The sequence below is a fragment of the Eutrema salsugineum genome, unplaced genomic scaffold, assembly GCF_000478725.1.
Source record: "Eutrema salsugineum unplaced genomic scaffold, Eutsalg1_0 scaffold_7, whole genome shotgun sequence".
In the NCBI taxonomy this organism is placed as follows: Eukaryota; Viridiplantae; Streptophyta; class Magnoliopsida; order Brassicales; family Brassicaceae; genus Eutrema; species Eutrema salsugineum.
In genome coordinates this window covers 2,099,631-2,171,719 of record NW_006256486.1, presented here as the reverse complement: position 1 = coordinate 2,171,719, position 72,089 = coordinate 2,099,631, and the positions used below count along the sequence as shown (strand labels likewise).

The 72,089-nt window shown below is 35.3% G+C and overlaps 5 protein-coding genes across 10 annotated transcripts; 3 read left to right on the top strand and 2 right to left on the bottom strand.

The window, feature by feature from the left end:
• Positions 1–40,973: 40,973 nt before the first annotated feature.
• LOC18010810 (exocyst complex component EXO70A1) lies at positions 40,974–42,905 on the bottom strand. The gene has a single exon (XM_006392954.1). The coding sequence runs from the start codon at positions 42,903–42,905 to the stop codon at positions 40,974–40,976; it is 1,932 nt and encodes a 643-aa protein (XP_006393016.1).
• A 2,045-nt stretch (positions 42,906–44,950) lies between these two features.
• On the top strand, positions 44,951–46,884 carry LOC18010533 (ATP synthase subunit epsilon, mitochondrial). Its single transcript, XM_006392951.2, has 3 exons — positions 44,951–45,158; positions 45,715–45,771; positions 46,631–46,884. Exons 1-2 carry the CDS (start codon positions 44,975–44,977, stop codon positions 45,741–45,743), a joined length of 213 nt encoding a protein of 70 aa, XP_006393013.1. The 5' UTR covers positions 44,951–44,974; the 3' UTR covers positions 45,744–45,771; positions 46,631–46,884.
• Positions 46,885–50,674: 3,790 nt separating this feature from the next.
• LOC18010809 (mitogen-activated protein kinase kinase 4) lies at positions 50,675–52,304 on the top strand. Its single transcript, XM_024150471.1, has one exon. The coding sequence runs from the start codon at positions 50,875–50,877 to the stop codon at positions 51,976–51,978; it is 1,104 nt and encodes a 367-aa protein (XP_024006239.1). The 5' UTR covers positions 50,675–50,874; the 3' UTR covers positions 51,979–52,304.
• A 674-nt stretch (positions 52,305–52,978) lies between these two features.
• Positions 52,979–55,793, bottom strand: LOC18010668 (4-coumarate--CoA ligase 1). Its single transcript, XM_006392950.2, has 3 exons — positions 54,673–55,793; positions 53,466–53,981; positions 52,979–53,376 (listed from the first exon to the last, which is right to left on the bottom strand). The coding sequence occupies exons 1-3, from the start codon at positions 55,687–55,689 to the stop codon at positions 53,257–53,259; spliced, it is 1,653 nt and encodes a 550-aa protein (XP_006393012.2). The 5' UTR covers positions 55,690–55,793; the 3' UTR covers positions 52,979–53,256.
• Positions 55,794–65,540: 9,747 nt separating this feature from the next.
• On the top strand, positions 65,541–69,972 carry LOC18010672 (serine/threonine protein phosphatase 2A 55 kDa regulatory subunit B alpha isoform). 6 transcript variants are annotated; one of them, XM_024150389.1, is made up of 14 exons: positions 65,541–65,924; positions 66,238–66,359; positions 66,454–66,549; positions 66,633–66,752; positions 67,068–67,223; positions 67,583–67,680; positions 67,915–68,033; positions 68,175–68,298; positions 68,504–68,627; positions 68,737–68,805; positions 68,892–68,983; positions 69,088–69,165; positions 69,258–69,325; positions 69,421–69,972. In XM_024150389.1, exons 1-14 carry the CDS (start codon positions 65,813–65,815, stop codon positions 69,555–69,557), a joined length of 1,515 nt encoding a protein of 504 aa, XP_024006157.1. In that variant the 5' UTR covers positions 65,541–65,812; the 3' UTR covers positions 69,558–69,972. The 6 variants fall into 6 exon arrangements, with proteins under 6 accessions (XP_024006157.1, XP_024006158.1, XP_024006159.1 ...); XM_024150390.1 differs by having other exon boundaries at positions 67,068–67,226; positions 67,589–67,680; XM_024150391.1 differs by having other exon boundaries at positions 65,542–65,924; positions 67,589–67,680.
• The last annotated feature ends 2,117 nt before the right edge of the window (positions 69,973–72,089 follow it).

Sequence of the window (72,089 nt, the reverse complement as noted above, 5' to 3'; positions counted from 1 at the left end):
AAATATGAAGTAAGGAAGTCTAGAACAAGAGATTTTTAAAAGAGGTTTTGGGGTTTGTTTCTAAAATGTAAAATATATCTTAAACGGAAAAATACGGAAAATAAAATGACCTAGGGACTAACTATTAACATTGACTAAAGAGAAGAAAAGGGCACAATAGTTATTAAAAGGTGTCCTATATTTAGTATGTTGCATTTTCGGCCTTCAATTTTGCAATATGTCTTTTTTGGTTATCTATCAAAGAGATTTATTTTTATTTAATTATGTGATTGACCAAAAAAAATGTGTGATACTCAAATTTTTATATATTAAATGAGAAAAGAAAAATCAGGAATCGATGAACAACTACATCCTCAAAACCAGCTTTTAAAGAAATACATAACTTAAATTAGATGTATCAAAAATACCGAGATACATATATATATACATATATATATATATATATATATACATACCTCTATAAATTCAAAATAACATCGATTCCTTCATATAACATATATGAGATGAGTAAACTCTTTCAACTCTCGCTCACCATTCTAACTATTTTCACTATCCTCACTATAGGTTTGTAATTTTTTCCTGGTTTTTTTAGTACAGTTGGTTTCCATTCAAAAAAAATGTTGCTTTGTAATTTAATATATATTGCAAGTTATTAATTTATTTTTGATATTTAATATTTTCTCATAATAGTTTAGAATTTTGAGGCTCTAAATTTATTTTAATCATATAAAAAAATCAAATTTTCTTACAAAATTTCAACAGCCTATATTTTAATCCATTCATTCTGTTAGATTAGAAATAAATTTAACTATATATCTACTTTCTGTGTAATTTTTTAATCTTACTAATTATAATATAATAATCTTATATAATTCTTTTTTATTGTATAGCTATATTGATATGTTTTTATGAAACTTCAATGAATTAAATATATATATATATATAATTTTAATGTCTTATTAATAAGCATAAAGCTCCTCAATTTTTAATATTCAAAAAAAATAAATAATTGTTTTATTATAAAAATTAGAAAACTGATATTTGTATGTTTTAAATGTTTATTTTATAGGGATGATGGTGAAAGAAACACAAGGACAAAAAAAATGTTCTGTAATTCTACGTAATACAACTTCAGTTTGTGAGGCCTACTGTGATAAAAGAGGTGTTGATATTACTACTTGTCGGGCTAGCAATTGTTTTAATGCACAATGTAACTATGTATGTTCGGATAAACACGCTAAAGGGATTGGGACTTGTCCAAACAGAAAAGGGAAAGAGACAGAATGCCTTTGTACTTATAATTGTCCTTAAAAGTTAAGCCGGGTATAATAATCTGGAGTTCAGCAAATTTTTAGTTTTTGATTTATCTTTTTAAAAAAATCTAAATATGATTAAATAAAGGAAAATTTGGTGTCATAGCAACACGACAAGCGTTAATTAGGTGCACGAAAACTAATTTTTTCATAGGGTGGAAAGTACTCAATACTCCCTCATCTTCATTGCACTATAACACGCTTGATGTATTATAACGATTGTGTCTTTACATTTTTCATTTTATCTGATATTTTTCTCTTTCATCCAACTTTACCTTTAATTCAAATTTCTCTTTCCACGCCTTTATAGGGAAACTTAGGTCCATGAAATTCATTTTGAATTTGAATTTCAAAAAGTCACAACCCAGTAATACTGTTTTCAGCTTCAATTTCTGAACTCTCTCTCTCTCGACGAACGGCGATTGAGGCAAGTTAGGTACGTCATATTTTTTTGGGATATCGACCATGGTCGGCGAGTCTTTTACATCACCGTGTTCTCAGTCGGCGGCGGATTCGGAAAGGTATATGCTTTTATCTTGTCTCGTCTATCACTCCTTGAGGTGTTGTCGGTATAGGATATATATTCGCTACAGTGAATGTCATGAACTCTGTTCGTGACGCTTCTCTGAAGTTTGCTTATGATCTCCTATGTTTGATCGAACCCCCTTCTCTAGCTGATGTCGTAATTCCAAAGGACCCTGCAGCTTGATGCCAACATTGTTTCCGGTTGTTTTATCAACTTCTTCTCTGTCGAACATGTCATATCGCTTTAGACACTTATCTTTTTATGAACCATTGTTATGTTTGTGTGCTTTATGAACTTCGACGTATTTAACTATTAGTAGTCGCTTACTATCATCAATCGGAATGAAGCATTACTAATGTATTCGCTGATAGTAATCCTTCGTGAACAAATAATTCTGTAATACAGCTAGTTCACTATTAGTAGTCGGTTATATAACACTAGGATCTACTATTACACTACAGCCAATACGACATTAACAGTAGTGTTAATTAACTACAAGTAGACATCTATTAATCATACAATGTTTTTAAAGAGATTCCAAATGCGTAATCACACCCAAAAGGCAAAGACCATCATTCCATCGCGAACAAATAATATTCTGTTCTTCAGCTAGTTATTTATTAGTATTTGCCTATCTACTACGAGAATCTACTATTAAACTACAGCCCAATGCGGTATTAATAATTTTGTTAATTAAATATAAGTAGACAACTATCAATCATACGATGTTTTAATCGAGATTCAAAATGCGTAAGGGCAATTAGTAATCACATCCCAAAGGCAAAGAACTTGTTTTACGATGCGTAGTATCAAATTCAAAAATAACAAAATAACTAAGGGAGGAAAGTAGCTGAGGCATTACAAAACAGTATCCAAGATCCAATAACTTATTTTAGGATGCATAGTTCCAAAAAATGCTTCAAATTAGCGGGAGATAAGAACCACAGAAAATGTAGACCCTTAACTTGCATTTGAAGTGCATCATATTCGATTCTACTCTGCCTCATCCCAACATAACCCATGCCACTTCACTTACCTTTCATGAACCGGTAGTTTGCATGAAGCTTTGTTGTGTCCCTTTCCAAGACACCTGCTGCAAATCCTCGCCGTCTTCCTTGAACGCCTCTGTTAAGTTAGAGAACGTCAGTAGACGATTACGACCCCCGTGTAGAACACAAGTGATATAGTCAACTACTCGACAAACAACTACTAACTAACAAATAATTATTACCTTCAGCTCTCCACGGGATGGGATCCTTGTTTTCCTTGGTCGCCCTGGGGGTCGGCGCATCAATGATGGTAGTAGTTCGGTCCCACCAGAACTTACAGGAGTTGGTACTGGATGGAAAGCTCCTTCATAAAGGGATCGTCGGTACCTTGTGGTGTACACCTCCCCCACGAGCTTATCTAACTCAATTTTGTTGCACGAAGAAGCTGCCATTTCATGACGGCATGGTATGAGAAGCATTTGAAATTCCCTGCAGCTGCACGACTTTAAAACAAGGTTCAGTTCGAACCTTTCCCCCTGTCTGTTGTAAACTTCGTACTCATCATCTCCGACCACAACCACCTACACATCAACATAGTCAGATATAAGTACATTTCTACAAATATACAACGGGATCTACTTAATGGTATCCGATAGTCCAGTAATCGGCTACTATTTACCTTTAACTCGGTGGAATCATAGAAGTTATCGTGCAACATGTCACGGACTTTATGATTGATAGAATGTTGCTCTGCGACGGATGCAGCTTTTCTCCTTACAAACCAGCTGATTAGACTTATCCGTATGGCCTCAAGCATTGAGATTAATGGAAATTCCCTACACTCTTTCAAGACTTTGTTGAGAGATTCAGAAACGTTTGTGGTCATTACGTTGTACCGTTCGCCGATGCAGTATGCCCTCGTCCAGTGTGGTAACCCTAAATCCAGTAAGTACTTCGCACAGCCAGGACTTACGCTTTGGAGATCTGCAAATATCTGTTGAAACTCGTACACGGTATATGCTTTAGCAGCTCTGACCATCAGACCAGGTAGCCGACTTTCTTTAAACCGTGCGGTTATGTTCCTTGCTAAGTGAACAAGACACGCCCCATGACCGGCAGCAGGGTACACCTAATATACAAAAAATGGTTGGTTATTAATAGACAACTATATGTAAGTAGCTTTTTGGCATGTAATAGGTCATTATCTAACACCTTTTTGAGTCCAGAGTAGATGCTCTCGTGTCTGTCTGAAACAAACATAACATCACGATCATTGGGAATGATAGTTGTCAAGCAATTGAAAAACCATTCATAAGATGCATCATTCTCGCTGTCCACAACTGCATATGCAACTGGATAGATTTGAAAGTTCCCATCTTGAGCACTAGCACATATGAGACAGCCCCCATATCTGACAACCAGATGAGTCCCTGAAATAATAGAGCAGTATTTATGATTTATTATGTATCATGGGTAGTTACTTATCAACGTAGTCGTATACAAATAGTTAGCAACTAACCATCAATAATCACCACTGGCCTTAGGTATGGGAGTCCAGCAATTGATGCAGCAAACGATATGAATAGGTACTTGAATCTTTGACAACCATTTTTGTCTACTCCGAACTCAGTTTTGCAAACTGTCCCAGGGTTAGAATTCTGTAGGTTCTCCAAATAAGAAGGGAGCAATGCAAAACTTCCAGAGACCGATCCAAATGCTTTCTCCAATGCAAGTTCCCTGCATCTCCACGCCTTCCAATATGAAATGTTGACCTACATTTCGTAAACCGAGAAAGGCTGGTACATCACTTATGCCCCCAAATAGACAACTACCCGTAGCCAACTATACTACGTAGAGGTAATACAAAAATTATCATACCTGGAACTCCTGAAGCATGATTCGCTGGATTTCGATTGTGCCGGGCCTTTCTCTCCCGCGACAAATCGTGTCTGGATCAGCTCACCAATCACTTGTGTTGTCGCTTGTTTGTGATATTTCCGATGGTCTTCAATGGGGCATGTGTGCTTCAAATTCGCCTTCTTAATTTGGAATTTCCCAGTGGCATCCATGAGGGAAGCGTATATCCGCCAAGGACATGTCGGATTGATGCAAAGAAACTCCATGTAGTTTGGTGTTGAACGCGGGGTCCTGAAGTGGAATTTCCTATTGATGGCGTGAATAGCCAACTTAATTTTACACTCCACTTTGTTTCTGAAAATTCTCCCAACAAAAATTCGATCGCCTTCGTATCGTATGTCTCTCAAAGCACTGTCGATCCCTGAAAAGCCAATTAGTTGAACTTCATCAGAAACATTGGTATACATCTATTAAGGTAGTTAACTATATATATATATATATATATATATATATATATATATAACTACATACCATCATCAGAAACATCATCCACTACCAGCGGAGCATCCCTTCTAAACATAGCTGGCACCTCTTCCGTCTCAGAGAAAACACCATTAATAGTTTCTTCTGCGCAACTGTACCTGCCTGAAGGGCGGCTACACTCTCCTTTTTCCAAGCCTTGACTGGCCGGTACATAACCAGGTTCACCATCCGGCACCTTAGCCTTCCCTTTATCCCGAGCCCTCGCAGCTTCATTGTTGTCCTCACCAGCATCATCCACATTTTCATGGATACCCTCACCGGGGAAATCATCATCCTTCACAAAGTCCGGCTCCTCTCCAACCAAACTGATTACAGCTAACTCATCCAGCCTCTCAAAATCTTCTTCCTCATACGGATCTGGTCAAAATAGTCGACTACTATGTCAGTAGTTTTTCACTAAATCACTTTATGATATTACCCGCGGAGTAGTTAACTATGGGCTATTAGTATATTGACTCTTTCATAGTTGACTACTCAAACGTTGTAGACAAACTACCTATCACATCTAAATGACTATTCCATAAGTAGCTATTATAATCTGCTTACCGTCACCGGCCGCGCCATCCTCCTCCGTCGTGCCGTAGACAACCAAAGCTTCTTCATTTCTTCCAGGAACCCTCACAACATCGTCCGTATTGTCATCTGTGGTGACGCACAGATTCATCTGGTCGATTTCCGATCTCATTTCCACAAAAAGAGACACTTCATCATCCGAAGACATCAGCACAGGTGGTGCGTCGCAGCCGTCGTCCATCAGCATAAATGACGGCCACTGGAAAGTAAGTGTTACGCCCACATCTTCTTTGATACCCAGTTTCTCCTTAACGATCTTCACAACTTCACGAAAACTCATCCGCGAACTTAGGAAAACCCCTTTAGTATTCCCTCTGCGGTCCGTAAGGAAAGTCCAAACTCCGTTGGTCTGTTCGAACCATTTTCCTTTCAGCAACAACACCATTTGTCTTCCTGCCATCTACAGAAACTAAGGTCAAGAGGTCATAAATATCCAACTACATATGTTAAGTAGTCATACTTTATCTTCAGAAGTAGTTATACCTTCGAAACCAAGAAGTAGATAAACCCTAGAACAATTTGATTTGCAAGAATAATAGGTTTTTGTCTGACAATTAGAGAAATAGCGTCCAAAATCGGTCAATTAACAAAATAGCAATGGTCAACTGCTTTTTGGGTGGGGAAAATACCATAAACTCCTTGTTCCTTTATCTCCAACACTGCTTTATCTCTGACACGAAAATGACATATTCTTTTTGTAAAGTTTGAGACGTTACCATCAAATTTGGAACAATAGCAGTGCCTATTTTTAAGATAATAAAAATAATAAAAAATCGACTTTGGAATGATAGTAGTGTCTACAATTTATACATAAATAGACGGATATTAAAACTCGATTACGTACCTGTTCCCGAGCTTCTTCGGTATTTGGATCGATTCGGCCAGCATTATCATCAGTAACCTGAACAGTCAAAATAAATAGAAAACATATGCGATTACATATATAAATTACATAGACAACTATTAATAGATGGATACAAATCTGTCTTTTATCTAACTCAGAATTCAAGTCTGAATGTCTGCACCTGCATTATCGTCGGTGGTCTAAGCAGTAACAGTATATAAATCAAAATAATCATTTACAAAATAGACAGCTAATGCAAATAGATAAATACAAACTTGGTCGTTAGCGGATTTGAAATTCGAATCTGGGAGGTCTGACGTATCCTCAGTTGCCTGAACAGTATCATAAAACTAATAAAAAATGATTATAAAATAGATAGTTACTATTAGATGTATACGAACCTGAACTTTAGCGAATTCAGAATTTGGATCTGGAAAATCTAACATATTCTTGGTTGCCTGAACAATATCACTAGAGGAATAAAAAAGCTATTATAAAATATATGACTATTAATAGATGAATACGAACTTGAACTTAGCAGACTTGGAATTCAGATCTGAGAAGTCTGCAATATCCTCGGTTGCCTGAATAGTTACAGTAGATGAATACAAAAAAAAAGACAACTATAAAATGTTTGACTATATTTATACAATTACAAACCTGATCTTTAACAGACTCTGAATTCGGATCTGTTATGTTAGTGTTTCTTCGCAAGGCTATTATGAACAGCATAATAGAGGTATTTCTGACTTTTTTATTTTGTTGTCGATTTTTTTATTTATTTGAAATCCGAGAACATAACGCTAGGCATCTTAATAGCAAGTAATACTAAGTATCAGATACAAAAATTTCAACTACAATTAAAAAGTGTATAACAATTAATACACAGATAAAGTAGTATGCTACAAATGCAACGCGAGATGTTCATAATTAAATAGTAGTTGACTACAAGATTCATAACGAGAGTACATAACATAGTCATCTATACATAGGTAGTTTACTATGGTAGATACCTAAGGCACGAGAACATTCCTCGCAACTTGGCCGGTCATGAGTGAACAGGTAGCAATGCTCACAGCACTTCAACTGGTGTTTCCAACCGTATTCGAGGAATATATGGTCTAGCAGCTGAAGTCTACAGATTCTCTCTCTACTCTTACAAAGACATCGATCAATACATCCGAAGCTGGAGAAATACATTGTTTGCCATTCTGTATATATTAATAAAGTAGACAACTATTAGTAGACAAATATAAGACAACTATTAGTAGACAACAAAGATAAAGTAGACAACTATTAAGCAACCTGAACAAAGATAAAGTAGACAACTATTAATAGAAAAATAGTAGCTGAAGTCCGCAGATTCTCTCTCTACTCTTACAAAGACATCGATCAATACATCCGAAGCTGGAGAAATACATTGTTTGCCATCTGTATATATTAATAAAGTAGACAACTATTACTAGACAAATATAAGACAAATATTAGTAGACAACAAAGATAAAGTAGACAACTATTAAGAAACCTGAACAAAGATAAAGTAGATAACTTTTAATAGAAAAATAGTAGCTGAAGTCCGCAGATTCTCTCTCTACTCTTACAAAGACATCGATCAATACATACAAAGCTGGAGAAATACATTGTTTGCCATTCTGTATATACTAATAAAGTAGACAACTATTAGTAGACAAATATTAGCAGACAACAAAGATAAAGTAGACAACTATTAAGCGACCTGAACAAAGATAAAGTAGACAACTATTTATAGAAAAACAACTAACATCTAAGTTGACCACAATAAATTTAGAAGCACATGATTCACCGATACACAGAGAGGTTCAATAGGGGATACGTCTGTAACTAGAGGAATGTTGGCCATTCTGAAAACTAAACGAAAAGTAGACAATTATTAATAGACAAATAATAGTTGTCACAGAAAACAAGCAACACGAGTTGACAAAACGCAGTCCTAGATATTAGTATTAAGTATACTGTAATGCTAGATCTGGAATTACAGAGATGTCATTTGTGGAAAAATGAGAACAAACGAGAAAATCGAGCTGAGCAAACGAAATGACAGCTGAGATTGAAAATTATACCGGTCACTCAGCGGTGATGGAAGAACTACGACTTTGGAGTCTAGGAATGTAGGCGGTGCGGTGGATTATTCTCGTCTACCGAGCTTAGGAGGAAGAACTTGAGAGAGAAAAGGGAGGAAGAGCTGAAAAAAGAAGATTTTGAATTTCAAATTTGAAGAAAGAGAATAGGTCTATTATGTAGAAGGAACTTTTCTCCGTAAGAGAGAGAATTTTTTGTGAAAAAGTAAAATATTGTCAGATATAAAAAAGTTTACAATGCTAGTGTAATATATCGAATAACATTGCTAAAAGGAGAGGGTGGGGTGCTGAGTAATTTCTCGCCCATTAAACATAATAAAATAATAGTGCCAATTTGGACAATGAAACATGCTCTTCCACCTAATTTCCAAAAAAAAAATAAAATGTATGAGTTTCTCTGTTATCAAAATATTAATGAAATAAAAGCAAAAATAATCATAAGACAATCTGGAAAACACTAAAATATGTAAAAAATTAAAAAAATGAGATAAAAACAAAAATAATAAAATAAACATAAAAATATGTAAAACAATAAAAGCAAATAAATCTCAAATAAATAAATGGCAAAATCATATATTTTTAATTAAAATTTTAGCTCATATTAATGTTGATTAATTATGTATTAATATGTAAGGATTTTGTTTTGATTCTTAAATAACCCATTCAAAAAAGAAATAGAAAAAAATTACTTTTGGACGAATCAATACAATTTATTTGTCCCGTCATGTACAGCGACCCACCATTATTTTATAAAGTGTAGAATAAGTATTCTATAAGCCCAATAGAATTAAGAACAAGAAGTTGGATGTCGATTTAACTTATGATAGATTGTAGAACAAAATATAGAAAATAAATTCTACAAAATTGTAGAATTGTAGAATACACATTCTATATTTTCGTAGAATTTGTTCAAAAAATATTTTAAATCTGATTCTTTCCTTAAATGGTTACAAAATATTAATTTCTTTTTGGCTTTGTAATTTTTAATTAAAAAGTATATTCGTCAAATACTGATAAAATTTTAAGAAGTCTTTAAGGAGATAGTTATTAAAATGTGTACTATATTTAGTATTTTGCATTTTCGGTATTGAATTTATAATATCTTTTTTTGGTCACCTTTCAAAAAGATTTACTTTCATTTAGTTATATTGTTGGCAAACAAAACATTTGTGATACTAACTTTTTTATATTTTAAATTAGAGAAAAATAATCGATGGACAACCACATCCTCAAAACCAATTTTTAAAGAGATTGTAAAAAACTTAAATTAGATGTATCAAAAATTAATGAGATACTTCTATTAATAATTTATTCATTAATTAAAAGGTATATTAGTTAAAAACTGAAAAAAATTTAAAAAGTTTTAAAGGGGACAATAGTTATTAATTTTTTACCTATATTTAGTATGTTGCATTTTCAGCCTTCAATTTACAATCTGTTTTTTTGGTCATCTATCAAAAAGATTTACTTTCATTTAATTATGTGATTGACAAAACCAAAAAAATGTGTGATACAAAATTTTTATATATTAAATGAGAAAAAAAATCAAAAGTAAATGCTAAAAACTAATCTTTTTCACCGAGCGAGAATGAATCTAGTTTCTCTGTCTAAATAGTAATAATAAAGCTTCTAACATCAAGTGTGAATTCGGACTAGTTCCTAAATCCATAAATTTATTCACAAAATGTGAATACTTGTAGTATCTCTTCTCTGTTTTTCTTTGCTCTAAAACATTGTCTTCAGCTTCATCTCTAAATCCTGCGGAGTATAGTTCAAATTTGAACTTGTATTCTTTACAAATGTAGAAGCTAAATAACAATGTAGAACTATTATTCTATATAAACGTAGAATATAGAGGAAAGTGTAGAATTTATATCCCATAATTACTAGAATGCTGAACAACTAGTAGAATAAGTATTCTTGGAGCCGAATAGAATTCAGAACAATTAGTAGAATGTCAATTTAACGTAGGATAGATTGTAGAACAAAATATAGAAAATAAATTCTACAAAATTGTAGAATTGTAGAATACACATTCTATATTTTGTAGTTGTTTCAAAAAATATTTTAAATTTGATTCTTCCAATAAATGGTTACAAAATATAAATTTATTTTCATATTTGTAATTTTTAATTAAAAAGTATATTCGTCAAATACTGATAAAATTTTAAGAAGTCTTTAAGGAGATAGTTATTAAAATGTGTACTATATTTAGTATGTTGCATTTTCGACCTTTAATTTACAATATCTCTTTTTGGTCACCCATCAAAAAGATTTACTTTCATTTAGTTATATTGTTGGCAAACAAAACATTTGTGATACTAACTTTTTTATATTTTAAATTAGAGAAAAATAATCGATGGACAACCACATCCTCAAAACCAATTTTTAAAGAGATTGTAAAAAACGTAAATTAGATGTATCAAAAATTAATGAGATACTTCTATTAATAATTTATATATATTATTATCAATTCATTATTCATTAATTAAAAGGTATTTTTGTCAAAAACTTATAAAAATCTAAAAAGTCTTTAAGGGCACAATAGTTATTAAAACGTGTCCTATATTTAGTATGTTGCATTTTCGGCCTTGAATTTTGCAATATGTCTTTTTTTGGTCATCTATCAAAGAGATTTATTTTATTTAATTATGTGATTGACCAAAAAAAAATGTGTGATACTCAAATTTTTATATATTAAATGAGAAAAGAAAAATCAGGAATCGATGGACAACCACATCCTTAAAACCAGCTTTTAAGGAAATACATAACTTAAATTAGATGTATCAAAACTACTGAGATACATATATATATATATATATACATACCTCTATAAATTCAAAATAACATCGATTCCTTCATATAACATATATGAGATGAGTAAACTCTTTCAACTCTCGCTCACCATTCTAACTATTTTCACTATCCTCACTATAGGTTTGTATTTTTTTTCCTGGTTTTTTTTAGTACAGTTAATTTTACCATTCAAAAAAAATGTTGCTTTGTAATTTAATATATATTGCAAGTTATTAATTTATTTTTGATATTTAATATTTTCTCATAATATTTTAGAATTTTGAGGCACTAAATTTATTTTAATCATATAAAAAATCAAATTTTCTTACAAAATTTCAACAGCCTATATTTTACTCCATTCATTCTGTTAGATTATAAATAAATTTAACTATATATCTACTTTTTGTGTAATTTTTTAATCTTACTATTTATAATATAATAATCTTATATAATTCTTTCTTATTGTATAGCTATATTGATATGTGTTTTATGAAACTTCAATGAATTATATATATATATATATATAATTTTAATGTTTTATTAATAAGCGTAAAGCTCCTCAATTTTCAATATTCAAAAAAAATTAAAAAAAAAATTATTATAAAATTAGAAAACTGATATTTGTATGTTTTAAATGTTTATTTTATAGGGATGATGGTGAAAGAAACACAAGGACAAAAAAAATGTTCTGTAATTCTACGTAATACAACTTCAGTTTGTGAGGCCTACCGTGATAAAAGAGGTGTTGATATTACTACTTGTCGGACTGGCAATTGTTTTAATGCACAATGTAACTATGTATGTTCGGAGAAACACGCTAAAGGGATTGGGACTTGTCCAAACAGAAAAGGGAAAGAGACAGAATGCCTTTGTACTTATAATTGTCCTTAAAAGTTAAGCCGGTATAATAATCTGGAGTTCAGCAAATTTTTAGTTTTTAATTTATCTTTTTTAAAAAGTCTAAATAATATGATTAAATAAAATGGAACATGATAAATGTAGTCTAATAATTTTTGCGCTTATATCGTTACTATGTTACCGTTCAAATTCAAACATGTATACTGCATGTAAAAATCCAAATTTATACTAATAATAAATTTTAGCTTATTTTTCTTTTTAAATATATTATAAATTTCATTTTAATAATTTGGATCCGGTATCTCATGATTATTAAAATATAAATTACGAATCTTTGAATATTGTTTAGGATTTTCACGATCGTTGAGGTGGAGCTCTGAAGTATTTATTTTTGTTGGCCAGTTTTTTCATAACTAAATTTATGAATAAATTAAAAAAAAAAAACAAAATGTATGAGTTTCTCCGTTATCAAAATATTAATGAAATAAAAGCAAAAATAATCATAAGACAATCTGGAAAACACTAAAATATGTAAAAAAATTAAAGAAATTGAAATAAAAACAAAAATAATCATAAAATAAACATAAAAATATGTAAAACAATAAAAGCAAATAAATCTCAAATAAATAAATGGAAAAATCATATATTTTTAAGCAAATAATTTAGCTCATATTAATGTTAATTAATTACGTGTTAATATGTAAAGTTGTTGTTAGAGTTGATCTCTTCTTTCACGAGTGTTGCCGTTTATGGCAAGTCTTTTAGTAACTTGGCCAAAACGATATAACTCTGGGAATAAACGTGTCTTGGCATGTTCTGGTGGTCTTGGATCCTTGGTATCGTCAGTGTACTTCAGCAGACATGAGGATAAGTTGCTGGTGTGAACACAACTCAAGCTTTCCTTATATGTGATATCTGTAAAACCAAAATTTTAAAGTAGTGTTTAATTAATTCTCACAACATGATGTGAGTCACAAACCATAGTAATCATGCAATGAAGTTTAGTACCGTGCAAATGAAACTCCAGAATCTTATTAGGCACAAACTCATAAACAAGCAATCTTTGAGCTTCTCTCTGCTGATATTGTTGGTGATCCATTGAAATCCCGGTTCACTGCTATCTGATGAGTATCCTGCATTTGGATCTTCTACAAAGAGGCCATATTCTTCATCTTCAGAGTACTGCTCTTCGTATTCTTCTTCAATAGGAACAGCCATGTTACAGGGAGACATCTTATCACTATATTGGGTTCTTGAGTGCGGATGGAGCAGATCATCTGCTGTACAAGAGGTTTAGCCCTTCCAAAGTATGCTCCAGACGAGTACTTGTTCTTTCGAGTTGCATGAAGTGGCTTGGTGGGCTTGTGGGGGTCGGCTTTGACTGCAGGTGACGGGACCGCAGGAAACCAGTTGTTGGCCACGGGTAGACCGAGCACGACCGCGGCTGGTCGTCTCTTGGCTGGGATCACAGGGTTTGCGACCGCGGGGAGGGGTGTCCGAGGTGATCTGCTGGGACTGCTTGCTCCTTTGTTTTTCAATCGATCCCTTGCTCCCAATGATTGTCGTCTATAAAATCGTAATCAAAAATATTACTAGTTGCGGAAGATTGTGCATGTGGTACAATGTCTAAGTTTCTAACTAATAAATGATTCTTATTATTTGTTTTTGTTTTATTACTGAAGAATGTACATGTACCTGAACTGAGATGACGACCAATCATGGCTCTCCTCTTCATCCTGAGGATAACCAATAATGCGGCTGCAATGACTAATATTAAAACAATTGATGCTCCAACCGATGCAACAAAAGTGGTTATCTCCTCATTGTTCTTGTTGGCGCGTGAATCAAGCCCGGGATTTCCTTCAATGCTTTGACAAACGGTATTAAGAGTGAAATTGGTTACAAAGCTTTTAAAGATTTAATAGTTTGCTTGTCACACTCATAACCACAATTTTTGTACCTCAGTGAAAGTGATCCCATTTGCACTTTATCAAGGAGCCTTGTAGGGATTGACCCACTTAGCTGATTGCTTGATAGATTTCTAATCCCAAAAAAAAAAAAATAGAGGTTGCAACATGTTAGTTTTTCATCTTTTTTCCCCCCTAGCTAGTACAAAGAATAAATTTTATTAGATTTTCGACTTGGTGTCTGAACTAACATGAGTTTCAAAGAGTCCATATTAGCTAGAAACTCCGGGACCGAACCATTTAGACTGTTGTTAGAGAAATCACTGCCAGAAAATAAATCCAAGCCCATCAGAAGTTGTTCAGAACAGTCACAAATCCTTCTCTGGTGTCCATTTTGATTTTAAAATCTACTTACAGAAGTTGTAAGCTGGTAAGGTTTGATATGGAGTACAGTATTTCCCCGGTTAAGCCATTGGCAGTCAAGTTCCTGTTTCAAGATCAAACTAAGACCTATAAAAAAGCATTCAAAGAGAAGTCGGCCTCTGTTGGAACAGATGCGGTGGCCATAGCATGCCATGGCAGCTGAAGAGGACTAACATCCACACTCTTGTTCGTACTAATCGTTGACCAGCTTTTCAAGGTGTACGGCAACCATATCCGCCCAAACGCATCTTCTTCTCTGTAATCATAAAAATGAAGAAACAGAGTTCTTTTTTTCGATCTCATAGTTCCAAAACTTTTGACAAAACAAAACAAAACGAAAAAAAGATCCTATACCTTGAAGAATGCTTATTTTTAGAGCCAATATCTAGCCTCGAAAACGTCTTCAAGGATCCATGAGAGAAATTATAGCTATCTGGATATAGCCTCCGCATCTCTATGGAAGAGATAAACGGAGTGGAATCGCCTGTTTTCACCAGACAGAGCTGTAGCCTGTCCCTGGTCAACATGTGTATTATTTCAAAGCTTTTTTCATCTGTCTCGTTGGCTGTTGACACCTTTTCCCATTCATTCGGCCCGAGGTGGAGGGAGAAATCTGTTGAGGGGTTGTCGTCATAACCTCCGTGAAAAAAGTTTGTCCTGATCAGATACATGTCCCCGGAGGTAAGTTTAAAAGTGTAGCAGTTTCTTAAACCTCGTGGAAAACTCCGGAGATGCCTTGCATAAGAAGAAAGTTACATAATTAGCAGCTATTCTATAATATAAAAATAACAGTTGTTAAAATCTTTTGAATGTCATAATCTATAATATATTACCAGTTTTTTTGCACTGTTTTGCTCTGGTACGACGATTTTATCTTGCTACTAACACCGGTAGCTATGAACTCCGCGTCAGAGATGTAGCTGATACCAGTCACTTCATCTTGAAACTTACACGATAGACTTATAAATCATTCTGTTAGAAGAAAACCAAATAAAAAAACAAAAAAAAAATCTTCAGGAAATATTAATTTGGAAAACTAAAAAAGACTACTTGGCATACTTTGAGAGTACTAGTACTAACCACCATATGTCTTCTCTTTATTCTGCCACGAGTTTTCTCAGGTAACCAAATTTACTTCTAGTTCTCCCTTTGTTAACTAGGGTGTCAACTTTTGACAACTTAATCTCCAGTCGTTTTTTTTTTTCTCTAGTCGTATTTTATGAACTAAGAAACTTCTAATAAAACAAGATTTACGATTTGAATATTACTAACATGACGACTTAATCTCTAGTTGTATTTTCTGAGCTGTGAAACTTCTAATAAACAAAATTTATGATTTTAATATTACTGTTTTATCCCTTCGGTGATATTACATATCAAGAATTAGTGCTGATTGCGGGAAATTAATTATTTGTTAATATGTAAAGATCATGTTTTGATTCTTGAATAACATATTAAAAAAAAAAAAGTAATCGGTACAATCTATTTGTCCGTCATCTACTGTGACCCACTATTATCTTTCCAGATTCTAAAGAAAAATCACCAAGACGTTCGCTTCGTAGTTCTTGCCTCTGAAAAAGGTTGGCTCTTCAAGTTAAAGTCTCCATATCTTATTTTCAAAATTGCAAACTTGAAAAGTTCCATTTTGTTTTACCAGGAAATTGATCTTTAATTCGTTAGAATTACTTGTGCAATCTCTCGTGTTTATTTATGTTATCTTCTGGTTTTAGATTTCATTTGCATCATCCATGATTTCACGTTACAAATCAGCCATTTTTACAATTCTTTTTGTATGCCCGCACAATTATAAATACACTAGACACCGTTATAAGTAAATGCTAAAAGCTCATATTTTTCACCAAGTGAGAATGAGTCTAGTTTCTCTGTCTAAATAGTAATCATAAAGCTTTTAACATCAAGTGTGAATTCAGACAAATTCCTAAATCCATCAATTTGTTCACAAAATATGAATACTTGTAGTATCTCTTCTCTGTTGTTCTTTGCTTTGAAAGATTGTCTTCAGCTTCATCTCTAAATCCTGCGGAGTATAGTTCAAATTTAAACTTGTATTCTTTACAAATGTAGAAGCTAGATAACAATGTAGAACTAGTATTCTATATAAGCATAGAATATAGAGGAAAGTGTAGAATTTGTATCCCATAATTACTAGAATGCTGAACAACTAGTAGAATAAGTATTCTTAAAACCGAATAGAATTAAGAACAAGTAGTTGGATGTCGATTTAACGTAGGATAAACTGTAGAACAAAATATAGAAAATAGATTCTACAAAATTGTAGAATTATAGAATACACATTCTATATTGTGTAGTTGTTTAAAGAAATATTTTAAATTTGATTATTTCAATAAATAGTTACAAAACATTAATTTCTTTTTATATTTGTAATTTTTAATTAAAGGGTATATTAGTCAAATACTGATAAAAGTTTAAAATGTTTTTAAGGAGACAATAGTTATTAAAATGTGTCTTATATTTAGTATGTTCATTTTTGGCCTTCAATTTACAATATATCTTTTTGGTCACCTAACAAAAAAAATTACTTTCATTTAATTATATGGTTGACAAACCAAAAATTTGTAATACTAATTTTTTTTATATATTAAATGAGAGAAAAACAACCACATCCTCAAAAACCAATTTTTAAAGAGATTGTACATAACTTAAATTAGATGTATCAAAAATCAATGAGATACTTCTATTCATAATTTAAAAATATTATTATCGATTCATTATTCATTAATTGAAAGGTATATTAGTCAAAAACTGATAAAAATTAAAAAAATCTTTAAGGGCACAATAGTTATTAAAATATATCCTATATGTAGTATGTTGCATTTTCGACCTTCAATTTACAATATGTCTTTTTGGTCATCTATAAAATTTTTTTTTTTTCATTTAATTATGTGATTGACAAAACAAAATAAAATGTGTGATATTCGAATTTTTATATATTAACTGAGAAAAGAAAAAATCAGGAATCGATGGACAACCACATCCTCAAAACCAGCTTTTAAGGAAATACATAACTTAGATTAGATGTATCAAAACTACCGAGATACATATATATATATATTCAAAATAACTTAAATTCCTTATATAACATATCTGAGATGAGTAAACTTTTTACAACTCTCGTTCACCATTCTAATTATTTTCAATAATATCCTCACTATATGTTTGTATTTTTGTTCCTCGTTTTTTTTGGTACAGCTGGTTTTACCATTCAAAAAAAAATGTTGCTTTGTATGTTAATATATATTGCAAGTTATTTTAAAATTTATTTTTGATATTTAATATTTTCTCATAATAGTTTAGAATTTTGATGCACTAAAGTTTTTTTAATCATATAAGAATATCAAATTTTCTCAAAAAGTTTTCATCTGCCTATATTTTAACCCATTCATTCTGTTAGATTAGAGATAAATTTAACTATATTTCTACTTTTTGTGTAATTTTTTATCTTACTATTTATAATATAGTAATCTTGTATAATTGTTGCTAATTGTATAGCTATATTGATATATTATTTTAATTCTTTTTTTTATGATACTTCAATGAATTATATATATATATATATATATATATATATTTAATGTCTTATTAATAAGCGTAAAGCTCCTCAATTTTCAATATTCAGAAAAAATCAAATAATAATTTTGTACTATTATAAAAATTAGAAAACTGATATTTTTATGTTTTAAATGTTTATTTTTATAGGGATGATGGTGAAAGAAACACACGGACAAAAAAGATATTCAGAATACCTCTTTACTTATCTTTAGTTTTTTTATTTATCTTTTAAAAAATCTACAATGCTGAAAGTGTAGAATTATATTCCATAATTACTACAATGCTGAACAACTAGTACAGTAAATATTCTATAAGCCGAATAGAATTAAGAACAAGTAGTTGGATGTCGATTTAACGTATGATAGACTGTAGAACAAAATATAGAAAATAAATTCTACAAAATTGTAGAATTGTAGAATACACATTGTATATTTTTGTAGAATTCGTTTTTAAAAAAAAAATCTGATTCTTTCCTTAAATTGTTAAAAAATATTACTTTCTTTTCTTCTTTGTAATTTTTAATTAAAAGGTATATTAGTCAAATACTGATAAAAGATTAAGAAGTCTTTAAAGAGATAATAGTTATTAAAATGTGTCCTATATTTAGTATGTTGCATTTTTGGTCTTGAAGTTATAATATCTTTTTTTGGTCACCTTTCAAAAAGATTTACTTTTATTTAATTATGTGGTTGACAAAAAAAAATGTGTGCTACTAAATTGTTTATATATTAAATGAGAAAAGAAAAGTTAGTAATCGATGGGCAACCACATCTTCAAAACCACGTTTTAAAGAGATTATACATAACTTAGATTGATCAAAAATTAATGAGATACCTCTATTCATAATTTAAAAACATAATTATCTATTTAATATTTATTAATTAAAAGGTATATTAGTTGAAAACTGAAGAAAAAAATTTAAAAGTCTTTAAGGGGACAATAGTTATTAAATTTTTTCCTATATTTAGTATGTTACATTTTTCGGCCTTCAATTTAAAATCTGCTTTTTGGTCATCTATCAAAAAAAATTATTTTATTTAAATATGTGATTGACAAAACCAAAACAAATGTGTGATACTGAATATTTTATATAGTAAATAAGAAAATAAAAATCAAGAATCGATGAACAACCACATCCTCAAAACCAAATTTTAAGGAAATACATAACTTAAATTAGATGTATCAAAACTAATGAGATACCTATATATATCCCTCTATAATTTCAAAATATCATCAATTCTTCCACACACAAAACAAAGATTAACAAAAAAAAAAACAAAAACATCTTCCAGTTTCTTCATATAACATATCTGATATGAGTAAACTCTTTCAACTTTCGCTCACTATTCTAACTATTTTCACTATCTTCACTATAAGTTTGTATTTCTTTCTGGTTTTTTTTTAATATACAGCTGTTTTTAACATTCAAAAAAAAATGTTGCTTGTAGTTTTATATTTCAAGTTATTTTAAACTTTGTTTTTCATTTTTAATATTTTCTCATAATTTTTTAGAATTTTGAGGCACTTAAGTTTTTTCTAAATCATATAAGAAAATCAAATTTATTTTAAAAAAATCATCACCCTATATTTTACTCCATTCATTCTGTCAGAATAGAAATAAATTTAACTATATTTCTACTTTTTGTGTAAATTTTTATCTAACTATTTATAATATAATAATCCTATTTAAATATTGCTAATTGCTATATTGATATATTATATTAATTCTTGTTTTTCATGAAACTTCAATGAATTAATTATTTTATTTTTAAATAATTAAAAATCTTATTAATAAGCGTAAAGCCCCTCAAGTTTCAACATTTGAAAAGGAATCAAATAATAATTTTGTTTATTGAAAAAATTAGAAAACTGATATTTTTATGTTTTAAATGTTTGTTTCTATAGGGATGATGGTGAAGAAAAAAAAGGACAAAAGAAGAATGTTCTGAAATTCTAAATAATACAACTTCATTTTGTACGATGTACCGTGATAAAGGTGTTTATGTTACTACTTGTCGTGCTGGCAATTGTGTTAGAATACTATGTTAAAATGCATGGGGGAGGAAACATGCTTTTGGGATTAGGACTTGCCCAACAAAAAAAGGGAAAAAGACAGAATGTCTTTGCACTTATGATTATCCTTAAAAGTTAAGTTGAGCAAATTTTTAGTTTTTTTAGTTTTCTTTTCAAAAACTCTTAGTAATAAGATTAAATAAAATTAAACATAGTATATGTAGTCTAATAATTTTTGTGCTGATATCGTTACTATGTTACCATCCAAATTTAAACATGTATAATGCATGTAAAAAGGATTCATAATTTATAAAATAAATTCCAGCTTATTTGACTTTTTAAATTATGTTATAAATTTTACTTAAATTGTTTAGATCTGGTATCTCATGTTAACTAAAATAGAAATTATGTTAGAAAGGATAATGATTATCCATTTTATACTAATGTAATAATTTATGTGTTATGTCGGTTAAGTTACCGACTTACTTGCACTATAAATAAGTGCATCGCTTGTAAACACAAGAACAATAATAAGAGATGTTACTCTCTTCTTTTCTTCCTCGCTTCTCTTGCTTATCATATAATAATATATAATATATAAAAGCATATATATATATATATATATATATATATATACAAACACATAATCTCACTTATCATATATAATATATATCATATATAATCTATAACATGTTATCAGCACGATTGTCTCACGATCTATTCTTATACCAAAAAGGTGAGATTTGATTTATGTTCAATCCGTTTACGTTTATATAATATGGTCGGGATGATAGGCGTTGCCTTCTTCGAACCTATCGTTATGGTAGACTATGTCTCCTCAGATCAAATATATAGTTAGTTTATGATCCTATGGTAGTTGTCTCCTCAGATCATTACTTCCATATAATAAATATCCCAAAAGATATTTAAGAAAAGTTCCTAAAAAATATTATGTCCAAAAGACATACTTAAGAAAAAAAAATGTTCCAAAGACATTTATTAGAGGTTCCCGAATAATTGTTTGAAAAAAAAAGATGTCCAGAAGACATTTAAGAAAAGTTCTTAAAAAACCGATGAGAAATTTCCAGAAGACATATAGAAAAAAATTTTGAAAAAAATATATGAAAAAATATATCCAGAATATATATATATATATATATATATGAAAGCGTTCCTGAAGAACTACTTAATAACTTTCATCCAAAAGACGAATATTTATTTTAATTTTTATTCTTTAATTTTTGTTTATTATTGTTTACTGTATTGAAGGATTGCCTCCTCTATTGCTCAAATTTTATTTTTATATTACATTTCTTTAATTATATGAAAGAATCACATAAAATATTGTCTCGAATACATATTTGTAAAAGTTCCCAAAGAACTGCATAAATAAAAATGTCTAGAAGACATATTAAAATGTTCCAGAAGAACCACATAATTTTCATCCAGAAGATGATTGTTTTAATTGTAGTTATTTAAATTTATGTTAACTATCGTTTTATTGTTAATATTTCTAATTATGTGATTTATTAATTAATTATGTGAGTTCCAAAAGAACTATTATAATTTAAAATAATTTGAGCATCAGAAGAGTCAGTTGCTCCAGAAAACTAAAAGCTCCAGAAGAGCTAAACAATTCTAAAAGTTTTACAAAAGTTAAAAAGCTATAAAAGAGTTAAAAAAATCCAGAAATTAAAAACTGCGGAAGTTTCATGAATAAAAAATTCCGGAAGAGTTAGAAGCTCTAGAAGAGCTAGATATTTTAGATAAAACAAACGTCCTAAAAGAACAAAAGTGTTCTAGAAGAACAAAACATTCCCGGAAAACAAAACGTTTTTAAAAAGCGAAATGCTCCCAATGAAAAATACGCTCCAGAAGAGCTAGATGTTTCAGAATAACAAAACGTTCCAGCAGAATGAAATGTTATATAAAAGTACATGATGAAGACATGCATAAAGATGGCAAAATTATTTAAGATGATAAACATGAAGTTTATTAATATAATCTGTTAAAACCCTCCCGGTGCAACAATGGTATTGAACATTTGTGTGAAAAAACCTGAAGTTTTTTCGTATATAGCATGTCTTGAGATTATCATGAGAGATGAATCCCCATTTTTGGTTGAAAAAATTTATTGGATATGATTGTTAGATTTCTTTAAGCAGTCCTCAAATTATACCCGAGAAAGTAAAAATCGGCTCAAGATGAAAGGCAAGAAAAGCCATCATCAGAGGGGGTATTAAGAGTCCACTAAAGGATTTGATTCATAATACAAGGCTCAAAGATGGGTTAGTTGGGTATATTTTGGTCCTAAAATTGGATTCAGTCCGAGATGAATGAACTTGAAGTATCATCATCTCGAGGGGGAGAATTAAAGAATCTAATATCAAAAATAGCAGAACATCCTGAAGATATGTTCATACTTATAATGGATTTTATGGATAAATTATAAAGCAATCCAGAAGATTGCAAGTCAACAATGGTGAAATTTCTCCATGTTTTTGTATGGAGTAGCTAATGAATGAGATTTCATGAAATGAATTATCATTATGGATCCTCGTATAAATGATTTTGAACCTGATGTTAAAAGGATAATTCATATGTAAATGCTAGACATACAATGAAAGAAAATCTCAATTCATGCTCAAAATGCTCCAAGTATATGTCCCTGAAGGACGATTTATCAATAAAGAGTCTATGGCACGTAAGAAACGTGATAGACTAGTTTGGTTTCAAATACAAAATCCTCAAAAGTTAATATATGTTGAAAAAAGGATAAATCTCTTGAAGTGATCCGTTGATATGATTAATAATAAAATAATATACATGAATGATATTATTGATAAAGATAAAGAGATCTCGATTAACCATGTCATTACGGGAAAAGATAGAACCAAAGATAAATATAACTGTCGACAGTATAAACAAGTTATCGTTTGATATAAATGAGAATCATGAATCTACCTCTACGGATGAGTGTACAAAGAAAAAATATTGGCCAAAGTGTGAAACGACAATCAAGTTTATGTTAAGCTCATATGAAAAAATGAGAAATTTTGGACCAGCAGTCCAAACATTAAAAATAATATTAAGTCTGGAAGAAATTGAGCAACTTGAATTGCGAATGAAATACTCCCTGAAGGATTAATGATATTATAATTATGTTCCCGGGAACTCTACTTGATGAGTATATGTTGCATGTAGTTTAATAGTTTTAGTTGAGGTTAACTGATAGATGGATCAAAGAAAATGATCCTTGATTTAGTCATAAGATATTATGTCTTTTAGGAAAATTATGTTCATTTTGTTTTGTAGGTATCCCAAATATACATCTCAGGTCGAAAATATCCCAGCAGGATCTAACATATAGAAAAGCTCAGATTTAAGCATTTCCAAAGAAAGTGCTATTTAATCCTCCTTACAAAATATGATGAACTTGAAGTTTGTAAAACTTGGAAGTGCTCCACAAATATTAATGTTCCCAAAGAACAAAATTTATCGGAGTAAAGTAAATGAACGTAAGGTTCAACTAACAAAAAGAAGGGAGGCTAATGGAATCTAAAATTCTCCTGAAGAGAAAGAAAGTTAGAGAACAGAATGAAAGGTTTCCAGAAGAATCAATAAAAGAAAATGTCGTAAGACTCATAATTATTACACCTGAAGATGTAATATCCGACCAAACGGGTCTTTGTTCGAAAACAATGAGAAAACAAAGTCACAAGATAAAATTCGGTTGGTGGCACAAAGTTTTTCTCAAATACCGGAAATTGATGTTCTTCGGTCATGGATGTAATCATATTCAGTAATGTAGTGATAAAAATCCCAAAAGGATCAAGGATGCCTGAAGCATCTGAAAATTTTGTTTGGACAAGTTATATTGATCAAAAGAAGGTTTTGAATAAAGAGAACATGACTAACTCGAACTGTGGACCAGAAGTCCAATTATCCAAAAATGACGATTATACAAGTTTGTGCACTAAGATTCTACTTATAAAAATTCAAAAAGATTGAGTATAAGTTTAGAATGCATATCCTGAAGATGATGTTTCTAGGGGAAGAATTGTATCTATATGCATGATTGCACTCTTTTTCTTTTATCATGGTTTTTATCCCAATGGGTTTTTCCATGACGAGGTTTTAACGAGGCAGCAAAGAAGACGCAAAAAGGTAAACATCTAAAGAGAAATACTTTCGGAAGAAATATTATGAAGTGCACTGATGCATTTTTTTCCTGGCCATAGTTTTTTATTCCTTTGGGTTTTTCCATGACGATGTTTTTGATAAAACATCAAAGATTACGCAAAAGATATTCAAGACACCAAAAGAAAGTATACAATTTCAATGATGTAGAAGTCAAGAATCATCAATCCGAAGAAAAGACTATTTATTCAAGAGTTTGATGGACGAAAAAAAGATTATATCGATTTTTCAAGAAGAGATTAATAATGGATAATCTGTTAGAAAAGATAATGATTATCCATTTTATATTAATGTAATAAATTATGTGTTATGTCGGTCATTGCTTGTAAACACAAGAACAATAATAAGAGATGTTACTCTCTTCTTTTTTTCCTTGCTTCTCTTTCTTATCATATAATAATATATAATATATAAAAGCATATATATATACAAACAAATAATCTCACCTATATCATATATAATCTATAACAAATTATGAATTTTTGAATGTTGTTGGGGACTTTTACGATCGTCGAGGTGGAGCTCTGAAGTGTATGTCTTTGCTGACTGGTTTTTCCTTTAATGAATTTACTAAAAAGTATTAAACAAAACAAATATATGAGTTTCTCCATCATCAAAATAATAATGAAATAATAAAAAAATAATCATAAAATTTATGGAAAATGAATATATGTAAACAATAAAAGCAAATAAATTATAAATAAAAAAACTATAAAATCATAAATTTTTATTAAAATTAAATAATTATGAGCTTATATGAAATTTATGTTAATTAATTATATGTCATATGTAAACATCATGTTTTGATTAACCTATTCGAAAAAGAAAAAGAAAAAAAAAATCAATTTTGGTCTAATCAGTACAATATATTTTTATGTGGATGCGATCCACTACTATTTTTCTGCTTCCAACCACCAGACTATGAAGAAAAATCACAAAGATATTCGCTTTGTAGTTCCTGTCTCTAAGAAGGTTGGCTCTTCAAGTTAAAGTCTCGAAATCTTATTTGCAAAGTTCTAATCTTAAAAACTTGCATTTTTGTTTGACCAGGAAATTGAACTTTTATTCATTAAAATTATTTGTGCAATCTTATTTTGTGTTTATTTTATTTTTTGTATTCAAATTTCATTTGCATCATCCACAATGTCACGTTACAAAACAGATAATTTTACACTTTTTTGTATGCCTGCACAGATATAAATACACTAGAAACCGTCGTAAATAAATGTTAAAAGCTAATTTTTTTCACCGGGCGAGAATGAGGCTAGTTTCTCTGTCTAAATAGTAACCATATAGCTTCTAACATCAAGTGAAAATTTTGACTAGTTCCCAAATCCATCAATTTGTTCACAAAATATAAGTACTTGTAGTATCTCTTATCTGTTTCTTTTTTGCTCTGAAACATTGTATTCAGGTTCATCTGTAAACTCTGCGGAGTATAGTTCAAATTAGAACTTGTATTCTTTAAAAATATGGAAGCTAGATAACAATGTAGAACTATTATTCTATATAAACTCAGAATATAGAGGAAAGTGTAGAATTTATATTCCATAATTACTACAATACGAAACAACTAGTACAGTAAATATTCTATAAGCCAAGTAGAATTAAGAACAAGTAGTTGGATGTCGATTTAATGTATGATAGACTGTAGAACAAAATATATAGAAAATAAATTCTACAAAATTGTAGTATTGTAGAATACACATTGTATTTTTTTTAGAATTTGTTTTAAAAAAAAAATTTAAATCTGATTCTTTCCTTAAATGGTTACAAAATATTAATTTCTTTTCTTCTTTGTAATTTTTAATTAAAAGGTATATTAGTCAAATACTGATAAAAGTTTAAGAAGTCTTTAAAGAGATAATAATTATTAAAATGTGTCCTATATTTAGTATGTTGCATTTTTGATCTTGAATTTATAATATCTTTTTTTGGTCACCTTCAAAAAGATTTACTTTCATTTAATTATGTGGTTGATAAAACAAAAAATGTGTGATACAAAATTTGTAGGCATAAAATAAGAAAAGAAATCAGGATGGACAACCACATCCTTAAAACAAACTTTTAAAGAGATTGTACATCACTTAATTTAGATGTATCAACAATTAATGAGACTATGACTGACTCCATGCTACGCGTGGGTTTTCTTACTTTCTAGTGTGTTAGTTTCGTGGATTGATCTTCTTTTACACTAATTACTATTTTAAGATTTTCTCACGGAAAAAAAAAACCCTACAACCTTAGAACCTCTAATCATAAAATGATGCTTAGAATATGTTATTTGATATTATCCAGTTCAGTTTCTGAATAGTATGATTGATCAAATTCAAAAGTACGAACACATCACACACTTTTGTAGAAGTAATAGAAATTGAATGCCTGAGAAGTATAATTTATACACTAAGCATAACCGTTTAAAGAAACTGGTTTATGTGAAATTAAACGGGATATATGTGTATGCCTTACCTTATTGACATCGTGATCAGTGGCCAAATGTATATAAACAATACAACAAAGAAGAATTTCTCAGACACATTTACCTTTATTTCAACTTCTAGTACAGGTACTTCAAACATTTATCTTATTATCCAATTCTTTTCTCTTTTTTGGTGGAAATTAAATTTGTGAACAACCAATGTTTTTTTTTTACAGAGCAATGTTGTTGCAAGGTGTCGTGAATGTTTTAACCATCTACAAATTTTTTATTTTCCCATGACATGGGTGCTGAAGATCCCAAACTAAATACTGTAGAAAATTATATATTTAAGAGAAATCACAAAGCTTATACATTTAACCATAACTGTACTTAGTTTTGATATTCCTCTTTTAAACAACAACATCGTCACGTTACTGTTTTATGTGTATTTCATAGTGAAAGACTTATGTAAAGCAATGTAACCCCACTATGATATAGAAACTGAGTTTATAGTTTATATTTCTGGAATCACAAAGACACTTAAATAATTTGACAATATAGCACTCCTATAAGACACCACAAAACATTTGTTGGATTTTCTGAAATCCCTAAAGATAACATATAGATAGCGACTAAAGACGATGACCTATAGAAACCATGGTTACTTACTTTATAACACTTCGTAAACCGTTATAAACCACTAAACCTCTAACCTGAATACTTCTGTCATACTATTGGATTTTGTAAACTACGAAAATTGTCTGATTTCATCCATCAAATAATTTTAAAATGTGGGACATTAGTCACGATACCTGATTTAGATCATTCATGCTGGTTCCATTCTAAATTTAGTAACAACATAACAGCACAAAGGCCAATTTCAAAACCTTTACATACGCAGTTTGTCATGCTTGCTTTGGTCTTTTCGATTGTAAATCAAACTTTGATCTGATCTCCACAAAATCATGCATTAAAATTTATCTGCAGAAGTAGGTTGGAGAGAATAGAATGAATAATGCATCATATAACTAAATTAGCAATTGTTGGAGGTGGGCTGAGCACAGCCCTCTTTAGGTAATTGAGATCGGCTCAATAACCTTTTTTTAAGCCCAAATCGCGTCAAAGGCCTATAATAGAAATCAAAACGAGGCACCTTGCCACCACGACAACAAGCAGGACAAGCTTTCAAGCAGCTCGCTACCGCAACGTTTAGGAAGACAGTCGGGCAAGTAGACCTGACCGACCGTTAAGCTACAATGTCCGAGATTTAATCCGTATTATAAATAACTCTGTAATTTCATTTATTACGGGATCAGATTTTTACCGCAAAACATTTAATGCAAAGAACTCGATTCTCTCTAAGTTTTTACTCGACTATCGACCTCGCACAAATGGCCTCGCTCACATCCTCTTTGTCGAGTTAAAACTCATTAAACAAGGATCTCCGAGCTTTACCTATCACATTACTATTTTAACCCCCCCCCCCTTCGTGTGTATAAGTTATTACAATTGGCGCCCACGGTGGAGCTCAGAGATTCCTTTTCACGCAAAGAGTAGCTCGACAATATCAGGAATTCCAACCACATCGACAAAAGCCATGATCGGACCAACAACATTGATGGTCGCAGAAAAGACAAGAAGCATATCACCAAGCAACGTTCAAATTATCACAAACAGTGAGCTACAGACACCGAATCCAAGGAAGGACCACGAAGCTCCAGTCCTACAAGCACCCGGCGACGATCTGGGAGCACCATAGCGCGCCAATGTAGCTATGATGCTCGAAACCATGATGGCGAGAATGGAATAGCTAAACCGACAGACAAGCACGCGGTTGAAGCGAGCTGTCCGCAGCAAAGAATTCATGTCAAAATCAAGTAAACGGTCTGCACTTATCGGAGATGCAAGCGCTGGAACGACCAACACCAGAGGTTCAACGTCTGCAGCAAGCTCTATTTGGGGACTCACTGCTCCCAACGACCCGCGCTTAACCTACCTCGAACGAGAACCCGAACCGCACTGAGGCAGGATTCGACCACCAACCGACGAGCTGGCAGAGATAAAGGCAAAACTGCAAGCCATGACCTCGCTGGTTCACCAGGCAACCAGCTCAGCAACTAAGATTGACCGGGTACTAGAGGAGAGTCAATGCACCCTATTTACCACCAGAATCACCGATATCCTGATACGTAATTAGGTCAAGTTCCACCTGCCAACTTATACCAGGAATTTAGACATGAGTCAATTCATGGCTGCATTCAGCATCAAATGCTGGCTTCTGTCAAATATTCGTCGAGAATCTTAGCGGCCCAGCCCTTGTCTGGTTCTCCAAGCTCAAAGCTAATTCAATCAATAACTATAAGGCACTTTCAACGGCATTCCTTAGGCGGTACATGATGTATATCCAAGGCGTGGTATCCAGCGCCAACCTCTATCAAATCAAGCAAGGCGAGAAAGAGCCCCTCCGAGCTTACATTGGCAGATTCAACGTCATCGTCTTGCGCATTACCACAACAAACGATGCGTCTATCTCAACTCTTACGAACTCCCTCTGAATCGACTTGAAGTTCAGGGACAGCCTCAAATTCACCAAACCTCATATTTTAGAGGATGCACTTCACAGAGCTACCCTCTACATCGAAGACGAGGGGGAGAAGGAAATGGCAATGCCAACCAAAGCCTCGCTGCGGTCCCAGCCCGTCAAAGAGGTCGCCATACCCGATCACCTGGAACCAAGGCAACTCCTCGACAATAACTACAAAGGCGACAACAGGTGAAAAACGACGAATAACATCAACACGCCACCTCAAATCGACCACAACAGCAATCAAACACCTGGCAGCACGGCGATCGCGCGGAGACGAGGCCGTTCTGCAACTAGCATAACAAATACGGCCACTCTATTGCAATGTGCCACGAGCTACAAACGTATCTCCTCTCCAAGTATCGCAAGGGGAAGATCGTAGGAACTAGTCAACCGCCAAACTCCAAGCTCACGTAGAAACATGAATCAGCAGGCACCCACCATCGTACAGCCCCCGCCTCCCCCTCCGAGGATCGAGCAGTCAAACGACGATCCCGTAAAAAGAGATCAGGGTATTCAACTTCGTGGAGATACTCCACCATTGTCGCGTAAGAAATTCTTCATGATCATGGGCGGTCTCCCGACCTGCAACGATTTTGTGAGATCGATCAAAAAAATACGGTAAACAAGTCATGCTTGCCCAGAAATGGCGGATGAAAGCCCTCAAGGACCAACGAAAATGATGCTGTAACATTCTCCGAGGCCGATACAGAGGGCATAGATATACCACATAGCGATCCACTCGTGGTCAAGTTACAAATTGGAGATTACGAAATATCTCGCATACTTGTCAACACGGGCAGCTCGGTGGACCTGATTTTTAAGAAAACCTTGGATAAAATGGAGCTGTCAGGTCATCACCTCAAGTCATCCATAAAGCCTCTCACCGGCTTCGATGGAGACATCGTGTATTCCGTTGACACGATCAGACTCCCAGTTTACACTGTTAAGACGACCCGCCTTGTGAAATTCATCGTCATCGACAAACCCGCGATCTACAATACAATCTTGGGGACCCCATGGCTACATTCGATGAAGTCAGTCCCATCGACCCACCACCAATGCCTCAAGTTCCCAACATCATTTGGTGTAAAGAATATATGAGGCTCTCAGGAGATGTCGAGACTTTGCTTCACAACAGAGCATAAGTTGCAAATTTCAAAAAAGGCCTTCATAACAATCAAACCTACCATCCAAGTCAACCTCCCCCTCAAGAGCAGCCCAAGCGAGAACTCATCGTTCAAGTCAACATCGATGAGACTGATCCAACCAGATGCGTAGGCATCAGGTCTGATCTAAAGGAGGAAATCAAAAGCAAGCTCGTTCGGCTCCTCCGCCAAAATTCATACACTTTCACTTGGTCAGTAAGCGACATGCCCGGGATCGACCCCGATATATCATGCCACGAACTCAACACTAAACTTTCAAACTGATCAAGCAGAAGATAAGAAATATTGGATCCGAGAAGGCTAAGGCTGTCAATGACGAGGTCGAGCGCTTATCGGCGGCAGGCTCGATCACCAAGGTGAAGTACCCAGAGTGGCTTGCCAATCCGGTAGTCGTTAAAAAAAAGAGTGAGAAATAGAGGATTTGCGTGAATTTTATCGACCTCAACAAAACCTGCCCGAAGGACAGCCTCCCTCTACCTCACATCGACCGGCTAGTCGAAGCGACCGCCGGTAACGAGTTTTTGTCCTTTATGAACGCCTTCTCCGGCTACAATCAAATTGTGATGCACCCCGACGATCGAGAAAAAACATCGTTCATTACCGATTGAAAAACCTATTGCGACAAGGTAATGCCCTTCAGACTCAAGAACGCAGGCGCGACCTACCAACGACTGGTAAACCAAATGTTCGCAGACCAACTAGGACGAACAATGGAGACCTATATCAATGAAATGTTGGTAAAGTCTCTCACCGCTGGAGAGCACATCGGTCACCTGCGAACTTGCTTCACTATTCTTAACCAGTACAAGATGAAGCACAACCCCGCCAAGTGCACATTCAGGCTAACGTCTGGCGAGTTCCTCGGGTACATCGTGACCAAAAGGGAATTGAAGCCAACCCGAAGCAGATCAGCGCATTAATCGACCTACCTTCCCCACGCAACACACGTGAGATGCAAAGACTCACCGGATGCATCGCGGCGCTTAACAGGTTCATTTCAAGGTTAACAGATAAATGTCTCCCATTCTACCAACTCTTACGTGGCAACAAATGCTTCAAGTGGGACAAAAAGTGCAAGCTCGCCTTCAAACAACTCAAAGACTATCTGTCATTGCCACCGATCCTCGCAAAATCCGAGGTAGGGGAAACATTATACTTATACATCGTTGTAACAACCTTGGTGATAACACCGTATTTTGACCACTTTTATGGATCGTTTTGAAATACTTTTTCTATGTTTTTAATTGCTTTTAAGTACTTTTATTACGTTTTTCTAGCATTTGTAGTTCCAAGACTCTTTTCAGGTAACTTAGGGAAAAGCTTAACAAAATGGATAGAAAACCAGATTTCAGCTCAGAGTCAAACCGTCAGAAGTTCACCCCTGATTGAAGGCCTTCTCACCGTCTGATCCAGCTCAAATTTGGAGATCTTAAAGATGGAAGTATCAGCTTTCCAGCACACTTTACAGCTTGGCAATCCAACGGTTCAATCAAAAGATACGCGAAGAGCAAGATGTCCCGTAAACCAGCCGGCAAGCATTTCCACCCGCGGCCAACAGGCAATTTCCCGCGGTCAGAAGTACCGCGACCGCGGTCAGCCATCCATTTGCCGCGGTCACAGCCCTCTCGACCGCGGCAAGCCAACTCCGAGCCCGAAGGCCCATTTCTGAAGCCCACAATGATTCCCTCATTTGGAGAAACCCTAAGTGACGTCCAGAGATGTATTGAGCACTATAAATACATGTCTTAGGAACCCTACTTCGGAGGACATGCTATTTTTATTTTTGTTTTAGAATACTTTTAAGTTTTAGGTTTTAGAGAGAGAGAGAGATCTGTCTCTTGAACCTTTGTTCTTTCTTTTTCAATTTCGGTTTCTATTCTACTTATTAATACTATGTTTTAGATTTCGTTCATTATGTCTGAGTAGTTTTATTGTTGGGATTAAGGGATTTTTGATGGGGATTTATATGTTCGATGAGGATTCCTTGAGCTTTTGAGCCGAATCTTAGAACTTTTTCTTCTGAATTCGTTTTTACAAACATAGGAGTGGAAACCTACCTATGGGCGATTTGTGAATGCTGACGAGTCTTAAACATAATGCATCTCTTCTCTTCCAGGGCCAGAGTGGAAACCTACTGGTCAGGGTTGAGAGAGATAGTTGTCTATGATCACGACAGTGGCGTATTCGTACGTCCGTGACTCCAGTTCAAAAAGTTTAAGCTAAGATCTTATCAAATTTACTCTCTAGCAATGTTTTGAATCGTTCGTACCCCTGAGAAAACTTCCCTGAACCCCAACGCCTTCTTTCCTATTGATTTACACCGTTTTTATTTCAGCCTTAGTTCAATATTGTCATTCCTTTTTAATAGATTTTCATTTAAAGCAATTAGAATATCCGTTTTTCTCATTTTTATTCATTTTCGTTAAGTTTAGTTATTAAGCCATTTAATTCCCGTAGTTTATTTTAGATTTCGTTTTTTACATTTTAAACACACTACCAAACCCCCACAAAACCGTTTGGTTCTAACTTCCTTACTTTATACTTATTTCAAAGGCTTTTTGCAAGATAATATCCTCCTTCCCTGTGGATTCGATCCCTAAGTACTACAATCGATCAGCTGTGCACTTGCGTCTATTGATTTCATTTAGGGTAAAACTTGACAACCCTCACACAACCACCACATCAAGTTTTTGGCGTCGTTGCCAGGAAAGGCACGCGTTTTCTTTTCCGCAAAACCCTGAGAAAGGTTGGTAAATCGACTCTAGAACCCCTTTTCTGCAATTTTCCATTTTTCGGTTATTTTGTTTCCATTTCAGAAGATATGGATCCTATAAATCGAAATATACACTATGAGGAAGGTTTCTATAACACTCCTCAAGCCACCAGACGCAGAGAGAAGCAATATCTACGCAATCTCTACGGAGAAATTCGAACTGAAGACTACAGAACGTTCCAGAACGAGCCCTACGTTCCTCCAATGGCTAACCCTAGATATCCTATGCATCGCCTGCCTCACCAAGTTCTCCACCGAGATGAGAACGTCTAGCTCAGCAACAGATTGAGTCAGCTCAAAGGCGTGATCAGACAGTTCATAGAAGCTCAAGCAACCGCTACAGCTGCTCTAAACGAAAGGATTGATGGGATATCGAAACTTTTCAATGAAAAAATCGATAACCTAGCCTCACAAGTCAATTCAATAGAAGAACGTGCAACCAAGGACGCAGCTATGATCGCTAACAGGTTCAACAGCATGGAGGAAGAGCAAGCAAAGCACACCTATGAGCTTCGCAACACCAAAAACAAAGTCATGGACCTGGATTTCAAACTTGATGATGTGGACAAAGCCCTAAACGAAGCTAAGAACGAGTCTTATGACTTTACAGTCGAAGTTTTAGAGAAGGTTTACAAAGTCATTGACAAAACCGAAGAGCTTGACTCAACCATGGACAAAGTAGTCTATGCTCTTGATGAAGTTGAAGATAAGGTTGAGGAGATCATGCAAGGACTTGGAGAGCAGATTCCAGCAACCAAAACTAAAGACTCAAGTCCAGAGAGGAAGTACATCAAACTAGAAGACCCAGGAGACCATCCAGGAAGCAAAGGAGGAAGCAACAGCAGCAGGGGAACTCGGAGACAAATCCCTGCGGTCGTGTTGGCTCCGACCGCGGCCAAGAAGCCCTCTCCCGCGGTCCTGTTAGGCCTGCCCGCGGCCCATGGTCGCTTTCCCACGGTCGCGTCACCTGCAGTCAAGGCCAACCGTAAAAACGTTCCAAAACAGTCCCGTTCAGCTCATACAAGCATCTGTGGGTCTGGTACACCTCCTGGGATGACTAAACCACTCCATCAACAACTGGTTTGCTCCATAAGCACCCAAAGATCTGAAGAAGAGGACAAGTCACGGCCTTGCAACATGGCTTTGACTTGTGAAGATGAGTATGAAGAACAATACTCTGAAGATGAAGAGTATGGATTGTTAGTAGAAGATCCAAACGCAGAATATTCCTCAGAAGATTGCTCAGGAGAAATTCAATGGATCACAAACAACATCAGTAGAGAGAATCTAATGCAGTTCAACAACGTAGTTAGGTCATTCCCTGCTCATTTAAGCTTTGATGAAATCTGGAAACTTGGTCGTTTGCAAGTCTTTTCAGGTACTGCAAGGAGTCTAAAGAGGATATCCATAGATACTTTATGAGAGCTCGATACATGACAACACCAGAAGCAGCTGTCTATGCGATTCACCTCAAAAAGCCGGAAGACTGCAGCCACTACACCAACAAAATCAGCAAGGAGAAGCTCGACGAATTCAATGATGTGGTTCGAAAATTGCCTGAAGGAATCACATTTGCCAGAGCTTGCAAGGACTTTATGATAGGCCACTACTTGTGTGAGAGCAAAGAATCAATCCCTGAGATAGAAGACTTGTTCAATCATGCAAGAAGAGGTAAACCTGTTCGAACACTTCACAAAATATAAGGTGTGATCAGTTTCTTATCTCTTGTTCTATAAGAGGAGAAATGTTTAAAAACGTGCTATGTGATTCTGGAGCTTGTCTTAACATGATGTCCAAGGCAATTGCTTTGAGACTTGGTATTAAACACCTGCGCAAGACTAGAGCAAAGATTAGTCTAGCTGATGATTCTAATGCAACACCTCAAGGAATAGCTCATGAAATTCCTTTGAGAATAGGAGATTGCATAGTGCCTGTCGACTTCTACATTGTCGAAATGAGAGATGCAACGTATCCAGTGATTCTCGGATGGTCTTTTCTAGCAACTTCCGGAGCTATTATGGACTGGCCAAACCGGAGGATTTCATTTGCTAATATCGACAAAGATGTCTTCACAGAAGCTGTCCCATACGACAGCAAAGCAGGAAAACGTTCTGCAACAGAAGAGTTTGAAGAAGAACTTTCGAGTGACGAAAAACCTGCTAAGCAAAGCAAGGAGATGTCCAAAAAGACTTGTCTCAGGACAAGGTCTTCTTCATTGGAATAAGTCACGTCCAACACCAAAAGTCGAGCTAAACGACTTAAAACAAAAGCGCTTAATGGGAGGCAACCCATTTAGGTATTGTTTTCTTTAGGATTTTTTTTTCTTTTTCTTTTGGTCTTTTTCTTTTTCTTAGTTTCAGATGTTTCTTATAAAACAAAAAAAAAGACAAAAAAATCAAAAAACCCGAAAAAACCAAAAAGAAGGATAGTACCTGACTGCTTGGCCCAGCAGGAACCAAGGAGAAGCAGGAAGAGGCCGCGAAATAAGCCCCCGCTGTTGCAGACGTTCTGACCGCGGGAAACATACCATCGACCGCGGTCGCGTAATCCTGACCGCGGCCAAGCACCTGTTTACCGCAGTCGCGTGACTCCTGACCGCGGCAATTGGTCGTTGAGATCAAAATCGACCCCAAACCACCCACTTCACCCCAGTCCACCTCATTCATCACCCTCCACCACCTTCATCACCACCTATCACCTTCCCAAACCTCTTCGAATGAATCCGGTTCATCTCCACCAGCATCCCGGATCCAGGTAAGTTCTCTTTGTCCTTACCAGTTTGATTATCTATGCATTTTTCTCATCCAATCTCGACTTCTTTCACACTGAGGACAGTGTGATTTAAGTCTGGGGGAGGATTTCATCCCTTTCTAACCACTTTTCTTTCATGAGTCTTGCATTATCTACACTTTTTGCATTTTCCTTAAAGTTTTTCAAAATCGGTTTTCAAAACAAAATACGTTTTAAAAGGGAATGGTGAACATGAATCAGTGATAGTTGACTGTGTGCTTTTAGACTGTTCCTAGTGACATGCTCATTCATGATTTAGGACTAGACTAGGCGGTAGCTAAGCACATTTGAAACGAAGTACCCCAGAGGAATTTGAATGATTTCGATTTAGATGAAGGGATACACTAGCTCTGTTTTATTTGGACTTAATTTGGACTTAATTTTCTCATTGAAGCATTAGACCAGGGAAACAAATCATACATTCAGGACTCCTTTATCCTTTTACCACTCTCTGTTGATCTTGAATGGCTAGTTCATCTTTAGCTAGTTCCCCACCTTAACCAATCCTCTTTCAAACCACATGCACTCTTGTTTTCTATTGTCTTATATGCAGATAAGTGCAAAAACGTTGGAGAGAAAGAGGAACGACGCAGTTTTCAGTCACAAAGGACAGAGACCTGCGATTTGCCGGAAGAGTTCCCGGAAGGATTCAACACAAGAGGAAGCTCAGTTTGCCTTAGAAAAATCTCAAATTTTGGTATAATCTCGTCTTCTAGTCTCTTTCTCTTTAAAAGGCATTTCCTTTCAAACAAAACAAAAAATCCGAAAATAAGAAAAGAAATAAAATAAAAGCCTTAGAGAGTCTAGAGAGGTCGAATTTTAAGTCCCAAGGCAACTGGAGTTTGATTTTATGGAGTTTTGGAGATCGTTTTCTGATTCCTGGAAAGAATCTAAGTCTGGGGGAACATCTGTTTACAACAAAGGAGGAAGGATTATGCGACAACATTTGGCAAGAAGAAGTGACTGAAAACTTTGGTCATCAACAGGTTCTTATCTCTCTTGCGGTTTTGCATATTATCTTGCATCCTCCAGATCTTCAGGTAACCCGAAACACTTTAACTCCACCACTTAAACAGCCCTTTAATGCCAAACGCCGTCTACCCTGGATGATGCCTTTAATGAGAACTCATTATTGAACTTAATGAATGTAGAGAACTAGTTGACTGGAATCAAGATTTAGATTGTTTAAGTTTTGCATGACGAAAAAAATGGACTAGTATCTCTTGTGCATTGGTGAGAATTTTCTAGACTAAGTTGTGGATTGATGCACTATCTGTGGTCCTAGTTTAGGAGTTCATGTCTATGAGATTTTTGCATTCCCTATTTTTGTTTTCACTTAACCAGTTTAGGCTTTTGCTTTGTTTGAGGACAAACAAAGGTTTAAATCTGGGGGAGTTGATAACACCGTATTTTGACCACTTTTATGGATCGTTTTGAAATACTTTTTCTATGTTTTTAATTGCTTTTAAGTACTTTTATTACGTTTTTCTAGTATTTGTAGTTCCAAGACTCTTTTCAGGTAACTTAGGGAAAAGCTTAACAAAATGGATAGAAAACCAGATTTCAGCTCAGAATCAAACCGTCAGAAGTTCACCCCTGATTTAAGGCCTTCTCACCGTCTGATCCAGCTCAAATTTGGAGACCTTAAAGATGGAAGTATCAGCTTTCCAGCACACTTTACAGCTTGGCAATCCAACGGTTCAATCAAAAGATACGCGAAGAGCAAGATGTCCCGTAAACCAGCCGGCAAGCATTTCCACCCGCGGCCAACAGGCAATTTCCCGCGGTCAGAAGCACCGCGACCGCGGTCAGCCATCCATTTGCCGCGGTCACAGCCCTCTCGACCGCGGCAAGCCAACTCCGAGCCCGAAGGCCCATTTCTGAAGCCCACAATGATTCCCTCATTTGGAGAAACCCTAAGTGACGTCCAGAGATGTCTTGAGCACATAAATACATGTCTTAGGAACCCTATTTCGGAGGACATGCTATTTTTATTATTGTTTTAGAATACTTTTAAGTTTTAGGTTTTAAAGAGAGAGAGATCTGTCTCTTGAACCCTTGTTCTTTCTTTTTCAATTTCGGTTTCTATTCTACTTATTAATACTATGTTTTTGATTTCGTTCATTATGTCTGAGTAGTTTTATTGTTGGGATTAAGGGATTTTTGATGGGGATTTATATGTTCGATGAGGATTCCATGAGCTTTTGAGCCGAATCTTAGAACTTTTTCTTCTGAATTCGTTTTTACTGCATGAGAGTAGCGTCATGAACTACAATCTGATCCAGATGCTTGGTGACACGAAAATGTTCATCCGGTATCAGATCTAGTTTGGGAGAGCAAAACAAACATAGGAGTGGAAACCTACCTATGGGCGATTTGTGAATGCTGACGAGTCTTAAACATAATGCATCTCTTCTCTTCCAGGGCCAGAGTGGAAACCTACTGGTCAGGGTTGAGAGAGATAGTTGTCTATGATCACAACAGTGGCGTATTCATACGTCCGTGACTCCAGTTCGAAAAGTTTAAGCTAAGATCTTATCAAATTTACTCTCTAGCAATGTTTTGAATCGTTCGTACCCCTAAGAAAACTTCCCTGAACCCCAACGCCTTCTTTCCTATTGATTTACACCGTTTTTCTTTCAGCCTTAGTTCAATATTGTCATTCCTTTTTAGTAGATTTTCATTTAAAGCAATTAGAATACCCGTTTTTCTCATTTTTATTCATTTTCGTTAAGTTTAGTTATTAAGTCATTTAGTTCCCGTAGTTTCTTTTTAGATTTCGTTTTTTACATTTTAAACACACTACCGAACCCCCACAAAACTGTTTGCTTCTAGACTTCCTTACTTTATACTTATTTCAAAGGCTTTTTGCAGAAAAAGATTCTCCTTCCCTGTGGATTTGATCCCTAAGTACTACAATCGATCAGCTGTGCACTTGCGGCTATTGATTTCATTTAGGGTAAAACTTGACAAACCTCACACAACCACCACATCACTTGGCCGTGAATGGTGTGTTAGTAAGGGAAGACAGAGGCGAGCAGAAATCAATCTTCCATGTTAGCAAAATGCTGGACGACGCGGAGAAGAGATACCCGACGTTAGAAAAGCTTGCTCTCACGGTGATCATGTCGACGAATAACTTGCGCCCGTATTTCCAATCACACTTGATCGTAATTCCCACAAACCAGCCATTGAGGACGATATTACACAGCCCAAGCCAGTCCGGCCACATGGTGAAGTGGGCAGTCGAGCTCACAGAATACGATATAAAATATCGCACCAGGACGAGCGCAAAATCTCAAATATCACAGCATTCTGCGATTCCCAGCTCGTCGCTAATCAATACAGCGGCAACTACGATACCAGAAACGATTATATGGATATGTACCTGAAAGCCTTTAAAAAACTCACCAATCAGTTTGAGTCTTTCTCCCTCACCAGAATCCCGAGGGGCGATAACACGTTGGCCGATGCTTTAGCGGCGCTCGCCTCAACATCGGAACCTAACCAGCATCGTGTCATTCTTGTCGAAAGCATTGATGCACCAAGCATCGATCTTCCAAAAGGAATATACGCCATCAGAGAGTTCGAGGCGAGCAGCATCGATGAAGACAAAGAGCCGCTCCCCGATGTCGTGGACGAATCAGCTGAGCAAGAACCATCCAACGAGGATTGGAGAGTTTAGATACTGCTATATCTCATCGACAGCCAAGTACCACCTGATCGATGGGCAGCGAGGCGACTCAAGTCGCATAGTGCGAAGTTCATCCATCAGGACATAAATTTATACCGATGGAGCACATCGGAAATCTTACTGAACTGCTTAGATGGCGAGGAGAAGCACGACGTCATGAAAGAAACACACATGGGCGCATGTGGCAACCACTCCAGTGGTCGATCTTTTGCGAGGAGGATAAAGAACTACAGACACTTCTGCCAACGATTCTGACTGACTGCAATCGTTTCGAACAATGCCAAAGGCACACCCCGATGATCCACGTCCCCGCAGAGCTCCTCGCTACCTCGTCACATCTTTATCCATCCATGTGGTGGGCAATGGACATCGTTAGTCCACCACTTTGATCCCGCCAAAAAATGTTCATGCTCATCGTCACTGATTATTTTACCAAATGGGTCAAGGCATAGATTTTTATTAAAATCCTAGCTCATATGAAATTTATGTTAATTAATTATATGTAAATATGTAAAGATCTTGTTTTGATTCTGAAGTAACTTAATCGAAAAAGAAAAGAAACAAATCAATTTTACTCTATTCGGTACAATCTATTTGTCTGTCATCTACCGCGACCCACCATTATTTTTCCAGATTCTAAAGAAAAATTATGAAGGCGCTCGCTTCGTAGTTCTTGCCTATCAAGAAAGTTGGCTCTTCAAGTTAAAGTTTTGACTCTTATTTGTAAAATTGCAAATTTGAAAACTTTCATTTTTGTTTGACAAAGAAATTGATCTTTAATTCGTTAGAATTACTTGTGCAATCTTTCGTGTTATGTTTATGTTATCTTTTCGATTCAAATTTCATTTGCATCACGTTATAAAACAGCCAATTTTACACATTTTTTGTATGCCCGCACATATACATATACACTACACATTGTCGTAAGTAAAGAGTAAAAGCTAATCTGTTTTACCGAGCGAAAATGAGTATAGTTTCTCTTTCTAAGTAGTAATTATATAGCTTCTAACATCAAGTGCGAATTCGGAGTAGTTCCCAAATCCATCACTTTGTTCACAAAATGTGAATACTTGTAGTATCTCTTCTCTGTTTCTTCTTTGCTCTGAAACATTGTCTTCAGCTTCATCTCTAATCCCTTTGGAGTATAGTTCAAATGCTTACCAGAACCCACAGGACCCTCTCCGACTAGGAGCATTATGTAACTTTGTAGGTAACTCCTGTATCTTGGCACAACTGTTCTTACCATGGCCTGACGTATCTTCCATCTCAACTTTTCATCCTCAATAACCCAATCTGATTGCTTTGTGTAGATTTCGTCGAACCCCTTAGCAAAGGCTTGCAATGTTCGCTTAATGGACTCACCGGATCGTTTTCTTTGAGCTTTGTAGTTGAGTAGGGATAAGAGCTTCTCCAAGCTTTCTTTGACGTATAGGGCAGCATAATAGTCTTTGTACTGCTCGTGCGCGCTCAGCCAAGACTCCCCCATCATTTTCCCAAGATGAGTCTCTCTCAAACCGCAGAAATGGCAGTGATTGTTCATCATAAAGATGCAAGAAAGAGTGGTTCCTTTGTCCGAGCTCGACCACACATCCAAATTTAAAGCAATCTCTCTCAGTATGCTGTACATGTGACCTGTGAGAAGCTCTTCTTGGTACTTTTTGTTTTTCCATCCTAAATCAATCTCGAGAATCTTCGACAAGATAGGCTTGTTGTTGTTCTCGAGTAGCTTGTTGCAGTACTCAGTCACAACACTCACAAGCTTGGGGACACCACCGTCAAGAGGTGGGCAGTTTGGTCTTTGTAGCTCCACTTGAAAAGGTAACTCCCAGAAGATCTCGCAGACACCGTTAACGAGATTGCTAATTAGCTCCCGTGTTGCTCTGCGTATCTCTGAGCATTGCTCCGCTCTAAACAGCTGGTTAAACTCAATTCGAATGGTGTCCATTGTAGAGAAACAATCTAAGAGCTTTAGCAGCTTTGGTGGATCTTTCTTGCATTTGCTGATTCTTGTTCCAAACCTGAGTAGTGGAAAGATTCCTGAGTTTGAAGCTATTTCTCCAAAGCAACGCAATGGGACATCTTTTCCAACATCTTCAAACACTTGATCGCAGAGCTTACTCTCAAAGTGGTAAATATCTTTCACAGCAATCTCCATATCCAATTTCCATTGATCTATATCCCCTTCAATATCCTGCACACTATCAGCTTCTGTGATTGTTCTCTCGAGATAGTCAATCTCCAACCGTTTCTGAATAACCTTTGTGCGGGCTTTGATGTAAACAGGCACACAGTTTGTTAACCGCGAATGAGCATCTAATCTCTTGATGATAGCCTGCAACTTTCTCAAGTTAGCTTCTGAAAAACCCGCTTTGAGAATCCGCTTGAATTCTGTTTCGAGATACTCCAGCGCTGTGAAAAGACTCCCTCCTCTGAGATAAGCACGAGCCTCGGTCCTTTGCAATTCCTGCACATGTTCTATCCAAGTCTTGAACCGCAAACCGCAAGGATGGTCTTCAGGCATTCCGTTTTCGGTTAGGAAGTCGATCGTATCTTCAAGCCAATGAAGAGCAAGAACACAGCTACTAGAGAGAAAACTCACGGCTTCTCCAAGACGTTTAACATCTGAAACATAACCGAGGACTTCATTAGAGGAGAAGAGAGATCTCTCGAGTTCTTGAACCGTAGCAAAGACTCTCAGAACACCGGACATCGGGGCAATGGTGTGACGGATATGATCAGAGAAAGGAGAAGATCTCCATCTCTCTACCTTAACATCAGCTTCTAAAGACACTAGCTTGTGGTTGATCTCTTCAAGCTTGGATCCTGTCTTGTGTAGAACCAATGAAAAGGTTTCTGATTTCTCCATCTCATTCTTCAATAAGCTTCTCATTGCTTTAAGCCTCTCAAGTCGTTTTGCTTCAGCCATTGTTTTTGTTGCTTACTCACTAAATGCTTCAACAACTGTTAATGGATTTATATAACAATCCTCGGCAGATAAACCAAACTTCTTACCAAACCCACCAAATGAAGTAATCACCAGTATTATACTATATACCACAACATCGTATTTGGTCTTTTAAAAGTATCACTACAAGAAAACACAATATTAACAACGAATTTTTACAACGATTTATTTTCGTTGCAATTTTACGACGAATTAACAACGAATTCGTCGTTAATTCGTTGTAAAAAAATTCATTGTAAAATCGTTGTAAATTTACGACGATTTTACAACGAATAATAATTTTATTTAATTAAAAAATAATCGTTGTTAATTCGTTGTAAAAAAATAATAGTCGTTGTAAAATCGTTGCACATTTACAACGAATTAACAACGAATAATTTTTTTATTAAATAAAATCAAATATTCATTGTAAATTTGTTGTAAATTTACAATAGTTTTACAACAAACTCTTATTTTTTAAGTAAAGAAACATTTTACAAAATTATTGCAAGTTTTCTATTATTGAAAAAAATCTTTTCTCCTAAATACTATAATTGTAAGTTCTAAAATCTTATTATTTCATGTTTACTTTATATAAATTTTATGTTGATTTATTAAATTTTCACATAAGGAGTGTATATATAATTTATTACAGTATGATCATATATAATTTATTCAAAGTTAACAACGAATTACCGACGATTTGATGTAAATTCGTTGTAAATCTATTTTTTTGTTTTTTTTTAAATTAATAACGAAATTACAACGATTTATCTTAAAATCGATGTAAATTCGTCGTTAATCAAAATTAGAAAACTCCCACATCGGTGGTTTGACAAAATTTCTTATAGTATATATATAAAAAACTCAACACTAATATATAACAAGTTCAGTAATCCATCTTCACCGCCGGAGTCATCACCACCACCACCGGAGGAGCCACCACCGCCGGAGGAGCCACCACTACCGGAGCCACCACTGCCACTGGAGGAGCCACCACTGCCGGAGGAGCCACCACCGCCGGAGGAGCTATCACCACCGGAGCCACCATCGCCGGAAAAATAATAAAATCGTTGTAAATTCGTTGTAAAAACTAAAAAAAAATTAAAAAATCGTTGTAAAATCGTCGTAAATTAAAAAATAAAAAAAATATAAAAATCGTTGTAAAAATTAAAAAAAAAATATATATTAAAAATCGTTGTAAAATCGTTGTAAATTAGCGACGAATATAAATCGTCGCTAATTACAACGAATTTACGACGAAATTTGATTTACGACGATCGATTCACGACGATTTGATTTTCGTTGTAAAATCGATACAAACACTCATTTACAACGAATTTACAACAAATATGGTTGCTGTAAATGAGGTGTTTTCTTGTAGTGTATAAGAATTGTTACATTTTAATCATTAACTTAAAGCAAAATCCAAGTCTTGTTTTGTTTGTTATAGTCAGCTCAACCATCTTTATTCTGATGCTAAACAGTTTTCTCTTGATTTCTACGGTTTGATCATCTGATCAAATGGACCTAAAAAAGTCAATGAAATTGTCTTTTCCTTGTTGTATTTATGTATCTAAATCCGAAAAAAAACTAACTTGGAAAACTACAAAACCAAAAACAAAATAAGCATTTTCTCAAAAAAAAAAAACAAAATAAGCATTTTCTCAAAAAAAAAAAACAAAATAAGCAGACTTATACACGAAATTCCTTCTATTAGAAATGAATAATTTTCAGTAATTTCATGGAACCCCTAAGTTTTGTTTTTTTTTTGTTTTTTTTTTGTTTTTTGGCTTTATCTGTATCTTCACTTTAGATTAACCAATCAAGGAAATAAGCCAGCAAATGTGGGTTTCGATCAGTCTTGGAGTAAACTCCAAGAAACAATGATGAAATAGAAAAAAAGTCGAGATCTTTCAATCTGGATTTTTATAATCCGGTTCCATTATTGTATCAGGGCCCAATGGGCTTAATATGTGTTAGAGGGTTATTAGGGCACAGAAGAAACCAGTCTCCTCTGGATTTGTCAGAAAGAGAAAGGAAGATCGGAGATGGCATCGAATGCGGCGGTTCCGTTCTGGAGAGCGGCGGGGATGACATATATATCGTATTCAAACATTTGTGCGAATCTCGTGAGGAATTGTCTCAAGGAGCCTTTCAAAGCTGAAGCCCTAAATCGCGAGAAAGTTCATTTCTCAATCTCCAAATGGGCTGGTGGAAAGCCAGAGAAACCAAGTATGCTTCTGGATTTTGTTTTAGGGAATGCTGAAAAATTAACGTTGGGAGATCATTGGTTCTAGAATTTTATTTGTCGTCTTGGATTTTTTTATTTGTCTTAAAGGGATGAATAGAGAAATTCGATTTCGTATATCATTTTGGGCAAGATATTGAATTTGTAAAAAAAGGAAGAAATCATCTTAGAGTATTGCGATTAAACGTGTCTTTTCTTCTTCTGGTTTGGATCAAATTTATTATTGTTCTCAGTATTTACTATTTTGTCAAGTATTAGTTAGCCTCTCCATTGCAAAGGATAATAAAAAATCAAGTAATTTTTATGAGAAACCAAAAACATGAAAACAGATGATAATGATTTGGAATCTGACGTTTTAAGATTTTATCTCTTCTCTTATTAGAAGCTTGAATGAAGACGATGATTACATTTCTTCTCAAAAGTTTTTTTTTCAACTAGTTTAGTTTAGATTTAGTTTTTATCAGTAAATGGATTAGCTTTCACGAGTTCCTACTTTTCTTGTTAAATCTAATATTCTCGGATGATTGTTTTTCTTGACAGTTTTGCGTTCGGACACACCTGGGGTTTGAGATTTAACATTTGATATCAAGTTTTGAGGTATAAGACCATCTCCAATGGTCCTTCATTTTGATGAAAAACATTATTTTGATGGAAAACATCAAATAAGGGAAATTCTTCTCCAATGGTACATCATTTTAAGAGAAAAAATGAGTTTGTGAACAGTATTACATCAAATTTGAGGGAACACTATTCATCTCCTCATTTCACTTTTTAACTTTGTTTATTTGCAAAATGATCCTTATAGTTTTACATATATCTCATCTATATCTAAACAAAGTTTTAAACTTTTGTTTACTATATAAATAAAATAGTATTGTTTTTAAAACATAACAATAAATAAATATTAATTAATTTTATAAATAAAAACGTGAAAATATAATTTTAATATATAAAACAAACATAAAATAACTTAACAAATAATAAAAATTAAAATACATAATTAATAATTTAATACCATAAATAAAAATAAAAGATAACAAATAAAATTAACATAAACTTTTTTTTTTTAAGAAAAAACTTAACATTACATAAACTATTAGTTTAATAATCTGGTAGATTATTTTGGGATCCACCAAGATTATTTAAAATATTGTCCAAATGAAGTAGATGGAGAAGGAGTTTGTTGATCTTGTTCTTGTGCAGCTCTTTTCTGTAGAATTTGTGTTTGTTGAGCTTGAACATATGCACGGATATTCGTATCTTGTATTGAATCCAAGTCTTGAAATAAAATTTTGTTTTCTTCCTTCTCTTTTTTCAAGGCATAATTCATACTTTGAATATCCAAATGTTGTTGTCTTTGTGCATTTGTCTTCTTTAGTTGCTCCACAAGTTGTTTATTTCCTTCTTTTAAGTTGTTCAATGTCATTGATGTTTGATCATCACATTTTCTTTTCAGTTTGGCTTTTTTCACTCCAATTGGTCGCTGAAATGAAGATCCGCCAAAAATATCTTCATCATCATCTAAATTTAAAGAAAATGAGGACAAACCTGGAGATGCTTGTGTAGTTGATTCAAGAGTAGGATTTTCCGATTCTGAAGATGTATAACCGAAACCACATGGATTTCTCACATTTCTTGCAGAGGTTTCACCATCTTTAAACTTAACAATGTTCCACACATGATGGAATTTCCAAGATTTATATTTTGGATCTTCAGATAACATCATTTTGGCTTGATTGCACTGCATAGCAATTTAAACAAAAAATAATCAGTTTTCCATACATTTTAAAATATATGTAAATTGATAAACCATATATTAATACTTACAATATCATCATTTGAAGCACCACTTGGACGTCTGTTTTCACATTGTTTGATGCATGTATGTAGTTTTTTTGTTGCTTTCTCAATTGTTTGAATTCGAGCTTGGATAGATCTTTTTGAGCGCTCACTCCAGGTTGAATTTTTTCTATTCTCATACCCTTCTAACACCCGAGACCAAAATTGATTAGATGACTGATAAATTCCTTTGATTGGATCTTGAGAAATTTCCATGTACACTAGACATAATAACTTATATTATTCTGGATTATATCCACAAGAACGAAGTGGCATTTTGTTTCTAGATGAGTATAAAGCTTAATGAAATTCAATGGTTGTGAATAAAAATAAAAGGGCATAGCATTATTTATAGATGTACACCACTCCAAATTTTAAAAGTTCTCTCACTTTTCAATCTATTGTCGACTTTGTAACAAGATTTGACAATACACAATAAAAAATAATTCAAAGATTCTCACATTTTTTAACAATTTTAAGTGGATTTGACAATACAATAATAAAATAATTTAAATATTCTTAGACATATCAATCCAATAGACATTTTGAGAAGGCACTGAAAAAGTACTGTCAAGATTCCCACACTTCTCGACAATTTTTAGTGGATTTGATAATACAATAATAAGATAATTTTTTAAAATATATATATAGTCTTGTAAACCTTTATAAGAAATATTATAAACTTTTATAAGAAATCTTATAAACTTTTATAAGTAATCTTATAAGTAATTTCACAAATCTTTATAAGTAATCTTATAAGCCTTTATAAGAAATTTCTTGTTTATAAATCTTTATAAGAATTTCAAAAGTCTTATAAACCCTTATAAATAATCTTATAAACCTTTATAAATAATCTTATAAACCCTTATAAGTAATCTTATAAACTCTTATAAAAAATCTCTTGTTGATTAATTTTTTTAAAACCTTTTGAAAATATGCTTATCTTATCCTAAACTAATATAGTTAGACACCTTGGGCTATAAGCTATCTTGAAGCTTATCACATATAAAATTCAAGATTCTCACACTTCTTGACCAATTTTTAGCGGCAAAGTGACAAGGCAATGACAAAGTGACAAGGCAATGACAAAGTGATTTCAAGATTCTCACACTTCTTAACTAATTTCCACCGGACTTGACAATACAATGATAAAATAATTTAAAATGCCACCAGATGCCACAGACGAGTACGTGAAAATAGGCGAATCCACAGCAATCGAAAGCCTGAAAGATTTTGTCGAGCCATAGTGGAAATATTTTCAGAGCAATATTTACGATCACCCACTGCAAATGACGTTTCCAGACTTCTTTACATTGGTGAGAAGCGAGGTTTTCCAGGAATGCTTGGTAGCTTAGATTGCATGCACTGGAAGTGGAAAAATTGTCCTACAGCTTGGGCTGGACAATACTCTGGTCGTAGTGGATCACCAACTATTATTCTTGAAGCTGTGGCGGATTATGAACTTTGGATATGGCATGCATATTTTGGTATGCCAGGTACCAATAATGATATCAATGTTTTGGAATCTTCCCATCTCTTCTCTAATCTTGCTCAAGGTATCGCTCCTACTGCTCATTATGTCATTCAAGGAAAAGAATATAGTATGGGTTATTATTTGGCTGATGGTATATATCCGAAATGGTCCACAATTGTGCAAACTATTCAAGAGCCAATAGGTCCAAAAAAAATATATTTTGCTACGCAACAAGAAGCATGTAGAAAAGATGTGGAACGTGCATTTGGAGTTCTTCAATCGCGTTTTGCAATTGTGAAAGAGCCTGCTCGTTTTTGGAGAAAAGATGTGCTCATGACATAATGACTACATGTATAATTTTAATAACATGATAATTGAAGATGAACGTGATCTTGATGCTCCAATTGAAGTTGGAAGAGAAACTCCACCTCCAGAAGTTGAAACAGCTGATGATGAAAGTACGCGATTCCAAGAGTTTTTGGCTCGGTATAGACGAATCAAAGATAAGAAGCTCATTTCTCACTTCGAAATACCTTAATTGATCATTTGTGGGAGAAATATAGTAATAATGATGTTTAAAAAAATATACTATTTTTTCTTTGTCATGTTATGTAATTTTCTTTATGTAATAAATGTTTAAATATAAATTAAGAATTTTCTTTGCTTAAATTTTATCATTTCTTAAAATAATTGGGTATAATTTGTAAATTTAGAAATAGTGGGTGTTGTTTGTAATTAATAATAAAATAAGAAAAGAATATACTGAGAATATTCTTTTTTGAGTGAAAAAATGAGGAAGACTATTGGAGTAAAACTCTACCTCATTTTGAATTTCCCTTATTTTGAGGGAAAACTTGAGGGAAACCATTGGAGATATTCTAATTGCCTGCACAGCTGAGGAACGCAAGAACTTGCAAACTCTTAATTTTTCTTTCTTTTCTTCCTTTATATAATTATATTTGTCAGCAATGGAGCTCGAGAAAGAGACTCGTTCCAATCTTTAATAATGAAAACATGAGGCATTTGTGTTTCTTTTCTTGTTTTTGCATTTATTCTCTTCACATTTTTCATTTTTTGTATGCAAGTAAGCAAGAAGCCTTTTAAGTCCATTTATAAGCTAAAGACAAGATATTGATTGTTACACAACAGTGGAAAGAGTATAAAACTGGCAGCACATGCGTGGAGAATCAAGACACTGTCATAAGTTTAAGAGAAGAGATGTTTACGATGAAACCATAAGCATTTGTTATGAAAATTAATTAATGACATTATTGAAAAATAATTGATTTATTAGACAAAAAAATATTGTCACTTCAAGAAAATAAAAAACAAGTTACCGTTGTTAGAAAACAATTCAGAAGGTACGAGGTTATTGTAGACTGTAAATATAATTAAGTAAGGAAATAATAAGAAATTTTTAGAGAATATTATTTAGAAATTCATAATTACATTAATATATATATATGTGATACAGTAAAACCTCTATAAATTAATAATGTGGAGACTGTAATATTCTATTAATTTATCGAATTATTAATTTATTGATATTAAAATCAGCTCAAAAAACTAATTTAAGATTTTAAAAATATATTAATTTATCGAGATATTAATTTATCAAGTATTAATTTATAGAGATTTTACTGTAATTTGGAATATATTTAGATTTTGACATGTAATCTGAAAAACATTTGAGACGGACAGGATTCATCGCAATGTAATAGTGCATTATGTAAAAAAAAAAACTAATGTATCATGTATTTGCTGTAATGAATGAAAATCCAAATACGTTATCCAAAAAAAACAAATATTCCCAAATATGTTCGATTACAATACATGAACCAAGATAGGAATGCGCTATATTATTAGTTCGCGTGTTTAGTTCTAAAAACGATTTTCTTCTTTGTTTTTATCACAAAACTAACAAAATAACAAAACGAAAAGAAAAAAAAAGCAACAACGTGTAAAAACTCAACAAACCCAGTGAACCAACCACTCACACATGTGGGTGTGCCTGCGAGTAGTTCCCACGCGCTTACGAATCGTGTAAGATACCTTTTGTCATCTCGATATTATTGTCTCTCGATTTTAACCATTTTGAAATTTCTTTTATTTTTCCTAGTTTCTCAGAAAGTCTAAATTAACGTTCTTTTTCAGTGTCCTCTCAATTTCTTTCGACGAACTTTTTTTTTCTCATTTTTTTTTAAATAATTTTGATCGCTGCTACGAAGAACGAATCAGTCCCTGCCAAACCCTAGAAGACGACAACGACGAAGACGAAGACGAAGACAAAGGCGACTTGTATAATAACTTCAATTTGACCTTCGGAATCTTCAGATCGTGAAACCGTAGAAGCAATCGAGCTTAGAAACGTCGATATTCTCAGCGCGATGAAGCCGATTCAATCGCCTCCAGGAGTTTCCGTTCCGGTTAAAAGCCGTCCTCGCCGCCGGCCAGACCTTACCTTGCCGCTTCCTCAACGCGATGTTTCCCTCGCTGTACCTCTTCCTCTCCCACCGACTTCCGGTGGCTCCGCTCCTTCTTCCGCCGGATCCGCACCTTCCTCCGGCGGTTCGGCGTCTTCAACTTCGTCGAACAACACCTCGGAATCGAAGAGCTATTCGGATTTAGTTCGCGGGAGCCGGATCGGGAGCGGAGCTGGTGGGACGGTTTACAAAGTGGTTCACCGACCGACGTCACGCTTATACGCTCTCAAGGTGATCTACGGGAACCACGAGGAGACTGTGAGGCGTCAGATCTGTAGAGAGATCGAGATTCTGCGAGATGTGAACCACCCAAACGTGGTGAAATGTCACGAGATGTTCGATCAAAACGGTGAGATCCAGGTTCTGCTTGAGTTCATGGACAAAGGGTCTTTAGAAGGTGCTCATGTGTGGAAGGAGCACCAATTAGCTGATCTCTCTCGCCAGATTCTAAGCGGCTTGGCTTACCTCCACGGCCGTCACATCGTCCACCGAGACATCAAGCCCTCGAATCTCCTCATAAACTCGGCTAAAAACGTGAAAATCGCTGACTTTGGAGTGAGTCGGATCTTGGCGCAGACCATGGATCCTTGCAATTCGTCTGTAGGAACCATCGCTTACATGAGCCCTGAGCGGATTAACACCGATTTGAACCAAGGACAGTACGATGGTTACGCCGGAGATATCTGGAGCTTAGGTGTGAGCATTTTGGAGTTTTTCTTGGGGAGGTTTCCTTTCCCTGTGAGCAGGCAAGGTGATTGGGCAAGCCTCATGTGCGCCATTTGTATGTCGCAGCCTCCGGAAGCTCCTCCGACGGCATCTCCGGAGTTTCGCCATTTCATTTCTTGTTGCTTGCAGAGAGAACCGGCGAGGAGGCAAACGGCGATGCAGCTTTTGCAGCATCCTTTCATACGTAGAGCAAGTCAGAGCCAAAACAGGTCTCCGCAGAATCTACATCAACTCTTGCCTCCTCCTCGCCCTCTGTCTTCGTCTTCTTCACCAACCACGTAGCGTTTTCTCATCCCTCTATCTTGGATTTTTTTCGAATTCTTGGTTACTGTTCTTGAATGTTGTCCAATTTTGCGCAAGCTTTTTCGTAACTTATCAACAAGGGTCTGATTTGTTAGTGGAGTAGAAAAAAAAAAAACAACTTGGGAAAGTGGAGAGAGGGTTTAAGGATAATTGAATCTTCTATCTTTTCGGGTTAATGTTTGCTTGGAAAGGGAAAGAGCAATGAGAAATTCTTATGCTTAATGATGGCAATGACTTTGCTTGTATCACAAATGTAGCTTTACTGAAATTTTGTTGAATTTTCATAGAAGTTTTGCACCCCTTTTTTTTTATTTGCCGTTTATGCTTCTCGATTTGCGTATTAAGCTTCATGAAGAGGACGGTTTCTTTTCATTTATGCTAATGGCTTAGTGCTCACTTGTTTAGTTTTGTCTGATAATGTTCTACACTAAAGCTTGATTATGTCTTCTTATTGTTAGTCAAACATTGTAATTCTCTTGTATTTAGCTGAAAGCAGACCATGAATTCCGCACTCGTAACTCCAATTCGCTCATTGTTTTGATTATATGTTTTTCCTCCGTTTTCTTGTCACAATTATACTCTCTTCTTCTCTCTGACTCTATCTCTCAATGGGATTCCAAATCGCAAAGTACTACAGTAGTAGAGTCGGTGAGTGTTCTAACTTCTAAATAATCAAAATGTGGATCCTTTAACCATCAATTGATACCTAGTTCTACCATTCCAAGTCTTTCTTGTACTACTCTAAGCTCTAATACTTCTTTTCTTGCACATGACCATGAGAATCATGAAATGTTAATAATAGTACAATGAGTGTTGGGGAGGTTTTTGCTCTGTGGGGTTTCTCGTATTTTGAATAGACTCTTGAGGTTTTTGTCTAGTTTCTGTTCAGGTGCTGAATTTATTAGACTTGATTACTTTAGTATGTAGATCAAGTTACATGTAGTAGATAAGACGCATAATCCGAGTTAAGAACTTTCAGTTTTCAAACTTACTTGCGTGATTCGTGTGATTTATTAGGAACGAAAAAAGTCGCTGTTTTCTCCAGCTTAAGTTACATGATGAAACCAAAAAAAGAAACCGCCTTTTATTACAAAAGGGCTCATTACATGAATCAAGACGACACCAACGAACAAACAAAAACAAAACCAAAAAAAGCAACAGACATTGAAATGATTCGTATGAGTTCCTTTCCTTGGTTGGGGTCAAAGAGTTGTATGGTATATATACACATTTGAATCATCTTTTGCTTTGCTTTCCTTAGTTCATCAACCCATTTGCTAGTTTTGCCCTCAGATCTTTCCTCAATATCTTCCCTGATGGAGCTTTAGGAACCGAATCAACGAAGAACACTTTGTTGATTCTCTTGTAAAACACAACCTGTGTGATTCACAATTTTGCATTAGCCAAATAATGATTCATTTCTCATCCAATAATCAATCAAATTCAAAAACACCAATTTTTTTTACCTGTTTTGACACGAATTGTTTCACATCATCTTCAGATAACTTGGAATCTTTGGATTTGACAACAAACGCAACAGGAACTTCACCAGCAGCTTCTTCTTTCATCGCGACGACGGCGACGTCGGTGATATCGGAATGACCGATGAGAAGAGCCTCAAGCTCCGCCGGAGCAACCTGAAAACCTTTATACTTGATCAGCTCTTTCAATCGATCGACGATGAAAAGCTCGTCGTCGTCGTCGATCAATCCGATATCTCCGGTGTGAAGCCATCCTTCTTTGTCGATGGTCTCTGCCGTGGCCGCCGGATTGTTTAGGTATCCTTTCATGATCTGGTGACCACGGATGCAGATCTCGCCGGGCTGATTCTTCGATAGGGAATCTCCGGTGTCTGGATCGACGATTTTCATCTCGGCGTTTCTCACCACTGTTCCACATGCTCCTGATTTCACCGGAAAAGGCTCTTTCGCGAACCCTAATGACATCGCTAGCACCGGACCTGCTTCCGTCATTCCGTATCCCTGTTCGGTCAAACATTTCCAAAACAACACAGAGAAAAAAACTTGTTTAGTGGCGAAATCTTGTTTTTTTAATAATTAATAAAACCTGTAAGCCTGTATTTTTCAGATTTTATTCTTTATAAACAGGAAATTTTGTGATTAGTAATCTGCCAAGTTGTGAAATCATTGCATAACTTTGAAAGAAAAAGAAAACGAACTAGACTACTTTTTGGTTGGTAACTAGTTGAATTGTGTTTTAAAATGCGAATATGTAGATATTTTGCCAATTAATAAAAAGTTGTGGAATGAAAAATAAAATATAAAAATGCAGTCTTGCTTAACAGAAAAAAAAAACTATTAAACAAAAAATTACTGTAAGTTTTAAGTCGTTTAATTCCAAGATTATTTTTACCATTTTGAAGTCATGTATTCTACAAAACTGTTACCAATCAAAACCAGAAATTTAATGCGGAATCAGATTTTATAATTCTGCAAACTGATTACCAAAATATATAAAAAAATAATAATGTTTTCTTGTCTAGATTATTATCATCATTATAAACGAGTATTCATACTAACTAACCATGAATAACCTTAACTTCTATATTCACTATTTTTTTTTTGGTTTAATAGGTAATGAGATTTCATTCCATCTTCTAATCTCTCTTAATACTGAATAAACAAATAATTAATCCGAGAGACACACACACACCTGACCGAGTTTGGCATTAGGAAACTTGGCACTAACGGCATCTTCAAGCTCCTTACCAAGCGGAGCCGCACCAGATTTCACCACTCTAATCGAGCTCAAATCATACTTCTCCGTCTCCGGCGACTTCGCAATCGCCAACACAATCGGAGGAACCATCGGAGCCACCGTCACTTTACACCTCTGAATCAGCTCCAAAAGCAGATTGATCTCGAATTTCGGCATTATCAGAATCGCAGCACCGACTCTAAGCCCACATAGCATGATCGAGTTCAGCGCGTAGATGTGAAACATCGGCAACACACAGAGGATGACGTCATCTCTGTGGAAATACAGATTCGGATTCTCGCCGTCGACTTGCTGAGCGACGCTCGTGACCAGTCCCTTGTGACTCAGCATCACTCCTTTGGGCAGTCCCGTCGTGCCGGAGGAGTAAGGAAGAGCCACAACGTCGTCGGAAGAAATCTCCATCGAGTCGATCTCTGTTGACTGAGTCAACTCGGTGAATCGGAGGCAACCTTCCGGGATCGGGACTGATTCGTCGTCGTCGGTGCAGACGATCACGACGCCGTCGAGGTTTTTGATTTTGTCGACGTAGCGAGACTCGGTGACGATGAGCTTCGAACCGGAGGCTTTGGCTTGTTTCGCGATCTCCGCCGGAGTGAAAAAAGGGTTCGCGGCGGTTGCGGTTGCGCCGCGGAAAGAGGCGGCGAGGAAGGAGAGGACGAACTCGGGGCAATTCGGGAGGAGGATCATTACGACGTCGTTTCGGTTAACGCCGAGTTTTTGGAAACCGGCGGCGATTCGACGGGAAGTGACGTGGACGTCGGAGTAAGTGTATACGTGGCCGGTGGGACCGTTGATTAGGCAAGGCTTGGAGGCGAATTCGGAGATGTTTTGGAAGATGTAGTCGTGGAGAGGGAGATGATTGGGGATGTAAATATCCGGTAGCTTTGATCGGAAAATGACGTCACTACTGTTGCTGCTCTGTTTCTGCATGGCTTCTTCTTGTGGCGTCATAGTAAGTTTTGAGATAATTTTTTTCTTTTTCTTTTTGAAGATTTGGATAATTTTGGTTTCGTGATTGTATTTATAGGCTTTGGCCTGAAGGAGTCGGATGTTGTCTCGGAGGAGATTATATAGAAACCTCATCGGAGAAGACGGTGGGGTTGGTGAAAAGGTTACTATTGTAATTTCTTGGTTTTCTTGAGGGTCATTTTGACATTTCGTTATACTATGTGTTCTGAATTTTCATGTTGCGTTTGGTGAGCTGCAATTTTTTTTTTTTTTTTGGTTTGAAAATCACATAAACTTATAAACTAGTGGTAATATAGTAGCGGGCATTACTTAAAAATCACTAGATTTTGTATTTTCTCTTTTTTACTTGGTTTTATTATCAAATGAGAAAAAGGGAAATATATCCATTGGAATAGTAATTTATTAAATTTAATAAATAAGGAAATAAATTCATTGTTTTTCAGGAAAAGACATAGCAAAAAAAAGTTATATTTAGATTTTTGCCATTTTTGGATATATGAGTAATGAGTGTATTCTACTTAATTTGATATATTTTCTTATCTCTTGGTTTAATGTGTTTTTGTTCCATAGAAGAATCAGAAATGTATATTACCAGGGAACATATCTGAACTCTTGACCGTCGTCATTTATGATATTATGAAACAAAAAGCATTAATTCGAATTTGTAAATTAATCAAGTGGGTTAAAAATGGGAAGCTTAAGAGATACAGGGATGGGATTGGAAATAAAGGAAATGGGTTTGGTGAAAAAGGGGTGGGTTGGTGAAGAAAGGGAGATAGATATTGATTGGGCTTTGGTGGGGAAAGTGGGCCCATGTTGACGATAAAACCTAAACAACAGTCCAAGTAAAAATGGAAGAACTATGACGATAATTTTCACCAACCCCACCTCTTTTCAATTATTTATATAAATATCAAAGATAAGAAAGTAATATACATATCTCCAAAATCAATGGACAATAGTTTTCTTCACCAAACACAATCCTTTCTTCAATTTTTCTTTTTGTAAGTGGGTTTTTAGATGATTAATAGATATAGATTTCTATAGAGGTGAGTAATCTTATATGTACAAATCGTGAAATAGTTCTTTTTGTATAATCATAAGACATCTCCCTAATCTATAGATCTTTTCCAATTGAGTTGGACTTTTCAAAATAAAAATCATCTTATCTTAAACTAGTGATCAGCAATATTGCTAGAAGGTGACTAACCACAGAAATGCTACAGGTCTTTTACGATTGCGATTGTCCATTAATTGATCATTGAATTAACTCTTAATAATATCAACCAAAAGAATACAAAATCAGTGGATAATAATCATATAATGTTGTTATCTCTCAGACTACCAATTAAGATGCGACACGTGTATGAAGTTTTTCGAAACTGCACCGGCCCGGGCAATAAGTTGACGAAATAATCTCGGCCTCCCCGACCCGAAAAATAGTGCTTTCGAAATTAAGTCGAGTGTCATAGTCACTTCTCAGGCATTTCCGCATGCGAGCCACAGAGCATATATATATGAAAAGACGTCCGCATCACATGCATGCAAAGCATATGCTATTGTGAGTTTGTGACCAAGATGATGTCAAATTATAAAAGTCGGTCAAATTGTACCACTAAACTCTTGGATCTCTCCTCGACATAATCCAAGAAAAAAAAAGCCATCAGTTTTCATTCCATCGAATCGGATTCCCCGACTAGTTAAACTGATACTTTCTGATTTGAATATCTGAAAGTCTTCTAAAAAACCAAAGCCATGCATTATGACCATATTCTTGTGACAAAGTGATATAACGGTGGATGGCTGAAGGAACACGTCATTCAACACGTGTTGTAAAGCTCCCCTATGATGATAGAACATATTCAACCGTGAATAAAATTTAAGAAATCTCTGTGACTGGCGTTGCATTTAATGTCTCGCTGATATTTCAATATCATCAAGAAAAAAAAAAGAAATGAATGCAATGTAAAATAACCACATAGTTTATTCGTTATACTTTGGGTATTTATTCAAATGAAATAGTCTCTGCTGATATCAAGTATTGGTCATGTGGAGACAATGCCTTGATGAGCAAGTCTCTTCTTTGTTGGATGACCCAACGGTAACAAATGGAAGTTAACTGCAGTGACTATTTTTGAACTAAAGATAAACTTACTTTTGGGACCACATACATGGGAAATGGCGATTGCTTAAATGGAAGAACAAGAGCATTGTCTATCCTCTAAGGGCTTATTGTCGCGTGTATACAAAAGCAGTAAGTCACGCTCTGCAGTCTGCAACAGCTAAAGCAAGAAACAACAACTGGCGTTTAGCGTTTTGGATCGACTGGAGCAAGCGGCTGGGTCATGAGGAAGCCCTTGGTGCCTAAGCACTATAAAAGGAAGATGCTTTGGGATAGAGAGAGAATTGAAGAGAACTTGAGAGGTTGTAGAGAGATTGTAGCTAAGAGAAAATTCTATTTAGCATAAGCTTTGTAATAGTTTTCTTGATACAAGTAAGAATCGAAGAGTGTCTAAGTGCTAGTGAAGGGCATTAGGCGGATCTCTTGATTCTTCTTTTTGTAACAGCTGCTCTCTATTGGTTCTAGTGGATTCCGAGGTGAGCCTCGGCGAGATGTAGCGTCCTTTAACGGCGTGAACTCGTTAAACTTGTGTGTGCTCCTTTTCTTTCAGTTAGTTTCTGCATTTCATCATCTCTGCAATCTCTTTCCTCTGTTTTAGAACTCTGTTCTTGAAGTGTGTTCCGTTAACTATCACTCAAAGTCTCAGATCTTGGTTTGTTGCGTCTCAGGCTAAAGAAAGTCGACATTTTTTTTGCACATAGAGTCCTAACAAAGTGGTATCAGAGACAGGTTGCGGTATCTGTGGTTCCGAAGTTGAATCTCAAAGCCGTGAACCATGTCATCGTCAAGAGTTGAGATGGAAAAGTTTGACGGTCATGGAGACTACACTATGTGGAAAGAGAAGCTCGAGGCACACCTAGATATACTAGGACTCAGTGTAGCTCTCAAGGAAACTGATACCTCGAAGGAAGCACGTGTAGAGAGCAAGGATGAACCAGAAAAACTTGAAGAAAAATGCAAGAAGGCTCGGAGTACGATAGTCTTGAGCCTGACAGATAGAGTCTTAAGGAAGGTCAAAAAGATGAAGACTGCAGCTTCAATGATGGCGGCTTTAGACCAACTGTACATGTCTAAAGCCCTTCCCAACCGGATCTATCTGAAACAGAAGCTATACAGCTTTAGAATGTCTGAAAGCATCTCCATAGAAGGAAACATCGATGAGTTTCTCCATCTTATAGAAGATCTGGAGAATACGGAGGTGCAGGTTTCGGATGAAGATCAAGCCATTCTCTTGTTGATGTCACTACCTAAACAGTTTGACCAGCTCAGAGATACCCTCAAGTACAGCTCAGGAAAACGTGAGTTAACACTTGATGAAGTCGTTGCAGCTATACACTCAAAGGAACTTGAGTTCGGATCTATGAAGAAGGGTATAAAGGGTCAAGCAGAAGGTCTCTATGCCAAGGAGAAGACTGAGACCAGAGGAAGAAGTGAACAAAGAGAGAAAGGAAAGTCAAGAGCAAGGTCCAAGTCTAAGAGTAAACGCGGATGTTGGGCTTGCGGTGAAGAAGGACATTATAAAAGTTCATGTCCAAATAAAGGGAAACCTCAGAGTAAAGTAAAAGATCAGTACAACAAGGGGGAATCCTCAAGTGGGAAAGGGAACTTGGCTGAAGCGACATGGCTTTATGTGTCTGAGGCTTTGTCATCTACAGACATACATCTTGAAGATGAGTGGATCATGGATACCGGTTGCAGTTATCACATGACGTATAGAAAGGACTGGTTTCATGAATTAAATGAAGAAGCAGGAGGTTCTGTCAGAATGGGAAACAAGACATTAGCAAGGGTCAGAGGTGTTGGTACGGTTAAAGTCAAGAACGAAGATGGTCTGACGGTTTCACTTGCAAATGTGAGGTACATTCCCGAGATGGATAGGAACCTACTGTCTTTGGGAACCTTTGAGAAAGCCGGTTACAAGTTTGAATCAGAAAATGGATATATCAGCATTAAAGCTGGTGATCAAAATCTACTGACAGGAAGAAGATTTGACACCCTGTATCTACTTCATTGGAGACCTGCAGTTGACGAGTCACTTGCAGTAACAAGAAGGGAAGATGACACAGTGCTGTGGCATAGGAGACTGGGTCATATGAGTCAGAAAAACATGAGTATCATGACTAGAAAGGGTCTTCTCGACAGTAAAAAAGTGTCAACATTTGATACATGTGAAGACTGTATCTATGGAAGGGCAAGAAGAGTTGGGTTCAACCTGGCTCAACACGACACAAGAGAGAGACTCGAATATGTGCACTCTGACTTATGGGGAGCTCCATCCGTACCTCTGTCTCTTGGTAAATGTCAGTACTTTATATCTTTTATCGATGACTATACAAGAAAAGTATGGGTTTATTTTCTGAGATCAAAGGACGAAGCCTTTGAGAGTTTTGTTGAATGGTCACACTTGGTGGAGAATCAAAGTGACAAACGGATTAAGACACTCAGGACAGATAATGGTCTTGAGTTCTGCAACAAAGCCTTTGATAATTACTGTGAAGAAAAGGGGATTCAGAGGCATAGAACATGTGCATACACGCCCCAACAGAATGGCGTTGCAGAACGCATGAACCGTACAATTATGGAGAAGGTGAGAACCATGTTGAATGACTCAGGTTTGCCTAAACGCTTCTGGGCGGAGGCCACTCACACGGCGGTTGTTCTCATAAACAAGACTCCCTCTTCTGCTCTCAATTATGACATTCCCGACAAGAGATGGTTTGGTAAGACGCCTGTATACAGCTACCTAAGGAGATTTGGTTGTGTTGTGTTTGTACATACAGACGATGGCAAGCTTAGTCCGAGAGCAAAGAAAGGAGTGCTTCTGGGGTATCCCACTGGAGTAAAAGGATATAAAGTCTGGTTACTTGAAGAAAGGAAGTGTGCAGTGAGCAGAAACGTGATATTTCAAGAAAATGCAGTCTACAAGGATCTTCAGAGTCAGAATGACCATCCTGTAGTTGAAGAGGATGATCCCTGCAGATCGTTGCTTGATCTTGACTTGGAGCCAGAAGGAGATTCTAGCTCAGGTGGAGCCTCACTGCAACACTCCGGTGTTACGTCCTCATCAAGATCAAATCCACTCTCACCGAACAGAAATGAAGGAACAAGTGATGACTCTGCATCAAGAAGCCATCATGTACCTCTAAGTTATCGTCTGGTTCGTGACAGAGACAGAAGAGAGATTAGACCACCGAGGAGATTTGATGATGAAGACTATTATGCCGAAGCCTTATACACAACTGAAGATGGTGATGCAATTGAACCGGATAGTTTTCAAGAAGCAAAAAGAGACATTCACTGGAAGGAATGGAGTCTAGCTATGGATGAGGAAATGAATTCTCAGAAGAAAAATTTCACCTGGACGAAGGTCTTAAGGCCCGAAAAACAGAAGGTGATTGGTTGCAGGTGGATCTACAAGTATAAACAAGGGATCCCTGGTGTAGAGGAACCTCGCTTCAAAGCTAGACTCGTGGCTAAGGGATATGCTCAAAAGGAAGGGGTAGACTATCATGAAATCTTTGCACCGGTTGTAAAGCATGTCTCCATAAGGATTCTACTTTCAGTGGTGGCACAAGAAGACCTTGAACTTGAGCAGTTAGATGTCAAGACCGCCTTCCTCCATGGAGAACTCAAAGAAAAGATTTACATGGCTCCTCCTGAAGGATACGAGTCAATGTTTAAAGAGGATGAGGTGTGCCTTCTCAACAAATCCTTGTACGGTCTCAAGCAAGCACCTCGACAGTGGAATGAAAAATTTGACAACTATATGAATGAGATCGGTTTTGTGAGAAGTGAACATGACAATTGTGCCTATGTGAAGTCTCTGGTGGATGGTTCAATGATGTATCTACTCATCTATGTGGATGACATGCTTGTTGCAGCCGGAAACAAGGAAGCTATAGATCAGTTGAAGATGGAACTCGGAAACAAATTTAAAATGAAAGATCTCTGAGCTGCAAAAAGGATCTTGGGTATGGAGATTACTCGAGACAGAGAACAAGGTGTTTTGTGGCTGTCGCAAGAAGGGTATTTGAACAAGATTCTGGAAACGTATGGAATGGGAGAAGCTAAACAAGTGGCTACCCCATTAGGGGCTCATTTGAAGTTAAGTGCAGCAACCGAAGATAAGCTAGCAAGAGATGAAGAGTACATGAAGTCTGTTCCATATTCAAATGCTGTGGGTAGTATCATGTACGCAATGATCGGAACAAGACCAGATCTAGCTTATCCTGTAGGCATTATAAGTAGATACATGAGCAAGCCGATCAGAGAGCATTGGCTTGGGGTAAAGTGGGTTCTGCGATTCATCAAAGGCACACTGAAGACAAGATTGTTCTACAAGAAGAGTCCCGAATTCAAGATTGTGGGTTACTGTGATGCTGAATTTGCAGCTGATCCTGACAAAAGGAGATCCATTACAGGTTTGGTATTCACATTGGGAGGTAATACCATAAGCTGGAAGTCAGGGTTGCAGAGAGTAGTCGCTCTGTCCACAACGGAATCTGAATACATGTCATTGACCGAAGCCGTGAAGGAAGCTTTGTGGCTTAAAGGGCTGTTAAAGGAGTTTGGTTTCGAACAGAGGAGTGTAGAGATTCACTGTGATTCCCAGAGTGCTATTGCTCTCTCGAAGAATAACGTGCATCATGAGCGAACCAAACACATTGATGTCAAGCATCACTATATCAGAGAAGTGATTGCTAATGGTGATGTTGAGGTTGTGAAGATTTCGACTGAAAGGAATCCAGCTGATATCTTCACCAAGATTCTACCTGTGAACAAGTTTCAATCCGCTTTGAACTTGTTGCAGGTCAGGTCTGAGTGATAAAACTCAGGAAATCCGAGGCCGGGATCCAGGAAACTAGAATTCAAGGAACGTCTCTCTCTCAAAAGGAACAAGAAAATGACTTGATCATCAGGTGGAGATTTGTGGAGACAATGCCTTGATGAACAAGTCTCTTCTTTGTTGGATGACCCAACGGTAACAAATGGAAGTTAACTGCAGTGACTATTTTTGAACTAAAGGTGAACTTACTTTTGGGACCACATACATGGGGAAATGGCGATTGCTTAAAATGGAAGAACAAGAGCATTGTCTATCCTCTAAGGGCTTATTGTCGCGTGTATACAAAAGCAGTAAGTCACGCTCTGCAGTCTGCAACAGCTAAAGCAAGAAACAACAACTGGCGTTTAGCGTTTTGGATCGACTGGAGCAAGCGGCTGGGTCATGAGGAAGCCCTTGGTGCCTAAGCACTATAAAAGGAAGATGCTTTGGGATAGAGAGAGAATTGAAGAGAACTTGAGAGGTTGTAGAGAGATTGTAGCTAAGAGAAAATTCTATTTAGCATAAGCTTTGTAATAGTTTTCTTGATACAAGTAAGAATCGAAGAGTGTCTAAGTGCTAGTGAAGGGCATTAGGCGGATCTCTTGATTCTTCTTGTTGTAACAGCTGCTCTCTATTGGTTCTAGTGGATTCCGAGGTGAGCCTCGGCGAGATGTAGCGTCCTTTAACGGCGTGAACTCGTTAAACTTGTGTGTGCTCCTTTTCTTTCAGTTAGTTTCTGCATTTCATCATCTCTGCAATCTCTTTCCTCTGTTTTAGAACTCTGTTCTTGAAGTGTGTTCCGTTAACTGTCACTCAAAGTCTCAGATCTTGGTTTGTTGCATCTCAGGCTAAAGAAAGTCGACATTTTTTTTGCACATTGAGTCCTAACAGGTCAAATATGAAAAATTCTAAATGTTGACAATAGAAAATGAAAAGAAAAACTAACTTTTGTAGATCCAAGAAAAAAAATAATTGTAGGAATTATTTACATGGTAAAATGATTAAATATCTATGTAAAATCATGTTTTATAAATTTCTCAAAAAAGATTCCGGATTATGGAAAATGGCAAGTATCGGGACGCATGTTTAGTTGGGGTACGATATGATAATTATTAATGATAATGGTACGCTTCTATGATGTCATTTTTCAAATGATACAATTCGCAGATGCAAAAGTCAGTCATTTTTCCCTGAATATTATTATGTACGATTCTTTTCTTCGTAAAATGTTTCTTTACAAAACATGCAAGAGAAAGGATTTGAGAATGTTTCTCTTTATCTGTGTCTCCTAACTCCTAAGCCTAACTTATTAACTAGAAGACTCAAAAAGAACTCTATTCATATCCCATTCATAAATTCAGATGTTGTTGGTGAAGGGCAAAATCGTCAAATATCGATGGTTCACAGTTCACACTTCACACCAAACAAAAGCTGAAGGAGACAATGCATGTTGTTGTCCAAGTCATCTTTACACAAAATATTAATTGATTCTACAGATTTGCAAAAATAAGTTTTACTTTTCATCATATATATAACTACTTCTCAAGTCCTCTCATAATTAAATCCCAAGTGTTTCTATCGTTTAGTGTTATGACTTGTAAAACTGAATCATTAATCGTTCTAATCAGAATATGAACTAAAACAGAGAAACATGAAAAGAACCAAGTTTCTTTGGAGCAGTTTTCTTTCAGCTGCAGCAACACTTCTCAAGAGGCTGCAGAAGAATTGATCATTAGACCAGGTAACACTTTTTGATCTTGAAATCTAATTCTCATTTTCTTTTTGACGTAAAGCGAAACTCATTGACAATACACCTTGTTTCACCTTTTACACTTGGTATATAGAGGAATGATGCTGATGTTTCATCCTTAAAGTCTAATGTAAGAAAAAAATGTCTTCTTCTCATTAATCAATCAAAGTCAGTACGTTTTTCCATATACAAGAGTCATTAATTAGTCACTTAATTGTGTAACTAACAACCTAACCGTATAAATAACTAATCAACGAACTCAACTCAAGCTAGCGAACCATCATCACTAAATTAAAGTAAAGCATCATGGTTCAACAAGTATCAACCTTTTTCATATAAATTGCTCGTTAAGTACCAGATTAAGGATTTAGCATCGATCTCAGTAGCTGGTAAAGCCTAATAGACTTTGTGATAAGTGTTTGCAGCTGACTTTACACGTGGCTTGTATATACAGAATGATAAAGCCGCAAATGTAAAATCGAAATCAAATGTGCAAAATAAACGGGTTTTTTCTTCTTCTTTTGTTGGAATTACAATTACCCAAAAAATGCCGATGTTACAGCTAATCGATTCTTTAATACAGCTAAACCAAAAATTACGATGTGTATGTTGAAAGTAATTTTTATAATAGAAAATCAAGAGATATCAACACTACTGTATTTTATATAGAAAGAATTAATAGTCCCCAGACAAGACATAAATATCACATTATTAGTGTCTTTATATACACATCAACAAATGTGAAGATAATACTTTTGATTCATGTGTAAATAGATTTTCTTCACTGACTTAAATGGATAATCATAGAGACAAAAGTATATTGTGAAAACTAAAAAAAAAATTGAAAAAAGGAAAAAAAATCTACGTCCACTAGTTTTCAACACTGTTAAATAAAAAAAGCAAAACAAAAACAATTGTATTTTGTTGTCACATACTCACATTAGTCATTTACAGGGAATGGTAAGTAAGTAGAAAGTAAGGAAATAAATGTGAATACAATGCATTAAAATTTAAGTTTTGACAACTAGTATCTAAAAACAATGTAAACTCCTTCCATAAAAAGCCATAAAACCAAAAAATTACCTTTGGAAATAAAAATACCAAATATTTACATTTTTTAAAGATATAATTTTAATATATGTTGAGAGAGAGAGAGAGAGGACTGTGTGTGTGATTTTATTTGTTTGTCGAAATCTGGGAATCATTTGATACTCTCCTTTGATCGATTTTCTGCATCCGTGAGGAAACCAATCGGCGAGCTCAATTCGTCTCATTCGAAATCGGAAACCTGTGATTTCGCGCGGTCCTGATCCGGCTATTTTCTGATCGTCGGATCAGCCATTCGATTTTATCTCCGAGGGAGAGTGTCTGTGTGTGTGTGTGTGAATCGGAGAGAGACAGAGAGGGAATGAACGGTGACGATGAGGCCGTCGCAGCTTCGGCAGACCCATCTCTGCCTCTGGATTGGAGATTCTCTCAGGTCTTCGGTGAACGAAGCGCTGGTGAAGAAGTTCAAGAAGGTAAGTCATCGGTTGACTTGGATTTCATCGGATTTAGCTTACGATTCGATCTAATCTGTCTAATTGGAATTAGGGTTTTTTAATTTGGATATGTAGATCTATTGGGGGGTTATTGAATTGTTCGATTATATTACGTTTTCTTCCCATCTTTGATGGGTCATTAGAAAGTTTTGGTTTTTGGTCAAGTTTGTATTTGTTATGCTTAATGGATTTTGTATGCTTGAAGTTGAGCTTGCGTGACTAGATTTCATTCTGCTGTTTTGTTATGAGAGGATGTTATTCTGAATTTTAGTTGAAATTCTCAAAACTGTAGCTGGTGTTTCCTCTGCAGTTGATATAATCTCAGCAATCGAATTTGATCATTCCGGCGATCATCTTGCTACTGGGGACCGTGGAGGACGGGTTGTTCTATTCGAGAGAACCGATGCCAAAAATGTAAGGCCTGCCTTTGCCTTGCAATCGTTTTTTGAAAAAAAAAAAGGGAATTTGAGAGATTTGGTTTGATGTTGTTGCATGGTATCAATTACAGAGCAGTGGAGCCAGAAGGGATCTTGAAGAAACTGATTATCCTCTGAGGCACCCAGAGTTTCGGTATAAAACAGAGTTTCAGAGTCATGACCCTGAGGTATTTGGTTTTGCTCTGTCTTCTTAATTACAACATCTGCTATACCTTGTTTCCGTCTTCTCATACTTGAACCTTGTCTACAGTTTGATTACCTCAAGAGTTTGGAGATAGAGGAGAAAATAAACAAAATTAGATGGTGTCAAACAGCGAACGGCGCTCTTTTTCTCCTGTCTACAAACGATAAAACCATCAAGTTTTGGAAGGTGAAAATTTCCTCCATTTTGTTTTGATAGGAACTGTGGTCTACACTACATTATAGGAACTGTGGTCTACACTACATTTTGTTTGCTTCTGGATATTTAGGATGTACAACGATCAAAGCTGAAACTTTCCTGGTCAATATTTTGAACTCTCTGGGCATTGACATTGTTTGTCGGGTTCCTCATTGTGTCTAAATTGTTCTGCATCCTTAATGTAGTTAAAGGTTTTTCTTTGGATCTTTCTCTATCAATAACCTGTTGTGATGAGTATGTAGAGGTAATTCTTTCCTCTTTTTTCTTATGGGAGAGTTTTAACAGGTCCAAGACAAGAAGATCAAGAAAATTTGTGATATAAATTCAGATCCTTCAAGAGCTGTAGGTAATGGAACCATTGCAACCTCGGTGAACGGAGGAGTACCTGAAGCGAACAACTCATTTATCCCAGGAGGCATCTCATCCCTGCGGTTGCCAGTGGTAGTTGTACCATGAACAAATATTTTCTTTTTGTTTCTGGCTTCCTAAATATTTTGAACATTCTAATTCAGCACGAACTGAAGTAAAACCTGCATCATATGGCGAATCTTTTTTTACCAACTTTCTGGATGATTCTAAAACTCACGTGAAGGTTTTGAATTGGGCCAATTTAGCCATTATAACATGGAGCGTATCATGTAATATATGCGCCCAGAAAATGATTCAGTTTGACTTGCGCTTTTAGTATTAGTCTTCTGTGCATTTTCCCGTTCCATGACTTTCTCAACCTCTGATTAGGAATTGATTCTTAAGTCATGCAATATTAATGCTCATTTGTAGACTAATAGTTCATTTGTCACATACAGGTAACCAGCCATGAGTCGAGCCCTGTGGCTAGATGTCGAAGAGTATATTCTCATGCTCATGATTATCATATCAATTCGATCTCAAATAATAGGTAGGTTATTCACCCATTTTGGAATTCGACTTGCTTGCTTCTTACTATCAACTGCTTGTTTCTCTGTGAGAAATTCTATGATGTCACTATAAGTCTCTGATGAATTGGTCTTTCTGTATAATCAATCCATTTTTTTGCCTTTCTATTCGAGCTGACATCTCGTTGATATTAGCTTGATATGTATACTTTCATTGTTAATGTTCTTTTCCAAATATTTTTTTTTCTTAAAATCAGTGACGGAGAAACATTTATTTCTGCTGATGATTTGCGAATAAATCTTTGGAATCTGGAGATTAGCAATCAAAGTTTCAATATTGTTGATGTCAAGCCTGCGAAAATGGAAGATCTCTCTGGTAAGTAAGCTGTGGTTTACTGTTCTTTCAGTCCAGTTTATTCGCTGCATGTTATGGTGGTCTATTTTGAGGTATATTGCACCCATATGTAGCAATTGGATGTTATATCCTGCGTAACTTATACCGCATTTGTTCTTGCAGAGGTTATCACATCAGCAGAATTTCATCCTACCCATTGCAATATGTTAGCTTATAGCAGTTCGAAAGGTTCAATTCGCCTGATCGATCTCCGCCAATCAGCTTTATGTGATTCACATTCCAAATTGTAAGTCTTGAGACTAGCAATTCTGTTGCTTCTATATACTCCGGTATAACTTGAAGGACAATCTAATAACCTTGTATAATTATCCTAGTTAGTTCTCTACTTCATCCAAGTTTTGTCTCTCGTTTTTTTATTTGGAAAAAAACATCCATACCAGCAGAAGAGATAAGTGTCTAGTAGCAACGGCTAACATTGCTTGTTTCTGCAGGTTTGAGGAACCAGAGGCAGCAGGTCCTAAATCGTTCTTCACTGAGATAATTGCTTCAGTCTCAGACATCAAATTTGCTAAAGAAGGAAGATATCTACTTAGCCGTGACTACATGACACTTAAGGTCCATACTTACTGTTTCCATTGGCAGTAATTGATATGCCGTTGAAGCTATCAGTGGCTGGTTAACAAGTTTTTCTAAACTGAACTCATGGTTATGTTTTGAATGTCAGTTATGGGACATCAACATGGACTCAGGTCCAGTAGCAACCTTTCAGGTTCATGAATATTTGAAACCGAAGGTCAGTTTCCTTTACTATAGAGAGAGCTGCACTTTACAAGTTTGTGCATAGCTGATTGGTACTCCCTTTCCTGTGGCCATTTTCAGCTCTGTGATTTATATGAAAATGATTCCATCTTTGACAAGTTCGAGTGTTGTATAAGTGGCAATGGATTGCGAGCAGCTACAGGTTCTTACAGGTATGCCCTGGAAAGCAGATCATCTTTTAGTATGTTTTTTTTTGCATTTCAAATGACTATGATTCCTTGTATAATCATTCTTCTGGCTTTCATATTTTATCCAGCAATCTGTTCCGTGTATTTGGTGTTTCCCCGGGAAGTACCGAGACTGCAACCTTAGAAGCAAGCAGAAACCCAACGAGGTAAACTTGGTAAAGCGATTAAGAATTAGTGTGCTGGATCTTTTGTTTTTCCGGAGTGTTGCTAAAGAATTCTTGTTGTGGTTATATCATAGGAGACATATCCCAATTCCCTCGAGACCATCAAGAGCATTAAGCAGTATAACGCGTGTTGTAAGTAGAGGTTAGTCTTTTTCTCGCCCCTTTCCTCATTTAACCATATACCCTTCTAAGAAACTGGCAATCAAAATTAGTAACTATTGAAATGGTAAAAAACAGGATCAGAGAGTTCCGGAGTCGATGGAAATAGCAATGCTCTTGATTACACAACGAAGTTGCTGCATCTTGCTTGGCATCCAAACGAGAACTCAATTGCTTGCGCCGCTGCAAATAGCTTGTACATGTACTATGCTTAAAACGATATTCAGCAAAAAAGGCGCATTTCCTTGCTCTGGACTCATGGTGATTGATGGGAGATTGCTATATACATCATCATCATCATCGATCGATCACATAAGCTATGTAATCATCGTGTTGGACTTGTGGGAAAATGGCAAGGAAAAGGCAAGCAGTGAAAGTCAAAATTTCTATTTTGAAGTGTAGAATTTACTTGTGCACCTGGAAACTACTTTTACAGGCCAAGAAAGAAAAAAGAAAAAAATCCGATTGGAAGAAATCGTGATTTTAGTAAGCTAATCTCATATGACTTTTGGATTGGATATAGATTAGATTTTACAATCTTTTCTGGTCTTATGTAATCATTGTTTTATTGATTCTTTTGTTAAACTTGTTTCTATTTTCTTGACTTATTAAAATAATACATTTCAGTTACCAAATTTGTTTACTCTTATTTAGTTATTTATTTTGGCTTTTAGTAATATCAACAAGCAACGCTAGTAACCCCTCCAAAGTTAAAATATATAACTTGAACAATTGGTTAACATTGAGACAAGTATTTTAAAAATTCGAAATATTTCAGATAACTTTTGGATAATTTTCACCAGTTTTTACAAATTCTCAACTATATGTTCCAAATCTGACCCATCCTCAGATATTAAATTTCTTTTTTGTCCAAAACGAACGAATAGTTATTTTAACATAAATTGAATAACTGATAAACATGCGTGAGACAAGAAATTCAGGACTGGTAAAATATGTCCCGAAAGACAATGTATAACGTTTTTATAGACTAGAAAAGTGTGCTATTTTAGCAAAAATCCAGAATAAAAATATTAAATCGTTATATATCGTAAACTTTTACATATATTGAAAACTAAAATCTTAATAGACAAAGACTACTCTCAAAAAGTCCATTCGAATCACATACCAAATCTCATTTTACTGTTGTCTTTGTGGTTACTTAAGACTAAACTGAACCATCCATAATTTGTCGTCCTAGATAGCCGCAAATCGTAGCCGTAGAAGTGCGTCAGGATCAGTATACAAACGGTCAGCGATAACGGCAGCTTAACGCGACGATAAAGATCATCAAAAACTAGTTTTGACACTTGTGCGGCTCTGGTTCAGTGTATCACGATAGAAAGTGACGGTGGTGATTCGATGTTCCAGGTAGGGTTCCAAGTCTAATCATGCTTCCACCTTTTCATTATAGATTTTTGCTTGTTAAGCACGCTATCTGTTTATTTATCATATCGTCTGACTTTGTGTGTATTTGCCTTCGTTGATTTTTAAATTTAATTTTTTCTTTATGCTGCTAATTAATTCCTTACTACTGTATTAAATTTTCTCGTGGGATCGAGGAAGTGTGTAACTGTGAAAGTTACATTCTCTATTCACGTTTGACGTACACGGAAATAAAAATAGATATGGTTTTAAGTTTTTATGAGAAAATATAATATCCAATTAATGCAGGCGGATTGGGTTCAACGCGATATCCCAAAAAATTACATCAAGTAAATAAACTCTTTAAGATATTAGATAAGTCAACAAGTCAATGATAAAGTTCAACGCGTGGAATTTTGTCAATGAAAGCATTGTAGGAAAGTTCGGAGAAAGTTCACTGGTTCGTAACCAATGTTTTGCAAACAACATAAAAGAGATTATATTTATATTTATCCATTCAGTCAACCGTTAAACTCAAAACAAGTAGGAGTTTGTGCAAAAAAAGTTTAAAGTTCTATCACTTGTTTAGCAAAAAAAAAAAAAAAATCTTCATCACTAAATTATTTACCATTGTCCATAGAGAAAATATAAATACATGTTTCAATGTTTTAATATTTTAAAATAGATATTTTTTTTAAATCCGTGACAAGTAAATGAAAATTCAGAAAAAAGCAAACAATAGTTGGAATTTTTCTATTGAAAAATTTAACTTTGATTGGTAATTATAAACGTTTGTATTACAAAAATGTCAAGAACATCAGCCGTTTCTATATTTAGGGATTAATCTTAAATTTAGCTCGATTATTTTAAAAGTGAAGACATTTTTTATGCCCATCTATTATATTAAAACAGATGCACATTTAGTACTTGCTTCTAAACACTCTTAATGTTTTTTTAAGTGTTTAAAAATAATTTTAAAAATAATTTATATTTAATTTCGAAAATTAGTTATTAATTTAAATATTTTTAGAGTTTCTTAAATATAGGTAATTTAGATTTAATTTGATTTGATTAAAAATAATAAATCAGATATTAATTTAGATTTGATTTAAAGGTTCTAATTTAAATAATTTCTATACTATTAAACATTTTTATCAAAAATATCTAGAATTTTTGAAAAAAAAAAATAATTCACATATGAAAAATAATGGTCATATTTGAAATATAAAATATTTATAATGATGTAAATGATATGATATTTATGTTGCTTATATAATATATTTACGATTATGATTTATTTACAAATTAATAATAAAATAATATGTAAAATTCAAATGTATAATTTAAATATTAAAAATATATTTTTTAAAATTCATAGAACTAAA

Coding starts and splice junctions, on each gene's coding strand:
- LOC18010810 (XM_006392954.1), bottom strand. CDS start 42,905: ATGGCTGAAGCAAAACGACTTGAGAGGCTTAAAGCAATGAGAAGCTTA.
- LOC18010533 (XM_006392951.2), top strand. CDS start 44,975: ATGGCATCGAATGCGGCGGTTCCGTTCTGGAGAGCGGCGGGGATGACA. Junction 45,159..45,714: donor TGGAAAGCCAGAGAAACCAA/GTATGCTTCTGG, acceptor TTTTCTTGACAG/TTTTGCGTTCGGACACACCT.
- LOC18010809 (XM_024150471.1), top strand. CDS start 50,875: ATGAAGCCGATTCAATCGCCTCCAGGAGTTTCCGTTCCGGTTAAAAGC.
- LOC18010668 (XM_006392950.2), bottom strand. CDS start 55,689: ATGACGCCACAAGAAGAAGCCATGCAGAAACAGAGCAGCAACAGTAGT. Junction 53,982..54,672: donor CTAATGCCAAACTCGGTCAG/GTGTGTGTGTGT, acceptor TTGACCGAACAG/GGATACGGAATGACGGAAGC. Junction 53,377..53,465: donor AACAATTCGTGTCAAAACAG/GTAAAAAAAATT, acceptor TGAATCACACAG/GTTGTGTTTTACAAGAGAAT.
- LOC18010672 (XM_024150389.1), top strand. CDS start 65,813: ATGAACGGTGACGATGAGGCCGTCGCAGCTTCGGCAGACCCATCTCTG. Junction 65,925..66,237: donor TGGTGAAGAAGTTCAAGAAG/GTAAGTCATCGG, acceptor TCAAAACTGTAG/CTGGTGTTTCCTCTGCAGTT. Junction 67,681..67,914: donor AATTCGATCTCAAATAATAG/GTAGGTTATTCA, acceptor TCTTAAAATCAG/TGACGGAGAAACATTTATTT.